The 71,021-nt window shown below is 54.6% G+C and overlaps 2 protein-coding genes across 2 annotated transcripts; both read left to right on the forward strand.

Annotated features, from left to right (window-relative positions):
- Positions 1-10,582: 10,582 nt before the first annotated feature.
- On the forward strand, positions 10,583-14,146 carry LOC143219991 (uncharacterized). The gene has a single exon (XM_076445752.1). It carries the CDS (start codon positions 10,583-10,585, stop codon positions 14,144-14,146), a length of 3,564 nt encoding a protein of 1,187 aa, XP_076301867.1.
- A 75-nt stretch (positions 14,147-14,221) lies between these two features.
- On the forward strand, positions 14,222-15,793 carry LOC143219992 (uncharacterized). The gene has a single exon (XM_076445753.1). It carries the CDS (start codon positions 14,222-14,224, stop codon positions 15,791-15,793), a length of 1,572 nt encoding a protein of 523 aa, XP_076301868.1.
- Positions 15,794-71,021: the final 55,228 nt, after the last annotated feature.

Here is a 71,021-nt window from a genome sequence, read left to right on the forward strand (position 1 = left end):
TCGAGCACAAACACGTGCGAGAGGATGCATCCCGCAGGCTAGTCGAGTAAAAACGTGTGCGAGGTTTTGTGGGATGCGCATGCGCAGGTTTTTTGGGATGCGCATGCGCAGGTTTTTTGGGATGCGCATGGCTAGTCGAGCAAAAACACGTGCGAGAGGATGCATCCCGCAGGCTAGTCCAGCACAAACACGTGCGAGAGGATGCATCCCGCAGGCTAGTCGAGCAAAAACACGTGCGAGAGGATGCATCCCGCAGGCTAGTCGAGTAAAAACACGTGCGAAAGGATGCATCCCGCAGTCTAGTCGAGCACAAACACGTGCGAGGTTTTGTGGGATGCGCATGCGCAGGTTTTGTGGGATGCGCATGCGCAGATTTTTTGGGATGCGCATGCGCAGGTTTTTTGGGATGCGCATGGCTAGTCGAGCAAAAACACGTGCGAGAGGATGCATCCCGCAGGCTAGTCGAGCAAAAACACGTGCGAGAGGATGCATCCCGCAGGCTAGTCGAGTAAAAACACGTGCGAGGTTTTGTGGGATGCGCATGCGCAGGTTTTGTGGGATGCGCATGCGCAGGTTTTGTGGGATGCGCATGCGCAGGTTTTTTGGGATGCGCATGTGCAGGTTTTTTGGGATGCGCATGGCTAGTCGAGCAAAAACACGTGCGAGAGGATGCATCCCGCAGGCTAGCCGAGTAAAAACACGTGCGAGAGGATGCATCCAGCAGGCTAGTCGAGTAAAAACACGTGCGAGGTTTTGTGGGATGCGCATACGCAGGTTTTGTGGGATGCGCATGCGCAGGTTTTTTGGGATGCGCATGCGCAGGTTTTTTGGGATGCGCACTGGCTAGTCGAGCAAAAACACGTGCGAGAGGATGCATCCCGCAGGCTAGTCGAGCACAAACACGTGCGAGAGGATGCATCCCGCAGGCTAGTCGAGCAAAAACACGTGCGAGAGGATGCATCCCGCAGGCTAGTCGAGCACAAACACGTGCGAGGTTTTGTGGGATGCGCATGCGCAGGTTTTGTGGGATGCGCATGCGCAGATTTTTTGGGATGCGCATGCGCAGGTTTTTTGGGATGCGCATGGCTAGTCGAGCAAAAACACGTGCGAGAGGATGCATCCCGCAGGCTAGTCGAGTAAAAACACGTGCGAGACGATGCATCCCGCAGGCTAGTCGAGTAAAAACACGTGCGAGAGGATGCATCCCGCAGGCTAGTCGAGTAAAAACACGTGCGAGACGATGCATCCCGCAGGCTAGTCGAGTAAAAACACGTGCGAGAGGATGCATCCCGCAGGCTAGTCGAGTAAAAACACGTGCGAGAGGATGCATCCCGCAGGCTAGTCGAGTAAAAACACGTGCGAGGTTTTGTGGGATGCGAATGCGCAGGTTTTTTGGGATGCGCATGCGCAGGTTTTTTGGGATGCGCATGGCTAGTCGAGCAAAAAACACGTGCGAGAGGATGCATCCCGCAGGCTAGCCGAGCAAAAACACGTGCGAGAGGATGCATCCCGCAGGCTAGTCGAGTAAAAACACGTGCGAGGTTTTGTGGGATGCGCATGCGCAGGTTTTGTGGGATGCGCATGCGCAGGTTTTTTCAGATGCGCATGCACAGGTTTTTTGGGATGCGCATGCGCAGGTTTTTTGGGATGCGCATGGCTAGTCGAGCAAAAACACGTGCGAGAGGATGCATCCCGCAGGGTAGTCGAGTAAAAACACGTGCGAGAGGATGCATCCCGCAGGCTAGTCGAGTAAAAACACGTGCGAGAGGATGCATCCCGCAGGCTAGTCGAGCAAAAACACGTGCGAGAGGATGCATCCCGCAGGCTAGTCGAGCACAAACACGTGCGAGAGGATGCATCCCGCAGGCTAGTCGAGTAAAAACACGTGCGAAAGAATGCATCCCGCAGTCTAGTCGAGCACAAACACGTGCGAGGTTTTGTGGGATGCGCATGCGCAGGTTTTGTGGGATGCGCATGCGCAGATTTTTTGGGATGCGCATGCGCAGGTTTTTTGGGATGCGCATGGCTAGTCGAGCAAGAACACGTGCGATAGGATGCATCCCGCAGGCTAGTCGAGCAAAAACACGTGCGAGAGGATGCATCCCGCAGGCTAGTCGAGTAAAAACACGTGCGAAAGGATGCATCCCGCAGGCTAGTCGAGCACAAACACGTGCGAGGTTTTGTGGGATGCGCATGCGCAGGTTTTGTGGGATGCGCATGCGCAGATTTTTTGGGATGCGCATGCGCAGGTTTTTTGGGATGCGCATGGCTAGTCGAGCAAAAACACGTGCGAGAGGATGCAGCCCGCAGGCTAGTCGCGTAAAAACACGTGCGAGACGATGCATCCCGCAGGCTAGTCGAGTAAAAACACGTGCGAGAGGATGCATCCCGCAGGCTAGTCGAGTAAAAACACGTGCGAGAGGATGCATCCCGCAGGCTAGTCGAGTAAAAACACGTGCGAGGTTTTGTGGGATGCGCATGCGCAGGTTTTTTGGGATGCGCATGCGCAGGTTTTTTGGGATGCGCATGGCTAGACGAGAAAAAACACGTGCGAGAGGATGCATCCCGCAGGCTAGCCGAGCAAAAACACGTGCGAGAGGATGCATCCCGCAGGCTAGTCGAGTAAAAACACGTGCGAGGTTTTGTGGGATGCGCATGCGCAGGTTTTGTGGGATGCGCATGCGCAGGTTTTTTGGGATGCGCGTGTGCAGGTTTTTTGGGATGCGCATGGCTAGTCGAGCAAAAACACGTGCGAGAGGATGCATCCCGCAGGCTAGTCGAGTAAAAACACGTGCGAGAGGATGCATCCCGCAGGCTAGTCGAGTAAAAACACGTGCGAGGTTTTGTGGGATGCGCATACGCAGTTTTTGTGGGATGCGCATGCGCAGGTTTTTTGGGATGCGCATGCACAGGTTTTTTGGGATGCGCATGCGCAGGTTTTTTGGGATGCGCATGGCTAGTCGAGCAAAAACACGTGCGAGAGGATGCATCCCGCAGGGAAGTCGAGTAAAAACACGTGCGAGAGGATGCATCCCGCAGGCTAGTCGAGTAAAAACACGTGCGAGAGGATGCATCCCGCAGGCTAGTCGAGTAAAAACACGTGCGAGGTTTTGTGGGATGCGCATGCGCAGGTTTTGTGGGATGCGCATGCGCAGGTTTTTTGGGATGCGCATGTGCAGGTTTTTTGGGATGCGCATGGCTAGTCGAGCAAAAACACGTGCGAGAGGATGCATCCCGCAGGCTAGTCGAGTAAAAACACGTGCGAGAGGATGCATCCCGCAGGCTAATCGAGTAAAAACACGTGCGAGGTTTTGTGGGATGCGCATGCGCAGGTTATGTGGGATGCGCATGCGCAGGTTTTTTGGATGCGCATGCGCAGGTTTTTTTGGATGCGCATGCGCAGGTTTTTTGGGATGCGCATGGCTAGTCGAGCAAAAACACGTGCGAGAGGATGCATCCATCAGGGTAGTCGAGTAAAAACACGTGCGAGAGGATGCATCCCGCAGGCTAGTCGAGTAAAAACACGTGCGAGAGGATGCATCCCGCAGGGTAGTCGAGCAAAAACACGTGCGAGAGGATGCATCCCGCAGGCTAGTCGAGCAAAAACACGTGCGAGAGGATGCATCCCGCAGGCTAGTCGAGTAAAAACACGTGCGAGAGGATGCATCCCGCAGGCTAGTCGAGCACAAACACGTGCGAGAGGATGCATCCCGCAGGCTAGTCGAGCAAAAACACGTGCGAGAGGATGCATCCCGCAGGCTAGTCGAGCAAAAACACGTGCGAGAGGATGCATCCCGCAGGCTAGTCGAGCAAAAACACGTGCGAGAGGATGCATCCCGCAGGCTAGTCGAGTAAAAACACGTGCGAAAGGATGCATCCCGCAGGCTAGTCGAGCAAAAACACGTGCGAGAGGATGCATCCCGCAGGCTAGTCGAGTAAAAACACGTGCGAAAGGATGCATCCCGCAGTCTAGTCGAGCACAAACACGTGCGAGGTTTTGTGGGATGCGCATGCGCAGGTTTTTTTGGGATGCGCATGGCTAGTCGAGCAAAAACACGTGCGAGAGGATGCATCCCGCAGGCTAGTCGAGCAAAAACACGTGCGAGAGGATGCATCCCGCAGGCTAGTCGAGCACAAACACGTGCGAGAGGATGCATCCCGCAGGCTAGTCGAGCAAAAACACGTGCGAGAGGATGCATCCCGCAGGCTAGTCGAGTAAAAACACGTGCGAAAGGATGCATCCCGCAGTCTAGTCGAGCACAAACACGTGCGAGGTTTTGTGGGATGCGCATGCGCAGGTTTTGTGGGATGCGCATGCGCAGATTTTTTGGGATGCGCATGCGCAGGTTTTTTGGGATGCGCATGGCTAGTCGAGCAAAAACACGTGCGAGAGGATGCATCCCGCAGGCTAGTCGAGCAAAAACACGTGCGAGAGGATGCATCCCGCAGGCTAGTCGAGTAAAAACACGTGCGAAAGGATGCATCCCGCAGGCTAGTCGAGCACAAACACGTGCGAGGTTTTGTGGGATGCGCATGCGCAGGTTTTGTGGGATGCGCATGCCCAGATTTTTTGGGATGCGCATGCGCAGGTTTTTTGGGATGCGCATGGCTAGTCGAGCAAAAACACGTGCGAGAGGATGCATCCCGCAGGCTAGTCGAGTAAAAACACGTGCTAGACGATGCATCCCGCAGGCTAGTCGAGTAAAAACACGTGCGAGAGGATGCATCCCGCAGGCTAGTCGAGCAAAAACACGTGCGAGAGGATGCATCCCGCAGGCTAGTCGAGTAAAAACACGTGCGAAAGGATGCATCCCGCAGGCTAGTCGAGCACAAACACGTGCGAGGTTTTGTGGGATGCGCATGCGCAGGTTTTGTGGGATGCGCATGCGCAGATTTTTTGGGATGCGCATGCGCAGGTTTTTTGGGATGCGCATAGCTAGTCGAGCAAAAACACGTGCGAGAGGATGCATCCCGCAGGCTAGTCGAGCACAAACACGTGCGAGAGGATGCATCCCGCAGGCTAGTCGAGCAAAAACACGTGCGAGAGGATGCATCCCGCAGGCTAGTCGAGCAAAAACACGTGCGAGAGGATGCATCCCGCAGGCTAGTCGAGTAAAAACACGTGCGAAAGGATGCATCCCGCAGGCTAGTCGAGCACAAACACGTGCGAGGTTTTGTGGGATGCGCATGCGCAGGTTTTGTGGGATGCGCATGCGCAGATTTTTTGGGATGCGCATGCGCAGGTTTTTTGGGATGCGCATGGCTAGTCGAGCAAAAACACGTGCGAGAGGATGCATCCCGCAGGCTAGTCGCGTAAAAACACGTGCGAGACGATGCATCCCGCAGGCTTGTCGAGCAAAAACACGTGCGAGAGGATGCATCCCGCAGGCTAGTCGAGTAAAAACACGTGCGAGAGGATGCATCCCGCAGGCTAGTCGAGTAAAAACACGTGCGAGGTTTTGTGGGATGCGCATGCGCAGGTTTTGTGGGATGCGCATGCGCAGGTTTTTTGGATGCGCATGTGCAGGTTTTTTGGGATGCGCATGGCTAGTCGAGCAAAAACACGTGCGAGAGGATGCATCCCGCAGGCTAGTCGAGTAAAAACACGTGCGAAAGGATGCATCCCGCAGGCTAGTCGAGTAAAAACACGTGCGAGGTTTTGTGGGATGCGCATGCGCAGGTTATGTGGGATGCGCATGCGCAGGTTTTTTGGGATGCGCATGCGCAGGTTTTTTTGATGCGCATGCGCAGGTTTTTTGGGATGCGCATGGCTAGTCGAGCAAAAACACGTGCGAGAGGATGCATCCATCAGGGTAGTCGAGTAAAAACACGTGCGAGAGGATGCATCCCGCAGGCTAGTCGAGTAAAAACACGTGCGAGAGGATGCATCCCGCAGGGTAGTCGAGCAAAAACACGTGCGAGAGGATGCATCCCGCAGGCTAGTCGAGCAAAAACACGTGCGAGAGGATGCATCCCGCAGGCTAGTCGAGTAAAAACACGTGCGAGAGGATGCATCCCGCAGGCTAGTCGAGCACAAACACGTGCGAAAGGATGCATCCCGCAGGCTAGTCGAGCAAAAACACGTGCGAGAGGATGCATCCCGCAGGCTAGTCGAGTAAAAACACGTGCGAAAGGATGCATCCCGCAGTCTAGTCGAGCACAAACACGTGCGAGGTTTTGTGGGATGCGCATGCGCAGGTTTTGTGGGATGGGCATGCGCAGATTTTTTGGGATGCGCATGCGCAGGTTTTTTGGGATGCGCATGGCTAGTCGAGCAAAAACACGTGCGAGAGGATGCATCCCGCAGGCTAGTCGAGCAAAAACACGTGCGAGAGGATGCATCCCGCAGGATAGTCGAGCAAAAACACGTGCGAGAGGATGCATCCCGCAGGCTAGTCGAGTAAAAACACGTGCGAAAGGATGCATCCCGCAGTCTAGTCGAGCACAAACACGTGCGAGGTTTTGTGGGATGCGCATGCGCAGGTTTTGTGGGATGCGCATGCGCAGATTTTTTGGGATGCGCATGCGCAGGTTTTTTGGGATGCGCATGGCTAGTCGAGCAAAAACACGTGCGAGAGGATGCATCCCGCAGGCTAGTCGAGCAAAAACACGTGCGAGAGGATGCATCCCGCAGGCTAGTCGAGTAAAAACACGTGCGAAAGGATGCATCCCGCAGGCTAGTCGAGCACAAACACGTGCGAGGTTTTGTGGGATGCGCATGCCCAGATTTTTTGGGATGCGCATGCGCAGGTTTTTTGGGATGCGCATGGCTAGTCGAGCAAAAACACGTGCGAGAGGATGCATCCCGCAGGCTAGTCGAGTAAAAACACGTGCTAGACGATGCATCCCGCAGGCTAGTCGAGTAAAAACACGTGCGAGAGGATGCATCCCGCAGGCTAGTCGAGCAAAAACACGTGCGAGAGGATGCATCCCGCAGGCTAGTCGAGTAAAAACACGTGCGAAAGGATGCATCCCGCAGGCTAGTCGAGCACAAACACGTGCGAGGTTTTGTGGGATGCGCATGCGCAGGTTTTGTGGGATGCGCATGCGCAGATTTTTTGGGATGCGCATGCGCAGGTTTTTTGGGATGCGCATGGCTAGTCGAGCAAAAACACGTGCGAGAGGATGCATCCCGCAGGCTAGTCGAGCACAAACACGTGCGAGAGGATGCATCCCGCAGGCTAGTCGAGCAAAAACACGTGCGAGAGGATGCATCCCGCAGGCTAGTCGAGCAAAAACACGTGCGAGAGGATGCATCCCGCAGGCTAGTCGAGTAAAAACACGTGCGAGAGGATGCATCCCGCAGGCTAGTCGAGTAAAAACACGTGCGAGGTTTTGTGGGATGCGCATGCGCAGGTTTTGTGGGATGCGCATGCGCAGGTTTTTTGGGATGCGCATGTGCAGGTTTTTTGGGATGCGCATGGCTAGTCGAGCAAAAACACGTGCGAGAGGATGCATCCCGCAGGCTAGTCGAGTAAAAACACGTGCGAAAGGATGCATCCCGCAGGCTAGTCGAGTAAAAACACGTGCGAGGTTTTGTGGGATGCGCATGCGCAGGTTATGTGGGATGCGCATGCGCAGGTTTTTTGGGATGCGCATGCGCAGGTTTTTTTGGATGCGCATGCGCAGGTTTTTTGGGATGCGCATGGCTAGTCGAGCAAAAACACGTGCGAGAGGATGCATCCATCAGGGTAGTCGAGTAAAAACACGTGCGAGAGGATGCATCCCGCAGGCTAGTCGAGTAAAAACACGTGCGAGAGGATGCATCCCGCAGGGTAGTCGAGCAAAAACACGTGCGAGAGGATGCATCCCGCAGGCTAGTCGAGCAAAAACACGTGCGAGAGGATGCATCCCGCAGGCTAGTCGAGTAAAAACACGTGCGAGAGGATGCATCCCGCAGGCTAGTCGAGCACAAACACGTGCGAAAGGATGCATCCCGCAGGCTAGTCGAGCAAAAACACGTGCGAGAGGATGCATCCCGCAGGCTAGTCGAGTAAAAACACGTGCGAAAGGATGCATCCCGCAGTCTAGTCGAGCACAAACACGTGCGAGGTTTTGTGGGATGCGCATGCGCAGGTTTTGTGGGATGGGCATGCGCAGATTTTTTGGGATGCGCATGCGCAGGTTTTTTGGGATGCGCATGGCTAGTCGAGCAAAAACACGTGCGAGAGGATGCATCCCGCAGGCTAGTCGAGCAAAAACACGTGCGAGAGGATGCATCCCGCAGGCTAGTCGAGCAAAAACACGTGCGAGAGGATGCATCCCGCAGGCTAGTCGAGTAAAAACACGTGCGAAAGGATGCATCCCGCAGGCTAGTCGAGCACAAACACGTGCGAGGTTTTGTGGGATGCGCATGCGCAGGTTTTGTGGGATGCGCATGCCCAGATTTTTTGGGATGCGCATGCGCAGGTTTTTTGGGATGCGCATGGCTAGTCGAGCAAAAACACGTGCGAGAGGATGCATCCCGCAGGCTAGTCGAGTAAAAACACGTGCTAGACGATGCATCCCGCAGGCTAGTCGAGTAAAAACACGTGCGAGAGGATGCATCCCGCAGGCTAGTCGAGCAAAAACACGTGCGAGAGGATGCATCCCGCAGGCTAGTCGAGTAAAAACACGTGCGAAAGGATGCATCCCGCAGGCTAGTCGAGCACAAACACGTGCGAGGTTTTGTGGGATGCGCATGCGCAGGTTTTGTGGGATGCGCATGCGCAGATTTTTTGGGATGCGCATGCGCAGGTTTTTTGGGATGCGCATGGCTAGTCGAGCAAAAACACGTGCGAGAGGATGCATCCCGCAGGCTAGTCGAGCACAAACACGTGCGAGAGGATGCATCCCGCAGGCTAGTCGAGCAAAAACACGTGCGAGAGGATGCATCCCGCAGGCTAGTCGAGCAAAAACACGTGCGAGAGGATGCATCCCGCAGGCTAGTCGAGTAAAAACACGTGCGAAAGGATGCATCCCGCAGGCTAGTCGAGCACAAACACGTGCGAGGTTTTGTGGGATGCGCATGCGCAGGTTTTGTGGGATGCGCATGCGCAGATTTTTTGGGATGCGCATGCGCAGGTTTTTTGGGATGCGCATGGCTAGTCGAGCAAAAACACGTGCGAGAGGATGCATCCCGCAGGCTAGTCGCGTAAAAACACGTGCGAGACGATGCATCCCGCAGGCTAGTCGAGTAAAAACACGTGCGAGAGGATGCATCCCGCAGGCTAGTCGAGTAAAAACACGTGCGAGAGGATGCATCCCGCAGGCTAGTCGAGTAAAAACACGTGCGAGGTTTTGTGGGATGCGCATGCGCAGGTTTTTTGGGATGCGCATGCGCAGGTTTTGTGGGATGCGCATGGCTAGTCGGACAAAAACACGTGCGAGAGGATGCATCCCGCAGGCTAGTCGAGTAAAAACACGTGCGAGAGGATGCATCCCGCAGGCTAGTCGAGTAAAAACACGTGCGAGGTTTTGTGGGATGCGCATACGCAGGTTTTGTGGGATGCGCATGCGCAGGTTTTTTGGGATGCGCATGCACAGGTTTTTTGGGATGCGCATGCGCAGGTTTTTTGGGATGCGCATGGCTAGTCGAGCAAAAACACGTGCGAGAGGATGCATCCCGCAGGGTAGTCGAGTAAAAACACGTGCGAGAGGATGCATCCCGCAGGCTAGTCGAGTAAAAACACGTGCGAGAGGATGCATCCCGCAGGCTAGTTGTTCAGAAAACTCCTGTCCGTTTTCTGAATCTCGTCAGTTCATATCTTCGGGACTTTTAACTTTATATTAGCTTCATACCCATGACACTGGTGAGGCAAAAACTATTGCGCGCAGCCGTTTCTTATGCCTCACCAACGATCAGCTGTGTTCGACAACAGCGTTCGACAACAAGCGGCGAGGTGATCGACCGCCTATGTAAACCTCGTCGCATCGAAAGGTTGTCGAACTCGTAATAATGTCCCGTGGGCCATCGTCTCCTAGGTTTTTCCTTATCATGCTCCCGTTACCTAATTCCTTTGTTTCCCTCGCAGCTCCGGTTATTAGGCCATTGCCCTCACGAACGTTGCTGCGATCCTCGACCTTTTAATTTCAAAATCCCCTCTCATTATTCCTTCCGAAAACGATGGCCCACCAAAGTATAAAAGAGAGCGACGTCAGCCTCTCGCGGCTCTTATCGTAGTATCGTACTATCGAGTACACGAATTCTCAGCGCTCTTGTCACACTGACACACAGCTTACATTCACACATAATTATACACGTTCGGCTTTGATTCGCGATACTCGTACGTCATTTCGAGCGTGATCATTCGTTATTCTTTTCTGTTCTTTGTGTAACTGTTCATTTGGTGAAGTACATTCTGTTTCTGTGAATCTTATCTCCTCACACCTTTTCTTCTCTCCCTTTTTCGCCTTCCATAGCTAGAGTTTTCAACATTTGGTCCTTCGAGCCGGATACCTTCTGAATCCGTACCTACTGTTATTCCTGTCCACGTCTTCCAATCCTCGTACAACTCCTGTCGAACCCATCCGCGTCGTTGTTCTTTGTGCATCTCATATTCATCATCTACTCATCCTTCGCACCGTCTTCACTCGCCGCACCATGGACACATTGATTGCCGATCAACACCTTCTGCACGGACGTATGGCTCGAACGTGTGACAACGTTCGCAAGCTCGGCAAGGCAAAAATCACTAAGGCAGTCATCGAGGTCCATTTACGAAATCTGGACGCTCGCTGGAAGGAGTTCCAGAACAACGATGTGAGTATTCGACATGCTGCCACGGAGGATGACCTCAAGCGTGATTACTTCGCCCTGGACATCTTCACCTCCGGAGAAGACGCATACTGCCTTCAGCGGAGCGAACTGATGGAATGGTTCGAGGATCTCGACTCGACCAGGAAATCCATAACCGATGACGCTGCGCTGCCCATCCAAGGCTCACCTGCTAGAGCCCAACATATTGACGGCGCACAGGGAGTCAGTCTCACTGCACCGGCGAACACTTCGCCCATCCAAGTGCATGTGTCTCAATCTGCGCTTCCCAAGGCCGACTTACCCACCTTCACGGGATCGTACCATGAATGGATTCGGTACAGGGATCTCTTCACGACTCTCGTGCTGGAAGACGACTCCTGGAGCGATGCGGAGCGGTTCCACTACCTGGCCGCCAGCCTGAGTGGAGAAGCTGCTCAGCTAATCCAACGGGTACCAATATCCGGTCGCAACTTCCATCGGGCGTGGGAGTTGTTGGAGCATCGCTACGAAAATAGGAGGCTTCTCATCGACGCCCAGTTCGAGCTGCTGTTTACCATGAAAGAGATTCGCAAACACACTGCAGGGGAGCTGAAGAGAGTATTGAACTGCATATGCAACGTAGCGTCTACTCTGAACTCCCTGGACGTTCCCGTAGATGATTCTGCGTTCTGGATGGTCCAGTATGTAGTCCGCATCCTGGATGACCATACCCTGAAGCACTGGGAGCGGTCTCTGGGCAGTCGAACGAGTCCTCCCTCACTCTCGGAGCTGCTCGAATTCCTGGAAAAGACCGTCCGAACGCAGGAGGCGGTAGAGACGCGAGCTGGGACACGACGATCCGCATCTCGAGTGACGGTAGCCAGGGTCAAGACTCACCTCACCTCAACCGAGAACGAAGTCGCCCAGAAGCGGTCGACATGTTCGCTCTGTCAGGGTAGGCATCCCATCTACTTCTGCCAGGCATTCAAGGGAAAATCGCCATCGGAAAAGTTACAGTGGGTCAAATCCTCCGGGCTCTGCCTGAACTGCCTGGGCCATCACGAAGCTAGTGCGTGTCGGAACACTCACAAGTGCCATCAGTGTGCTCAGCCGCATCATACGACTCTCCACGACGCCATACGTGGGGCGGCGTCGACCAGGGTCAACAGCATGGTCACATCCAACGTCTCGGGTCTACAGAACGATACTGGTGCTATCCTGCTCGCCACCGCTCTAATCTCCGTGGGGGCACAAGGTCGGACCCGCATTGTCCGAGCTCTCATAGACCCATGTTCAGAGGTAACGCTGGTCAGCGAGGCATTGGTGCAGGCACTGCGAGCCCCGAGGTCTTCCTGCTCTCATGTCGTCGTCGGAGCCGGTGACACCCCAACATCAACGGTGCGAGGGAAGGCCACACTGACGATGTCACCCCGGGACCAACCGTCAGTCTGCCGCTCCGTGGAGGCGCTCATTCTTCCGCGCCTTACATCATACCGACCACCGGGACATCGAGGATCACTCACCTGGCCTCATATATCAGGGCTCACTCTGGCTGACCCTGACGTGACATCTAAGCAGCCAATCGAATTATTACTGGGAGCTGACGTGTACCCCACTATACTTTTGGACGGAATTCGTCGTGGTGATCGATGCACTCCGATAGCCCAGGAGACCATTTTCGGATGGATCCTGTCAGGTCCCACTACGAGATCTGGTGCATCTTATCCCACTGCCTTCAGCCACGCCTGCACCATCGACGATCTGACATCGCTAGTTCGCCGATTCTGGGAACAGGAGGAGGTACCAGCGTCGGACAAATCATTCTCCAGCGAAGAAGCAACGTGCGAAAAGCTGTTCGCCACCACCCACAGTCGAGAGGACGATGGCCGGTATGTGGTGAGACTCTGTTTTAACCATCCATTGCAGGCCCTTGGCGAAACCCACGGCGCAGCACGAAAAATCTTACTGGCCAACGAGCGACGCTTCCATGGGAATCACCAGCTACAGACAGCCTACAAACAATTCATGGCGGAGTACCGGCAGCTCGGGCACATGCAGCCTATACCGGAGGAGGATTGGATCTCGTCTCGCCCTCACTTTTATCTGCCGCATCATGGGGTGATGAAGGTCACCGACTCTTCCACGAAATTAAGGGTCGTCTTCAATGGGTCCAAGACGTCCTCCACAGGCACCTCGTTGAATGCCAACCTTTCAGCAGGCCCAAAACTACAGCTGGACCTGATGGACGTCCTCCTCCGATGGAGGCGACACAGAGTAGCCTTCATCGCCGACATCGAAAAGATGTATCGACAGATTAAGGTACATCGCGACGACTGGGATTTTCAGAGGATTCTTTGGAGAGACAGTCCTGACCAGCCCATCATCCCTCACCATCTGACTACAGTCACGTATGGCTTGACCTGCGCTCCGTATCTCGCCATCCGGACGCTACTCCAACTCGCCACGGACGAAGGGTCAAGGTTTCCCAGCGGCGCGACCCTACTGCAGGAAGCCACCTACGTGGATGACGTACTGTCAGGCGCAGATACCGTGGACGAGGCGTTACAAGTGCAAGAGGACATTGTCGGAATCTGCAGGTCAGGCGGATTCACATTAAAGAAATGGAACGCCAATCATCCTGCACTGCTCTCCAGTTTGCCACCTGATTTCCTGGCTACCTCCTCCGCCATCCCTTGGCACCCCGAACTCGGTTGCAGTGCACTGGGGCTCACCTGGCATCCCGACACTGACGACCTCTCATTCTCAGTCAAATCCTCCATTTCCTCTCTCAGACCTACGAAACGACAGGTGCTTTCACAGGTGGCCAAATTATTTGACCCCCTCGGCTGGCTGGCACCGTTCATTATTCGTGGCAAGATACTCATGCAACAGCTCTGGAAAGAACAATTGGACTGGGATGATGCGCTCCCCCCGTTGGCCGCGGAGCAGTGGAAGGAGTTGACCACCGAGATGCCCACCTTAGCCGACATCCGCATTCCTCGGTGGATCGGAGTGACCGACACCCAATCTTCAAGGCAGCTGCATATTTTTGTGGACGCCAGCGAAAAGGCTTTCGCTGCAGTTGCATATCTCCGAATTGGCGACTCCACGACGACCGCGTCCGCCGCACTGTTGGTGGCAAAGTCGAAGACTGCCCCGTTGAAGGTCGTTTCTCTCCCACGACTTGAGCTCTGCGCTGCTGTCTTGGGCGCACGACTGCTCTCACATGTCCGCCGGGAGCAACGGATATCAATCGACGAGGTGCATTTGTGGTCAGATTCCACCGTCGCACTCGCATGGCTACGAGGCGCCCCATCCCGCTGGAACACGTACGTGGCCAATCGTGTGTCAGAATTTCAGACCACCGTTCCAGACATCCGTCTGCACCACGTGGGCACGAAGGACAACCCGGCGGACTGTGCATCATGAGGAGTAACTTCAACCCAGCTGCGCAGCCATCGCCTTTGGTGGCACGGTCCAGAGTGGTTGATCACTCCACGATGTATGTGGGACACAGCTCTTCCAGCACTTACCACGGCGGAGGAAGAGAAACCCACCGCAGCAACTTGCCATCTCAGCATCCCTGTCGCTCATCCGTTTCTCCTGCGCTATTCATCCCTCAATCGGCTACTGAGAATCACCGCTTGGTGCTTACGGTGGAGAAAATGCACCGCACGCCGCGGCGCGCATAGTCTGCATCTACAACCAGACGAATTACGTCAGGCGGAGATCCGAGTCATCAAACTTGCTCAGCACTGTGACCATCCCGACGTCATCGCTGCATTGTCGACCTGCAGCCCGATCGGACGATCAAATCGACTCAGGGCAATGGCACCGTTTCTGGATGACCACGGCATCCTCCGCGTCGGAGGCCGTCTGAGACATTCGCTGCTGTCCTTTGACGAGCAGCATCCAATTATCCTGGCTCCGGACTCACCTCTCACCGGCCTAGTCATCGAACATCACCACCGACGCTCATTGCATGGAGGGGTTCAACTCACGCTGGCATCCATCCGCCAACGCTTCTGGATTCCGCAGGGACGACGACTGGTGAAAAAGTGCATCTCCCGATGCATCGCCTGTCGTCGATGGCGGGCGGCAACAAAGGAACAACGTATGGGTGACCTCCCTCCAACTAGGGTGACGCCTGCACGACCATTCCTCCATACCGGCGTCGACTACGCTGGCCCGGTGTCCATCAGAACTACAGCAGGACGAGGACGTAAGATCACCAAGGGATACGTGGCAATTTTTGTTTGTTTCAGTACCCGAGCCGTGCACATCGAGACAGTCACCGACTATACCTCCTCGGCCTTCCTAGCAGCCTTTCGCAGGTTCTCCAGTCGCCGTGGCCTATGCTCCACCCTGACCAGTGACTGTGGGACAAATTTCGTCGGAGCAGACCAGGAGCTGCGACGCCTGTTCACCGCTTCGTCCAAGGAAGCAGCAGCCATCTCCCATCACCTGTCCACAGACGGCGTGAGATGGAAATTCATTCCTCCCGGCGCACCACACTTTGGTGGACTGTGGGAAGCTGCTGTCCGCTCGGTCAAACACCATTTACGGCGGGTCCTGGGTGACGCGACCCTGACATACGAGGAGTTCACCACTGTCCTCTGTCAGGTGGAGGCGTGCCTAAATTCACGTCCCCTCCAAGCACTGACCGACGACCCGGAAGACCTCAGCCCACTGACGCCAGGGCACTTTCTTGTTGGCGGACCTCTGCTGGCCGTCCCTGAGCCAACGCTGCAGGACGTCCCGATGCACCGACTCTCCCGATGGCAACAACAACAGCAACGGGTTGAGCACTTCTGGCGCCGCTGGTCCAGTGAATACCTACACCAGCTCCAGACGCGCAAAAAATGGACCACCACGCAGCCGTCGCTGACTATTGGGGAGTTGGTCCTCATCAAGTCCGAGCTTACGCCCCCCTGCAAGTGGCCGCTGGCACGTATTACCGAGGTACACCCGGGCACCGACGGGCTTATCCGAATCGTCACCGTGAGAACCGCGACGAGCCAGTTCAAACGTCCCATCACAAAGATCGTTCCTCTATATCGGGAATCGGAACATTAATTTGGCATTGTATAATAGTAATATTTGGCGACAGCCAAAGGCGGGCGGAATGTTCAGAAAACTCCTGTCCGTTTTCTGAATCTCGTCAGTTCATATCTTCGGGACTTTTAACTTTATATTAGCTTCATACCCATGACACTGGTGAGGCAAAAACTATTGCGCGCAGCCGTTTCTTATGCCTCACCAACGATCAGCTGTGTTCGACAACAGCGTTCGACAACAAGCGGCGAGGTGATCGACCGCCTATGTAAACCTCGTCGCATCGAAAGGTTGTCGAACTCGTAATAATGTCCCGTGGGCCATCGTCTCCTAGGTTTTTCCTCATCATGCTCCCGTTACCTAATTCCTTTGTTTCCCTCGCAGCTCCGGTTATTAGGCCATTGCCCTCACGAACGTTGCTGCGATCCTCGACCTTTTAATTTCAAAATCCCCTCTCATTATTCCTTCCGAAAACGATGGCCCACCAAAGTATAAAAGAGAGCGACGTCAGCCTCTCGCGGCTCTTATCGTAGTATCGTACTATCGAGTACACGAATTCTCAGCGCTCTTGTCACACTGACACACAGCTTACATTCACACATAATTATACACGTTCGGCTTTGATTCGCGATACTCGTACGTCATTTCGAGCGTGATCATTCGTTATTCTTTTCTGTTCTTTGTGTAACTGTTCATTTGGTGAAATACATTCTGTTTCTGTGAATCTGATCTCCTCACACCTTTTCTTCTCTCCCTTTTTCGCCTTCCATAGCTAGAGTTTTCAACACTAGTCGAGCAAAAACACGTGCGAGAGGATGCATCCCGCAGGCTAGTCGAGTAAAAACACGTGCGAGAGGATGCATCCCGCAGGCTAGTCGAGTAAAAACACGTGCGAGGTTTTGTGGGATGCGCATGCGCAGGTTTTGTGGGATGCGCATGCGCAGGTTTTTTGGGATGCGCATGTGCAGGTTTTTTGGGATGCGCATGGCTAGTCGAGCAAAAACACGTGCGAGAGGATGCATCCCGCAGGCTAGTCGAGTAAAAACACGTGCGAGAGGATGCATCCCGCAGGCTAGTCGAGTAAAAACACGTGCGAGGTTTTGTGGGATGCGCATGCGCAGGTTATGTGGGATGCGCATGCGCAGGTTTTTTGGGATGCGCATGCGCAGGTTTTTTGGGATGCGCATGGCTAGTCGAGCAAAAACACGTGCGAGAGGATGCATCCATCAGGGTAGTCGAGTAAAAACACGTGCGAGAGGATGCATCCCGCAGGCTAGTCGAGTAAAAACACGTGCGAGAGGATGCATCCCGCAGGGTAGTCGAGCAAAAACACGTGCGAGAGGATGCATCCCGCAGGCTAGTCGAGTAAAAACACGTGCGAGACGATGCATCCCGCAGGCTAGTCGAGTAAAAACACGTGCGAGAGGATGCATCCCGCAGGCTAGTCGAGCAAAAACACGTGCGAGAGGATGCATCCCGCAGGCTAGTCGAGTAAAAACACGTGCGAGAGGATGCATCCCGCAGGCTAGTAGAGTAAAAACACGTGCGAGGTTTTGTGGGATGCGCATGTGCAGGTTTTTTGGGATGCGCATGGCTAGTCGAGCAAAAACACGTGCGAGAGGATGCATCCATCAGGGTAGTCGAGTAAAAACACGTGCGAGAGGATGCATCCCGCAGGCTAGTCGAGTAAAAACACGTGCGAGAGGATGCATCCCGCAGGCTAGTCGAGCAAAAACACGTGCGAGAGGATGCATCCCGCAGGCTAGTCGAGCAAAAACACGTGCGAGAGGATGCATCCCGCAGGCTAGTCGAGTAAAAACACGTGCGAGAGGATGCATCCCGCAGGCTAGTCGAGCACAAACACGTGCGAGAGGATGCATCCCGCAGGCTAGTCGAGCAAAAACACGTGCGAGAGGATGCATCCCGCAGGCTAGTCGAGTAAAAACACGTGCGAAAGGATGCATCCCGCAGTCTAGTCGAGCACAAACACGTGCGAGGTTTTGTGGGATGCGCATGCGCAGGTTTTGTGGGATGCGCATGCGCAGATTTTTTGGGATGCGCATGCGCAGGTTTTTTGGGATGCGCATGGCTAGTCGAGCAAAAACACGTGCGAGAGGATGCATCCCGCAGGCTAGTCGAGCAAAAACACGTGCGAGAGGATGCATCCCGCAGGCTAGTCGAGTAAAAACACGTGCGAAAGGATGCATCCCGCAGGCTAGTCGAGCACAAACACGTGCGAGGTTTTGTGGGATGCGCATGCGCAGGTTTTGTGGGATGCGCATGCGCAGATTTTTTGGGATGCGCATGCGCAGGTTTTTTGGGATGCGCATGGCTAGTCGAGCAAAAACACGTGCGAGAGGATGCATCCATCAGGGTAGTCGAGTAAAAACACGTGCGAGAGGATGCATCCCGCAGGCTAGTCGAGTAAAAACACGTGCGAGAGGATGCATCCCGCAGGGTAGTCGAGCAAAAACACGTGCGAGAGGATGCATCCCGCAGGCTAGTCGAGTAAAAACACGTGCGAGACGATGCATCCCGCAGGCTAGTCGAGTAAAAACACGTGCGAGAGGATGCATCCCGCAGGCTAGTCGAGCAAAAACACGTGCGAGAGGATGCATCCCGCAGGCTAGTCGAGTAAAAACACGTGCGAGAGGATGCATCCCGCAGGCTAGTAGAGTAAAAACACGTGCGAGGTTTTGTGGGATGCGCATGTGCAGGTTTTTTGGGATGCGCATGGCTAGTCGAGCAAAAACACGTGCGAGAGGATGCATCCATCAGGGTAGTCGAGTAAAAACACGTGCGAGAGGATGCATCCCGCAGGCTAGTCGAGTAAAAACACGTGCGAGAGGATGCATCCCGCAGGCTAGTCGAGCAAAAACACGTGCGAGAGGATGCATCCCGCAGGCTAGTCGAGCAAAAACACGTGCGAGAGGATGCATCCCGCAGGCTAGTCGAGTAAAAACACGTGCGAGAGGATGCATCCCGCAGGCTAGTCGAGCACAAACACGTGCGAGAGGATGCATCCCGCAGGCTAGTCGAGCAAAAACACGTGCGAGAGGATGCATCCCGCAGGCTAGTCGAGTAAAAACACGTGCGAAAGGATGCATCCCGCAGTCTAGTCGAGCACAAACACGTGCGAGGTTTTGTGGGATGCGCATGCGCAGGTTTTGTGGGATGCGCATGCGCAGATTTTTTGGGATGCGCATGCGCAGGTTTTTTGGGATGCGCATGGCTAGTCGAGCAAAAACACGTGCGAGAGGATGCATCCCGCAGGCTAGTCGAGCAAAAACACGTGCGAGAGGATGCATCCCGCAGGCTAGTCGAGTAAAAACACGTGCGAAAGGATGCATCCCGCAGGCTAGTCGAGCACAAACACGTGCGAGGTTTTGTGGGATGCGCATGCGCAGGTTTTGTGGGATGCGCATGCGCAGATTTTTTGGGATGCGCATGCGCAGGTTTTTTGGGATGCGCATGGCTAGTCGAGCAAAAACACGTGCGAGAGGATGCATCCCGCAGGCTAGTCGAGTAAAAACACGTGCGAGACGATGCATCCCGCAGGCTAGTCGAGTAAAATCACGTGCGAGAGGATGCATCCCGCAGGCTAGTCGAGCAAAAACACGTGCGAGAGGATGCATCCCGCAGGCTAGTCGAGTAAAAACACGTGCGAAAGGATGCATCCCGCAGGCTAGTCGAGCACAAACACGTGCGAGGTTTTGTGGGATGCGCATGCGCAGGTTTTGTGGGATGCGCATGCGCAGATTTTTTGGGATGCGCATGCGCAGGTTTTTTGGGATGCGCATGGCTAGTCGAGCAAAAACACGTGCGAGAGGATGCATCCCGCAGGCTAGTCGCGTAAAAACACGTGCGAGACGATGCATCCCGCAGGCTAGTCGAGTAAAAACACGTGCGAGAGGATGCATCCCGCAGGCTAGTCGAGCAAAAACACGTGCGAGAGGATGCATCCCGCAGGCTAGTCGAGTAAAAACACGTGCGAGAGGATGCATCCCGCAGGCTAGTCGAGTAAAAACACGTGCGAGGTTTTGTGGGATGCGCATGTGCAGGTTTTTTGGGATGCGCATGGCTAGTCGAGCAAAAACACGTGCGAGAGGATGCATCCATCAGGGTAGTCGAGTAAAAACACGTGCGAGAGGATGCATCCCGCAGGCTAGTCGAGCAAAAACACGTGCGAGAGGATGCATCCCGCAGGCTAGTCGAGTAAAAACACGTGCGAAAGGATGCATCCCGCAGGCTAGTCGAGCACAAACACGTGCGAGGTTTTGTGGGATGCGCATGCGCAGGTTTTGTGGGATGCGCATGCGCAGATTTTTTGGGATGCGCATGCGCAGGTTTTTTGGGATGCGCATGGCTAGTCGAGCAAAAACACGTGCGAGAGGATGCATCCCGCAGGCTAGTCGCGTAAAAACACGTGCGAGACGATGCATCCCGCAGGCTAGTCGAGTAAAAACACGTGCGAGAGGATGCATCCCGCAGGCTAGTCGAGCAAAAACACGTGCGAGAGGATGCATCCCGCAGGCTAGTCGAGTAAAAACACGTGCGAGAGGATGCATCCCGCAGGCTAGTCGAGTAAAAACACGTGCGAAGTTTTGTGGGATGCGCATGTGCAGGTTTTTTGGGATGCGCATGGCTAGTCGAGCAAAAACACGTGCGAGAGGATGCATCCATCAGGGTAGTCGAGTAAAAACACGTGCGAGAGGATGCATCCCGCAGGCTAGTCGAGTAAAAACACGTGCGAGAGGATGCATCCCGCAGGCTAGTCGAGCAAAAACACGTGCGAGAGGATGCATCCCGCAGGCTAGTCGAGCAAAAACACGTGCGAGAGGATGCATCCCGCAGGCTAGTCGAGCAAAAACACGTGCGAGAGGATGCATCCCGCAGGCTAGTCGAGTAAAAACACGTGCGAAAGGATGCATCCCGCAGTCTAGTCGAGCACAAACACGTGCGAGGTTTTGTGGGATGCGCATGCGCAGGTTTTGTGGGATGCGCATGCGCAGGTTTTTTGGGATGCGCATGTGCAGGTTTTTTGGGATGCGCATGGCTAGTCGAGCAAAAACACGTGCGAGAGGATGCATCCCGCAGGCTAGTCGCGTAAAAACACGTGCGAGACGATGCATCCCGCAGGCTAGTCTAGTAAAAACACGTGCGAGAGGATGCATCCCGCAGGCTAGTCGAGCAAAAACACGTGCGAGAGGATGCATCCCGCAGGCTAGTCGAGTAAAAACACGTGCGAGAGGATGCATCCCGCAGGCTAGTCGAGTAAAAACACGTGCGAGGTTTTGTGGGATGCGCATGTGCAGGTTTTTTGGGATGCGCATGGCTAGTCGAGCAAAAACACGTGCGAGAGGATGCATCCATCAGGGTAGTCGAGTAAAAACACGTGCGAGAGGATGCATCCCGCAGGCTAGTCGAGCAAAAACACGTGCGAGAGGATGCATCCCGCAGGCTAGTCGAGTAAAAACACGTGCGAAAGGATGCATCCCGCAGGCTAGTCGAGCACAAACACGTGCGAGGTTTTGTGGGATGCGCATGCGCAGGTTTTGTGGGATGCGCATGCGCAGATTTTTTGGGATGCGCATGCGCAGGTTTTTTGGGATGCGCATGGCTAGTCGAGCAAAAACACGTGCGAGAGGATGCATCCCGCAGGCTAATCGCGTAAAAACACCTGCGAGACGATGCATCCCGCAGGCTAGTCGAGTAAAAACACGTGCGAGAGGATGCATCCCGCAGGCTAGTCGAGCAAAAACACGTGCGAGAGGATGCATCCCGCAGGCTAGTCGAGTAAAAACACGTGCGAGAGGATGCATCCCGCAGGCTAGTCGAGTAAAAACACGTGCGAGGTTTTGTGGGATGCGCATGTGCAGGTTTTTTGGGATGCGCATGGCTAGTCGAGCAAAAACACGTGCGAGAGGATGCATCCATCAGGGTAGTCGAGTAAAAACACGTGCGAGAGGATGCATCCCGCAGGCTAGTCGAGTAAAAACACGTGCGAGAGGATGCATCCCGCAGGCTAGTCGAGCAAAAACACGTGCGAGAGGATGCATCCCGCAGGCTAGTCGAGCAAAAACACGTGCGAGAGGATGCATCCCGCAGGCTAGTCGAGCAAAAACACGTGCGAGAGGATGCATCCCGCAGGCTAGTCGAGTAAAAACACGTGCGAAAGGATGCATCCCGCAGTCTAGTCGAGCACAAACACGTGCGAGGTTTTGTGGGATGCGCATGCGCAGGTTTTGTGGGATGCGCATGCGCAGGTTTTTTGGGATGCGCATGTGCAGGTCTTTTGGGATGCGCATGGCTAGTCGAGCAAAAACACGTGCGAGAGGATGCATCCCGCAGGCTAGTCGAGTAAAAACACGTGCGAGAGGATGCATCCCGCAGGCTAGTCGAGTAAAAACACGTGCGAGGTTTTGTGGGATGCGCATGCGCAGGTTATGTGGGATGCGCATGCGCAGGTTTTTTGGGATGCGCATGCGCAGGTTTTTTGGGATGCGCATGCGCAGGTTTTTTGGGATGCGCATGCGCAGGTTTTTTGGGATGCGCATGGCTAGTCGAGCAAAAACACGTGCGAGAGGATGCATCCATCAGGGTAGTCGAGTAAAAACACGTGCGAGAGGATGCATCCCGCAGGCTAGTCGAGTAAAAACACGTGCGAGAGGATGCATCCCGCAGGGTAGTCGAGTAAAAACACGTGCGAGAGGATGCATCCCGCAGGTTAGTCGAGTAAAAACACGTGCGAGAGGATGCATCCCGCAGGCTAGTCGAGCAAAAACACGTGCGAGAGGATGCATCCCGCAGGCTAGTCGAGCAAAAACACGTGCGAGAGGATGCATCCCGCAGGCTAGTCGAGTAAAAACACGTGCGAGAGGATGCATCCCGCAGGCTAGTCGAGCACAAACACGTGCGAGAGGATGCATCCCGCAGGCTAGTCGAGCAAAAACACGTGCGAGAGGATGCATCCCGCAGGCTAGTCGAGTAAAAACACGTGCGAAAGGATGCATCCCGCAGTCTAGTCGAGCACAAACACGTGCGAGGTTTTGTGGGATGCGCATGCGCAGGTTTTGTGGGATGCGCATGCGCAGATTTTTTGGGATGCGCATGCGCAGGTTTTTTGGGATGCGCATGGCTTGTCGAGCAAAAACACGTGCGAGAGGATGCATCCCGCAGGCTAGTCGAGCAAAAACACGTGCGAGAGGATGCATCCCGCAGGCTAGTCGAGTAAAAACACGTGCGAAAGGATGCATCCCGCAGGCTAGTCGAGCACAAACACGTGCGAGGTTTTGTGGGATGCGCATGCGCAGGTTTTGTGGGATGCGCATGCGCAGATTTTTTGGGATGCGCATGCGCAGGTTTTTTGGGATGCGCATGGCTAGTCGAGCAAAAACACGTGCGAGAGGATGCATCCCGCAGGCTAGTCGAGTAAAAACACGTGCGAGACGATGCATCCCGCAGGCTAGTCGAGTAAAATCACGTGCGAGAGGATGCATCCCGCAGGCTAGTCGAGCAAAAACACGTGCGAGAGGATGCATCCCGCAGGCTAGTCGAGTAAAAACACGTGCGAGACGATGCATCCCGCAGGCTAGTCGAGTAAAATCACGTGCGAGAGGATGCATCCCGCAGGCTAGTCGAGCAAAAACACGTGCGAGAGGATGCATCCCGCAGGCTAGTCGAGTAAAAACACGTGCGAAAGGATGCATCCCGCAGGCTAGTCGAGCACAAACACGTGCGAGGTTTTGTGGGATGCGCATGCGCAGATTTTTTGGGATGCGCATGGCTAGTCGAGCAAAAACACGTGCGAGAGGATGCATCCATCAGGGTAGTCGAGTAAAAACACGTGCGAGAGGATGCATCCCGCAGGCTAGTCGAGTAAAAACACGTGCGAGAGGATGCATCCCGCAGGCTAGTCGAGCAAAAACACGTGCGAGAGGATGCATCCCGCAGGCTAGTCGAGCAAAAACACGTGCGAGAGGATGCATCCCGCAGGCTAGTCGAGCAAAAACACGTGCGAGAGGATGCATCCCGCAGGCTAGTCGAGTAAAAACACGTGCGAAAGGATGCATCCCGCAGTCTAGTCGAGCACAAACACGTGCGAGGTTTTGTGGGATGCGCATGCGCAGGTTTTGTGGGATGCGCATGCGCAGGTTTTTTGGGATGCGCATGTGCAGGTTTTTTGGGATGCGCATGGCTAGTCGAGCAAAAACACGTGCGAGAGGATGCATCCCGCAGGCTAGTCGAGTAAAAACACGTGCGAGAGGATGCATCCCGCAGGCTAGTCGAGCAAAAACACGTGCGAGAGGATGCATCCCGCAGGCTAGTCGAGTAAAAACACGTGCGAGAGGATGCATCCCGCAGGCTAGTAGAGTAAAAACACGTGCGAGGTTTTGTGGGATGCGCATGTGCAGGTTTTTTGGGATGCGCATGGCTAGTCGAGCAAAAACACGTGCGAGAGGATGCATCCATCAGGGTAGTCGAGTAAAAACACGTGCGAGAGGATGCATCCCGCAGGCTAGTCGAGTAAAAACACGTGCGAGAGGATGCATCCCGCAGGCTAGTCGAGCAAAAACACGTGCGAGAGGATGCATCCCGCAGGCTAGTCGAGCAAAAACACGTGCGAGAGGATGCATCCCGCAGGCTAGTCGAGTAAAAACACGTGCGAGAGGATGCATCCCGCAGGCTAGTCGAGCACAAACACGTGCGAGAGGATGCATCCCGCAGGCTAGTCGAGCAAAAACACGTGCGAGAGGATGCATCCCGCAGGCTAGTCGAGTAAAAACACGTGCGAAAGGATGCATCCCGCAGTCTAGTCGAGCACAAACACGTGCGAGGTTTTGTGGGATGCGCATGCGCAGGTTTTGTGGGATGCGCATGCGCAGATTTTTTGGGATGCGCATGCGCAGGTTTTTTGGGATGCGCATGGCTAGTCGAGCAAAAACACGTGCGAGAGGATGCATCCCGCAGGCTAGTCGAGCAAAAACACGTGCGAGAGGATGCATCCCGCAGGCTAGTCGAGTAAAAACACGTGCGAAAGGATGCATCCCGCAGGCTAGTCGAGCACAAACACGTGCGAGGTTTTGTGGGATGCGCATGCGCAGGTTTTGTGGGATGCGCATGCGCAGATTTTTTGGGATGCGCATGCGCAGGTTTTTTGGGATGCGCATGGCTAGTCGAGCAAAAACACGTGCGAGAGGATGCATCCCGCAGGCTAGTCGAGTAAAAACACGTGCGAGACGATGCATCCCGCAGGCTAGTCGAGTAAAATCACGTGCGAGAGGATGCATCCCGCAGGCTAGTCGAGCAAAAACACGTGCGAGAGGATGCATCCCGCAGGCTAGTCGAGTAAAAACACGTGCGAAAGGATGCATCCCGCAGGCTAGTCGAGCACAAACACGTGCGAGGTTTTGTGGGATGCGCATGCGCAGGTTTTGTGGGATGCGCATGCGCAGATTTTTTGGGATGCGCATGCGCAGGTTTTTTGGGATGCGCATGGCTAGTCGAGCAAAAACACGTGCGAGAGGATGCATCCCGCAGGCTAGTCGTGTAAAAACACGTGCGAGACGATGCATCCCGCAGGCTAGTCGAGTAAAAACACGTGCGAGAGGATGCATCCCGCAGGCTAGTCGAGCAAAAACACGTGCGAGAGGATGCATCCCGCAGGCTAGTCGAGTAAAAACACGTGCGAGAGGATGCATCCCGCAGGCTAGTCGAGTAAAAACACGTGCGAGGTTTTGTGGGATGCGCATGTGCAGGTTTTTTGGGATGCGCATGGCTAGTCGAGCAAAAACACGTGCGAGAGGATGCATCCATCAGGGTAGTCGAGTAAAAACACGTGCGAGAGGATGCATCCCGCAGGCTAGTCGAGTAAAAACACGTGCGAGAGGATGCATCCCGCAGGCTAGTCGAGCAAAAACACGTGCGAGAGGATGCATCCCGCAGGCTAGTCGAGCAAAAACACGTGCGAGAGGATGCATCCCGCAGGCTAGTCGAGCAAAAACACGTGCGAGAGGATGCATCCCGCAGGCTAGTCGAGTAAAAACACGTGCGAAAGGATGCATCCCGCAGTCTAGTCGAGCACAAACACGTGCGAGGTTTTGTGGGATGCGCATGCGCAGGTTTTGTGGGATGCGCATGCGCAGGTTTTTTGGGATGCGCATGTGCAGGTTTTTTGGGATGCGCATGGCTAGTCGAGCAAAAACACGTGCGAGAGGATGCATCCCGCAGGCTAGTCGAGTAAAAACACGTGCGAGAGGATGCATCCCGCAGGCTAGTCGAGTAAAAACACGTGCGAGGTTTTGTGGGATGCGCATGCGCAGGTTATGTGGGATGCGCATGCGCAGGTTTTTTGGGATGCGCATGCGCAGGTTTTTTGGGATGCGCATGCGCAGGTTTTTTGGGATGCGCATGGCTAGTCGAGCTAAAACACGTGCGAGAGGATGCATCCATCAGGGTAGTCGAGTAAAAACACGTGCGAGAGGATGCATCCCGCAGGCTAGTCGAGTAAAAACACGTGCGAGAGGATGCATCCCGCAGGGTAGTCGAGTAAAAACACGTGCGAGAGGATGCATCCCGCAGGCTAGTCGAGTAAAAACACGTGCGAGAGGATGCATCCCGCAGGCTAGTCGAGCACAAACACGTGCGAGAGGATGCATCCCGCAGGCTAGTCGAGCAAAAACACGTGCGAGAGGATGCATCCCGCAGGCTAGTCGAGTAAAAACACGTGCGAAAGGATGCATCCCGCAGGCTAGTCGAGCAAAAACACGTGCGAGGTTTTGTGGGATGCGCATGCGCAGGTTTTGTGGGATGCGTATGCGCAGGTTTTTTGGGATGCGCATGTGCAGGTTTTTTGAGATGCGCATGGCTAGTCGAGCAAAAACACGTGCGAGAGGATGCATCCCGCAGGCTAGTCGAGCACAAACACGTGCGAGAGGATGCATCCCGCAGGCTAGTCGAGCAAAAACACGTGCGAGAGGATGCATCCCGCAGGCTAGTCGCGTAAAAACACGTGCGAGACGATGCATCCCGCAGGCTAGTCGAGTAAAAACACGTGCGAGAGGATGCATCCCGCAGGCTAGTCGAGCAAAAACACGTGCGAGAGGATGCATCCCGCAGGCTAGTCGAGTAAAAACACGTGCGAGAGGATGCATCCCGCAGGCTAGTCGAGTAAAAACACGTGCGAGGTTTTGTGGGATGCGCATGTGCAGGTTTTTTGGGATGCGCATGGCTAGTCGAGCAAAAACACGTGCGAGAGGATGCATCCATCAGGGTAGTCGAGTAAAAACACGTGCGAGAGGATGCATCCCGCAGGCTAGTCGAGTAAAAACACGTGCGAGAGGATGCATCCCGCAGGCTAGTCGAGCAAAAACACGTGCGAGAGGATGCATCCCGCAGGCTAGTCGAGTAAAAACACGTGCGAGAGGATGCATCCCGCAGGCTAGTCGAGCAAAAACACGTGCGAGAGGATGCATCCCGCAGGCTAGTCGAGTAAAAACACGTGCGAAAGGATGCATCCCGCAGTCTAGTCGAGCACAAACACGTGCGAGGTTTTGTGGGATGCGCATGCGCAGGTTTTGTGGGATGCGCATGCGCAGGTTTTTTGGGATGCGCATGTGCAGGTTTTTTGGGATGCGCATGGCTAGTCGAGCAAAAACACGTGCGAGAGGATGCATCCCGCAGGCTAGTCGAGTAAAAACACGTGCGAGAGGATGCATCCCGCAGGCTAGTCGAGTAAAAACACGTGCGAGGTTTTGTGGGATGCGCATGCGCAGGTTATGTGGGATGCGCATGCGCAGGTTTTTTGGGATGCGCATGCGCAGGTTTTTTGGGATGCGCATGCGCAGGTTTTTTGGGATGCGCATGCGCAGGTTTTTTGGGATGCGCATGGCTAGTCGAGCTAAAACACGTGCGAGAGGATGCATCCATCAGGGTAGTCGAGTAAAAACACGTGCGAGAGGATGCATCCCGCAGGCTAGTCGAGTAAAAACACGTGCGAGAGGATGCATCCCGCAGGGTAGTCGAGTAAAAACACGTGCGAGAGGATGCATCCCGCAGGCTAGTCGAGTAAAAACACGTGCGAGAGGATGCATCCCGCAGGCTAGTCGAGCAAAAACACGTGCGAGAGGATGCATCCCGCAGGCTAGTCGAGCAAAAACACGTGCGAGAGGATGCATCCCGCAGGCTAGTCGAGTAAAAACACGTGCGAGAGGATGCATCCCGCAGGCTAGTCGAGCACAAACACGTGCGAGAGGATGCATCCCGCAGGCTAGTCGAGCAAAAACACGTGCGAGAGGATGCATCCCGCAGGCTAGTCGAGTAAAAACACGTGCGAAAGGATGCATCCCGCAGTCTAGTCGAGCACAAACACGTGCGAGGTTTTGTGGGATGCGCATGCGCAGGTTTTGTGGGATGCGCATGCGCAGATTTTTTGGGATGCGCATGCGCAGGTTTTTTGGGATGCGCATGGCTAGTCGAGCAAAAACACGTGCGAGAGGATGCATCCCGCAGGCTAGTCGAGCAAAAACACGTGCGAGAGGATGCATCCCGCAGGCTAGTCGAGTAAAAACACGTGCGAAAGGATGCATCCCGCAGGCTAGTCGAGCACAAACACGTGCGAGGTTTTGTGGGATGCGCATGCGCAGGTTTTGTGGGATGCGCATGCGCAGATTTTTTGGGATGCGCATGCGCAGGTTTTTTGGGATGCGCATGGCTAGTCGAGTAAAAACACGTGCGAGAGGATGCATCCCGCAGGCTAGTCGAGTAAAAACACGTGCGAGAGGATGCATCCCGCAGGCTAGTCGAGCAAAAACACGTGCGAGAGGATGCATCCATCTGGGTAGTCGAGTAAAAACACGTGCGAGAGGATGCATCCCGCAGGCTAGTCGAGTAAAAACACGTGCGAGAGGATGCATCCCGCAGGCTAGTCGAGCAAAAACACGTGCGAGAGGATGCATCCCGCAGGCTAGTCGAGCAAAAACACGTGCGAGAGGATGCATCCCGCAGGCTAGTCGAGTAAAAACACGTGCGAGAGGATGCATCCCGCAGGCTAGTCGAGCAAAAACACGTGCGAGAGGATGCATCCCGCATGGCTAGTCGAGTAAAAACACGTGCGAGAGGATGCATCCCGCAGGGTAGTCGAGTAAAAACACGTGCGAGAGGATGCATCCCGCAGGCTAGTCGAGTAAAAACACGTGCGAGAGGATGCATCCCGCAGGCTAGTCGAGCAAAAACACGTGCGAGAGGATGAATCCCGCAGGCTAGTCGAGCAAAAACACGTGCGAGAGGATGCATCCCGCAGGCTAGTCGAGTAAAAACACGTGCGAGAGGATGCATCCCGCAGGCTAGTCGAGCACAAACACGTGCGAGAGGATGCATCCCGCAGGCTAGTCGAGCAAAAACACGTGCGAGAGGATGCATCCCGCAGGCTAGTCGAGTAAAAACACGTGCGAAAGGATGCATCCCGCAGTCTAGTCGAGCACAAACACGTGCGAGGTTTTGTGGGATGCGCATGCGCAGGTTTTGTGGGATGCGCATGCGCAGATTTTTTGGGATGCGCATGCGCAGGTTTTTTGGGATGCGCATGGCTAGTCGAGCAAAAACACGTGCGAGAGGATGCATCCCGCAGGCTAGTCGAGCAAAAACACGTGCGAGAGGATGCATCCCGCAGGCTAGTCGAGTAAAAACACGTGCGAAAGGATGCATCCCGCAGGCTAGTCGAGCACAAACACGTGCGAGGTTTTGTGGGATGCGCATGCGCAGGTTTTGTGGGATGCGCATGCGCAGATTTTTTGGGATGCGCATGCGCAGGTTTTTTGGGATGCGCATGGCTAGTCGAGGAAAAACACGTGCGAGAGGATGCATCCCGCAGGCTAGTCGAGTAAAAACACGTGCGAGACGATGCATCCCGCAGGCTAGTCGAGTAAAAACACGTGCGAGAGGATGCATCCCGCAGGCTAGTCGAGCAAAAACACGTGCGAGAGGATGCATCCCGCAGGCTAGTCGAGTAAAAACACGTGCGAGAGGATGCATCCCGCAGGCTAGTCGAGTAAAAACACGTGCGAGGTTTTGTGGGATGCGCATGCGCAGGTTTTGTGGGATGCGCATGCGCAGGTTTTTTGGGATGCGCATGTGCAGGTTTTTTGAGATGCGCATGGCTAGTCGAGCAAAAACACGTGCGAGAGGATGCATCCCGCAGGCTAGTCGAGTAAAAACACGTGCGAGGTTTTGTGGGATGCGCATGCGCAGGTTTTTTGGGATGCGCATGGCTAGTCGAGCAAAAACACGTGCGAGAGGATGCATCCCGCAGGCTAGCCGAGCAAAAACACGTGCGAGAGGATGCATCCCGCAGGCTAGTCGAGTAAAAACACGTGCGAGGTTTTGTGGGATGCGCATGCGCAGGTTTTGTGGGATGCGCATGCGCAGGTTTTTTGGGATGCGCATGTGCAGGTTTTTTGGGATGCGCATGGCTAGTCGAGCAAAAACACGTGCGAGAGGATGCATCCCGCAGGGTAGTCGAGTAAAAACACGTGCGAGAGGATGCATCCCGCAGGCTAGTCCAGTAAAAACACGTGCGAGAGGATGCATCCCGCAGGCTAGTCGAGTAAAAACACGTGCGAGAGGATGCATCCCGCAGGCTAGTCGAGCACAAACACGTGCGAGAGGATGCATCCCGCAGGCTAGTCGAGCAAAAACACGTGCGAGAGGATGCATCCCGCAGGCTAGTCGAGTAAAAACACGTGCGAAAGGATGCATCCCGCAGTCTAGTCGAGCACAAACACGTGCGAGGTTTTGTGGGATGCGCATGCGCAGGTTTTTTGGGATGCGCATGGCTAGTCGATCAAAAACACGTGCGAGAGGATGCATCCCGCAGGCTAGTCGAGCAAAAACACGTGCGAGAGGATGCATCCCGCAGGCTAGTCGAGTAAAAACACGTGCGAAAGGATGCATCCCGCAGGCTAGTCGAGCACAAACACGTGCGAGGTTTTGTGGGATGTGCATGCGCAGGTTTTTTGGGATGCGCATGCGCAGGTTTTTTGGGATGCGCATGTGCAGGTTTTTTGGGATGCGCATGGCTAGTCGAGCAAAAACACGTGCGAGAGGATGCATCCCGCAGGCTAGCCGAGTAAAAACACGTGCGAGAGGATGCATCCAGCAGGCTAGTCGAGTAAAAACACGTGCGAGGTTTTGTGGGATGCGCATACGCAGGTTTTGTGGGATGCGCATGCGCAGGTTTTTTGGGATGCGCATGCGCAGGTTTTTTGGGATGCGCATGCGCAGGTTTTTTGGGATGCGCATGGCTAGTCGAGCAAAAACACGTGCGAGACGATGCATCCCGCAGGGTAGTCGAGTAAAAACACGTGCGAGAGGATGCATCCCGCAGGCTAGTCCAGTAAAAACACGTGCGAGAGGATGCATCCCGCAGGCTAGTCGAGTAAAAACACGTGCGAGGTTTTGTGGGATGCGCATGCGCAGGTTTTGTGGGATGCGCATGCGCAGGTTTTTTTGGGATGCGCATGTGTAGGTTTTTTGGGATGCGCATGGCTAGTCGAGCAAAAACACGTGCGAGAGGATGCATCCCGCAGGCTAGTCGAGTAAAAACACGTGCGAGAGGATGCATCCCGCAGGCTAGTCGAGTAAAAACACGTGCGAGGTTTTGTGGGATGCGCATGCGCAGGTTTTGTGGGATGCGCATGCGCAGGTTTTTTGGGATGCGCATGCGCAGGTTTTTTGGGATGCGCATGGCTAGTCGAGCAAAAACACGTGCGAGAGGATGCATCCATCAGGGTAGTCGAGTAAAAACACGTGCGAGAGGATGCATCCCGCAGGCTAGTCGAGTAAAAACACGTGCGAGAGGATGCATCCCGCAGGCTAGTCGAGCAAAAACACGTGCGAGAGGATGCATCCCGCAGGCTAGTCGAGCAAAAACACGTGCGAGAGGATGCATCCCGCAGTCTAGTCGAGCACAAACACGTGCGAGGTTTTGTGGGATGCGCATGCGCAGGTTTTATGGGATGCGCATGCGCAGATTTTTTGGGATGCGCATGCGCAGGTTTTTTGGGATGCGCACTGGCTAGTCGAGCAAAAACACGTGCGAGAGGATGCATCCCGCAGGCTAGTCGAGCACAAACACGTGCGAGAGGATGCATCCCGCAGGCTAGTCGAGCAAAAACACGTGCGAGAGGATGCATCCCGCAGGCTAGTCGAGTAAAAACACGTGCGAAAGGATGCATCCCGCAGTCTAGTCGAGCACAAACACGTGCGAGGTTTTGTGGGATGCGCATGCGCAGGTTTTGTGGGATGCGCATGCGCAGATTTTTTGGGATGCGCATGCGCAGGTTTTTTGGGATGCGCACTGGCTAGTCGAGCAAAAACACGTGCGAGAGGATGCATCCCGCAGGCTAGTCGAGCACAAACACGTGCGAGAGGATGCATCCCGCAGGCTAGTCGAGCAAAAACACGTGCGAGAGGATGCATCCCGCAGGCTAGTCGAGCACAAACACGTGCGAGGTTTTGTGGGATTCGCATGCGCAGGTTTTGTGGGATGCGCATGCGCAGATTTTTTGGGATGCGCATGCGCAGGTTTTTTGGGATGCGCATGGCTAGTCGAGCAAAAACACGTGCGAGAGGATGCATCCCGCAGGCTAGTCGAGTAAAAACACGTGCGAGACGATGCATCCCGCAGGCTAGTCGAGTAAAAACACGTGCGAGAGGATGCATCCCGCAGGCTAGTCGAGTAAAAACACGTGCGAGAGGATGCATCCCGCAGGCTAGTCGAGTAAAAACACGTGCGAGGTTTTGTGGGATGCGCATGCGCAGGTTTTTTGGGATGCGCATGCGCAGGTTTTTTGGGATGCGCATGGCTAGTCGAGCAAAAACACGTGCGAGAGGATACATCCCGCAAGCTAGCCGAGCAAAAACACGTGCGAGAGGATGCATCCCACAGGCTAGTCGAGTAAAAACACGTGCGAGGTTTTGTGGGATGCGCATGCGCAGGTTTTGTGGGATGCGCATGCGCAGGTTTTTTGGGATGCGCATGTGCAGGTTTTTTGGGATGCGCATGGCTAGTCGAGCAAAAACACGTGCGAGAGGATGCATCCCGCAGGCTAGTCGAGTAAAAACACGTGCGAGAGGATGCATCCCGCAGGCTAGTCGAGTAAAAACACGTGCGAGGTTTTGTGGGATGCGCATACGCAGGTTTTGTGGGATGCGCATGCGCAGGTTTTTTGGGATGCGCATGCGCAGGTTTTTTGGGATGCGCATGCGCAGGTTTTTTGGGATGCGCATGGCTAGTCGAGCAAAAACACGTGCGAGAGGATGCATCCCGCAGGCTAGCCGAGCAAAAACACGTGCGAGAGGATGCATCCCGCAGGCTAGTCGAGTAAAAACACGTGCGAGGTTTTGTGGGATGCGCATACGCAGGTTTTGTGGGATGCGCATGCGCAGGTTTTTTGGGATGCGCATGCGCAGGTTTTTTGGGATACGCATGCGCAGGTTTTTTGGGATGCGCATGGCTAGTCGAGCAAAAACACGTGCGAGAGGATGCATCCCGCAGGGTAGTCGAGTAAAAACACGTGCGAGAGGATGCATCCCGCAGGCTAGTCCAGTAAAAACACGTGCGAGAGGATGCATCCCGCAGGCTAGTCGAGTAAAAACACGTGCGAGGTTTTGTGGGATGCGCATGCGCAGGTTTTGTGGGATGCGCATGCGCAGGTTTTTTGGGATGCGCATGTGCAGGTTTTTTGGGATGCGCATGGCTAGTCGAGCAAAAACACGTGCGAGAGGATGCATCCCGCAGGCTAGTCGAGTAAAAACACGTGCGAGAGGATGCATCCCGCAGGCTAGTCGAGTAAAAACACGTGCGAGGTTTTGTGGGATGCGCATGCGCAGGTTTTGTGGGATGCGCATGCGCAGGTTTTTTGGGATGCGCATGTGCAGGTTTTTTGAGATGCGCATGGCTAGTCGAGCAAAAACACGTGCGAGAGGATGCATCCCGCAGGCTAGTCGAGCAAAAACACGTGCGAGAGGATGCATCCCGCAGGCTAGTCGAGCAAAAACACGTGCGAGAGGATGCATCCCGCAGGCTAGTCGAGTAAAAACACGTGCGAAAGGATGCATCCCGCAGTCTAGTCGAGCACAAACACGTGCGAGGTTTTGTGGGATGCGCATGCGCAGGTTTTGTGGGATGCGCATGCGCAGGTTTTTTGGGATGCGCATGGCTAGTCGATCAAAAACACGTGCGAGAGGATGCATCCCGCAGGCTAGTCGAGCAAAAACACGTGCGAGAGGATGCATCCCGCAGGCTAGTCGAGTAAAAACACGTGCGAAAGGATGCATCCCGCAGGCTAGTCGAGCACAAACACGTGCGAGGTTTTGTGGGATGTGCATGCGCAGGTTTTGTGGGATGCGCATGCGCAGATTTTTTGGGATGCGCATGCGCAGGTTTTTTGGGATGCGCATGGCTAGTCGAGCAAAAACACGTGCGAGAGGATGCATCCCGCAGGCTAGTCGAGTAAAAACACGTGCGAGACGATGCATCCCGCAGGCTAGTCGAGTAAAAACACGTGCGAAAGGATGCATCCCGCAGGCTAGTCGAGCACAAACACGTGCGAGGTTTTGTGGGATGCGCATGCGCAGGTTTTGTGGGATGCGTATGCGCAGATTTTTTGGGATGCGCATGCGCAGGTTTTTTGGGATGCGCATGCGCAGGTTTTTTGGGATGCGCATGGCTAGTCGAGCAAAAACACGTGCGAGAGGATGCATCCCGCAGGCTAGTCGAGTAAAAACACGTGCGAGACGATGCATCCCGCAGGCTAGTCGAGTAAAAACACGTGCGAAAGGATGCATCCCGCAGGCTAGTCGAGCACAAACACGTGCGAGGTTTTGTGGGATGCGCATGCGCAGGTTTTGTGGGATGCGCATGCGCAGGTTTTGTGGGATGCGCATGCGCAGATTTTTTGGGATGCGCATGCGCAGGTTTTTTGGGATGCGCATGGCTAGTCGAGCAAAAACACGTGCGAGAGGATGCATCCCGCAGGCTAGTCGAGTAAAAACACGTGCGAGACGATGCATCCCGCAGGCTAGTCGAGTAAAAACATGTGCGAGAGGATGCATCCCGCAGGCTAGTCGAGCAAAAACACGTGCGAGAGGATGCATCCCGCAGGCTAGTCGAGTAAAAACACGTGCGAGAGGATGCATCCCGCAGGCTAGTCGAGTAAAAACACGTGCGAGGTTTTGTGGGATGCGCATGCGCAGGTTTTGTGGGATGCGCATGCGCAGGTTTTTTGGGATGCGCATGTGCAGGTTTTTTGAGATGCGCATGGCTAGTCGAGCAAAAACACGTGCGAGAGGATGCATCCATCAGGGTAGTCGAGTAAAAACACGTGCGAGAGGATGCATCCCGCAGGCTAGTCGAGTAAAAACAGCTGCGAGAGGATGCATCCCGCAGGCTAGTCGAGCAAAAACACGTGCGAGAGGATGCATCCCGCAGGCTAGTCGAGCAAAAACACGTGCGAGAGGATGCATCCCGCAGGCAAGTCGAGTAAAAACACGTGCGAAAGGATGCATCCCGCAGTCTAGTCGAGCACAAACACGTGCGAGGTTTTGTGGGATGCGCATGCGCAGGTTTTATGGGATGCGCATGCGCAGATTTTTTGGGATGCGCATGCGCAGGTTTTTTGGGATGCGCACTGGCTAGTCGAGCAAAAACACGTGCGAGAGGATGCATCCCGCAGGCTAGTCGAGCACAAACACGTGCGAGAGGATGCATCCCGCAGGCTAGTCGAGCAAAAACACGTGCGAGAGGATGCATCCCGCAGGCTAGTCGAGTAAAAACACGTGCGAAAGGATGCATCCCGCAGTCTAGTCGAGCACAAACACGTGCGAGGTTTTGTGGGATGCGCATGCGCAGGTTTTGTGGGATGCGCATGCGCAGATTTTTTGGGATGCGCATGCGCAGGTTTTTTGGGATGCGCACTGGCTAGTCGAGCAAAAACACGTGCGAGAGGATGCATCCCGCAGGCTAGTCGAGCACAAACACGTGCGAGAGGATGCATCCCGCAGGCTAGTCGAGCAAAAACACGTGCGAGAGGATGCATCCCGCAGGCTAGTCGAGTAAAAACACGTGCGAAAGGATGCATCCCGCAGTCTAGTCGAGCACAAACACGTGCGAGGTTTTGTGGGATGCACATGCGCAGGTTTTGTGGGATGCGCATGCGCAGATTTTTTGGGATGCGCATGCGCAGGTTTTTTGGGATGCGCATGGCTAGTCGAGCAAAAACACGTGCGAGAGGATGCATCCCGCAGGCTAGTCGAGCAAAAACACGTGCGAGAGTATGCATCCCGCAGGCTAGTCGAGTAAAAACACGTGCGAAAGGATGCATCCCGCAGGCTAGTCGAGCACAAACACGTGCGAGGTTTTGTGGGATTCGCATGCGCAGGTTTTGTGGGATGCGCATGCGCAGATTTTTTGGGATGCGCATGCGCAGGTTTTTTGGGATGCGCATGGCTAGTCGAGCAAAAACACGTGCGAGAGGATGCATCCCGCAGGCTAGTCGAGTAAAAACACGTGCGAGACGATGCATCCCGCAGGCTAGTCGAGTAAAAACACGTGCGAGAGGATGCATCCCGCAGGCTAGTCGAGTAAAAACACGTGCGAGAGGATGCATCCCGCAGGCTAGTCGAGTAAAAACACGTGCGAGGTTTTGTGGGATGCGCATGCGCAGGTTTTTTGGGATGCGCATGCGCAGGTTTTTTGGGATGCGCATGGCTAGTCGAGCAAAAACACGTGCGAGAGGATACATCCCGCAAGCTAGCCGAGAAAACACGTGCGAGAGGATGCATCCCACAGGCTAGTCGAGTAAAAACACGTGCGAGGTTTTGTGGGATGCGCATGCGCAGGTTTTGTGGGATGCGCATGCGCAGGTTTTTTGGGATGCGCATGTGCAGGTTTTTTGGGATGCGCATGGCTAGTCGAGCAAAAACACGTGCGAGAGGATGCATCCCGCAGGCTAGTCGAGTAAAAACACGTGCGAGAGGATGCATCCCGCAGGCTAGTCGAGTAAAAACACGTGCGAGGTTTTGTGGGATGCGCATACGCAGGTTTTGTGGGATGCGCATGCGCAGGTTTTTTGGGATGCGCATGCGCAGGTTTTTTGGGATGCGCATGCGCAGGTTTTTTGGGATGCGCATGGCTAGTCGAGCAAAAACACGTGCGAGAGGATGCATCCCGCAGGCTAGTCCAGTAAAAACACGTGCGAGAGGATGCATCCCGCAGGCTAGTCGAGTAAAAACACGTGCGAGGTTTTGTGGGATGCGCATGCGCAGGTTTTGTGGGATGCGCATGCGCAGGTTTTTTGGGATGCGCATGTGCAGGTTTTTTGGGATGCGCATGGCTAGTCGAGCAAAAACACGTGCGAGAGGATGCATCCCGCAGGCTAGTCGAGTAAAAACACGTGCGAGAGGATGCATCCCGCAGGCTAGTCGAGTAAAAACACGTGCGAAAGGATGCATCCCGCAGGCTAGTCGAGCACAAACACGTGCGAGGTTTTGTGGGATGCGCATGCGCAGGTTTTGTGGGATGCGCATGCGCAGATTTTTTGGGATGCGCATGCGCAGGTTTTTTGGGATGCGCATGGCTAGTCGAGCAAAAACACGTGCGAGAGGATGCATCCCGCAGGCTAGTCGAGCACAAACACGTGCGAGAGGATGCATCCCGCAGGCTAGTCGAGCAAAAACACGTGCGAGAGGATGCATCCCGCAGGCTAGTCGAGTAAAAACACGTGCGAAAGGATGCATCCCGCAGTCTAGTCGAGCACAAACACGTGCGAGGTTTTGTGGGATGCACATGCGCAGGTTTTGTGGGATGCGCATGCGCAGATTTTTTGGGATGCGCATGCGCAGGTTTTTTGGGATGCGCATGGCTAGTCGAGCAAAAACACGTGCGAGAGGATGCATCCCGCAGGCTAGTCGAGCAAAAACACGTGCGAGAGTATGCATCCCGCAGGCTAGTCGAGTAAAAACACGTGCGAAAGGATGCATCCCGCAGGCTAGTCGAGCACAAACACGTGCGAGGTTTTGTGGGATTCGCATGCGCAGGTTTTGTGGGATGCGCATGCGCAGATTTTTTGGGATGCGCATGCGCAGGTTTTTTGGGATGCGCATGGCTAGTCGAGCAAAAACACGTGCGAGAGGATGCATCCCGCAGGCTAGTCGAGTAAAAACACGTGCGAGACGATGCATCCCGCAGGCTAGTCGAGTAAAAACACGTGCGAGAGGATGCATCCCGCAGGCTAGTCGAGTAAAAACACGTGCGAGAGGATGCATCCCGCAGGCTAGTCGAGTAAAAACACGTGCGAGGTTTTGTGGGATGCGCATGCGCAGGTTTTTTGGGATGCGCATGCGCAGGTTTTTTGGGATGCGCATGGCTAGTCGAGCAAAAACACGTGCGAGAGGATACATCCCGCAAGCTAGCCGAGCAAAAACACGTGCGAGAGGATGCATCCCACAGGCTAGTCGAGTAAAAACACGTGCGAGGTTTTGTGGGATGCGCATGCGCAGGTTTTGTGGGATGCGCATGCGCAGGTTTTTTGGGATGCGCATGTGCAGGTTTTTTGGGATGCGCATGGCTAGTCGAGCAAAAACACGTGCGAGAGGATGCATCCCGCAGGCTAGTCGAGTAAAAACACGTGCGAGAGGATGCATCCCGCAGGCTAGTCGAGTAAAAACACGTGCGAGGTTTTGTGGGATGCGCATACGCAGGTTTTGTGGGATGCGCATGCGCAGGTTTTTTGGGATGCGCATGCGCAGGTTTTTTGGGATGCGCATGCGCAGGTTTTTTGGGATGCGCATGGCTAGTCGAGCAAAAACACGTGCGAGAGGATGCATCCCGCAGGCTAGTCCAGTAAAAACACGTGCGAGAGGATGCATCCCGCAGGCTAGTCGAGTAAAAACACGTGCGAGGTTTTGTGGGATGCGCATGCGCAGGTTTTGTGGGATGCGCATGCGCAGGTTTTTTGGGATGCGCATGTGCAGGTTTTTTGGGATGCGCATGGCTAGTCGAGCAAAAACACGTGCGAGAGGATGCATCCCGCAGGCTAGTCGAGTAAAAACACGTGCGAGAGGATGCATCCCGCAGGCTAGTCGAGTAAAAACACGTGCGAAAGGATGCATCCCGCAGGCTAGTCGAGCACAAACACGTGCGAGGTTTTGTGGGATGCGCATGCGCAGGTTTTGTGGGATGCGCATGCGCAGATTTTTTGGGATGCGCATGCGCAGGTTTTTTGGGATGCGCATGGCTAGTCGAGCAAAAACACGTGCGAGAGGATGCATCCCGCAGGCTAGTCGAGTAAAAACACGTGCGAGACGATGCATCCCGCAGGCTAGTCGAGTAAAAACACGTGCGAGAGGATGCATCCCGCAGGCTAGTCGAGTAAAAACACGTGCGAGGTTTTGTGGGATGCGCATGCGCAGGTTTTTTGGGATGCGCATGCGCAGGTTTTTTGGGATGCGCATGGCTAGTCGAGCAAAAACACGTGCGAGAGGATGCATCCCGCAGGCTAGTCGAGCAAAAACACGTGCGAGAGGATGCATCCCGCAGGCTAGTCGAGTAAAAACACGTGCGAAAGGATGCATCCCGCAGTCTAGTCGAGCACAAACACGTGCGAGGTTTTGTGGGATGCGCATGCGCAGGTTTTGTGGGATGCGCATGCGCAGATTTTTTGGGATGCGCATGCGCAGGTTTTTTGGGATGCGCATGGCTAGTCGAGCAAAAACACGTGCGAGAGGATGCATCCCGCAGGCTAGTCGAGCAAAAACACGTGCGAGAGGATGCATCCCGCAGGCTAGTCGAGTAAAAACACGTGCGAAAGGATGCATCCCGCAGGCTAGTCGAGCACAAACACGTGCGAGGTTTTGTGGGATGCGCATGCGCAGGTTTTGTGGGATGCGCATGCGCAGATTTTTTGGGATGCGCATGCGCAGGTTTTTTGGGATGCGCATGGCTAGTCGAGCAAAAACACGTGCGAGAGGATGCATCCCGCAGGCTAGTCGAGTAAAAACACGTGCGAGACGATGCATCCCGCAGGCTAGTCGAGTAAAAACATGTGCGAGAGGATACATCCCGCAGGCTAGTCGAGCAAAAACACGTGCGAGAGGATGCATCCCGCAGGCTAGTCGAGTAAAAACACGTGCGAGAGGATGCATCCCGCAGGCTAGTCGAGTAAAAACACGTGCGAGGTTTTGTGGGATGCGCATGCGCAGGTTTTGTGGGATGCGCATGCGCAGGTTTTTTGGGATGCGCATGTGCAGGTTTTTTGAGATGCGCATGGCTAGTCGAGCAAAAACACGTGCGAGAGGATGCATCCATCAGGGTAGTCGAGTAAAAACACGTGCGAGAGGATGCATCCCGCAGGCTAGTCGAGTAAAAACAGGTGCGAGAGGATGCATCCCGCAGGCTAGTCGAGCAAAAACACGTGCGAGAGGATGCATCCCGCAGGCTAGTCGAGCAAAAACACGTGCGAGAGGATGCATCCCGCAGGCTAGTCGAGTAAAAACACGTGCGAGAGGATGCATCCCGCAGGCTAGTCGAGCACAAACACGTGCGAGAGGATGCATCCCGCAGGCTAGTCGAGTAAAAACACGTGCGAAAGGATGCATCCCGCAGGCTAGTCGAGCACAAACACGTGCGAGGTTTTGTGGGATGCGCATGCGCAGGTTTTGTGGGATGCGCATGCGCAGATTTTTTGGGATGCGCATGCGCAGGTTTTTTGGGATGCGCATGGCTAGTCGAGCAAAAACACGTGCGAGAGGATGCATCCCGCAGGCTAGTCGAGTAAAAACACGTGCGAGACGATGCATCCCGCAGGCTAGTCGAGTAAAAACACGTGCGAGAGGATGCATCCCGCAGGCTAGTCGAGTAAAAACACGTGCGAGGTTTTGTGGGATGCGCATGCGCAGGTTTTTTGGGATGCGCATGCGCAGGTTTTTTGGGATGCGCATGGCTAGTCGAGCAAAAACACGTGCGAGAGGATGCATCCCGCAGGCTAGTCGAGCAAAAACACGTGCGAGAGGATGCATCCCGCAGGCTAGTCGAGTAAAAACACGTGCGAAAGGATGCATCCCGCAGTCTAGTCGAGCACAAACACGTGCGAGGTTTTGTGGGATGCGCATGCGCAGGTTTTGTGGGATGCGCATGCGCAGATTTTTTGGGATGCGCATGCGCAGGTTTTTTGGGATGCGCATGGCTAGTCGAGCAAAAACACGTGCGAGAGGATGCATCCCGCAGGCTAGTCGAGCAAAAACACGTGCGAGAGGATGCATCCCGCAGGCTAGTCGAGTAAAAACACGTGCGAAAGGATGCATCCCGCAGGCTAGTCGAGCACAAACACGTGCGAGGTTTTGTGGGATGCGCATGCGCAGGTTTTGTGGGATGCGCATGCGCAGATTTTTTGGGATGCGCATGCGCAGGTTTTTTGGGATGCGCATGGCTAGTCGAGCAAAAACACGTGCGAGAGGATGCATCCCGCAGGCTAGTCGAGTACAAACACGTGCGAGACGATGCATCCCGCAGGCTAGTCGAGTAAAAACATGTGCGAGAGGATGCATCCCGCAGGCTAGTCGAGCAAAAACACGTGCGAGAGGATGCATCCCGCAGGCTAGTCGAGTAAAAACACGTGCGAGAGGATGCATCCCGCAGGCTAGTCGAGTAAAAACACGTGCGAGGTTTTGTGGGATGCGCATGCGCAGGTTTTGTGGGATGCGCATGCGCAGGTTTTTTGGGATGCGCATGTGCAGGTTTTTTGAGATGCGCATGGCTAGTCGAGCAAAAACACGTGCGAGAGGATGCATCCATCAGGGTAGTCGAGTAAAAACACGTGCGAGAGGATGCATCCCGCAGGCTAGTCGAGTAAAAACAGGTGCGAGAGGATGCATCCCGCAGGCTAGTCGAGCAAAAACACGTGCGAGAGGATGCATCCCGCAGGCTAGTCGAGCAAAAACACGTGCGAGAGGATGCATCCCGCAGGCTAGTCGAGTAAAAACACGTGCGAGAGGATGCATCCCGCAGGCTAGTCGAGCACAAACACGTGCGAGAGGATGCATCCCGCAGGCTAGTCGAGCAAAAACACGTGCGAGAGGATGCATCCCGCAGGCTAGCCGAGTAAAAACACGTGCGAGAGGATGCATCCAGCAGGCTAGTCGAGTAAAAACACGTGCGAGGTTTTGTGGGATGCGCATACGCAGGTTTTGTGGGATGCGCATGCGCAGGTTTTTTGGGATGCGCATGCGCAGGTTTTTTGGGATGCGCATGCGCAGGTTTTTTGGGATGCGCATGGCTAGTCGAGCAAAAACACGTGCGAGAGGATGCATCCCGCAGGGTAGTCGAGTAAAAACACGTGCGAGAGGATGCATCCCGCAGGCTAGTCGAGTAAAAACACGTGCGAGGTTTTGTGGGATGCGCATGCGCAGGTTTTGTGGGATGCGCATGCGCAGGTTTTTTGGGATGCGCATGTGCAGGTTTTTTGGGATGCGCATGGCTAGTCGAGCAAAAACACGTGCGAGAGGATGCATCCCGCAGTCTAGTCGAGCACAAACACGTGCGAGGTTTTGTGGGATGCGCATGCGCAGGTTTTGTGGGATGCGCATGCGCAGATTTTTTGGGATGCGCATGCGCAGGTTTTTTGGGATGCGCATGGCTAGTCGAGCAAAAACACGTGCGAGAGGATGCATCCCGCAGGCTAGTCGAGCAAAAACACGTGCGAGAGGATGCATCCCGCAGGCTAGTCGAGTAAAAACACGTGCGAAAGGATGCATCCCGCAGGCTAGTCGAGCACAAACACGTGCGAGGTTTTGTGGGATGCGCATGCGCAGGTTTTGTGGGATGCGCATGCGCAGATTTTTTGGGATGCGCATGCGCAGGTTTTTTGGGATGCGCATGGCTAGTCGAGCAAAAACACGTGCGAGAGGATGCATCCCGCAGGCTAGTCGAGTAAAAACACGTGCGAGACGATGCATCCCGCAGGCTAGTCGAGTAAAAACATGTGCGAGAGGATGCATCCCGCAGGCTAGTCGAGCAAAAACACGTGCGAGAGGATGCATCCCGCAGGCTAGTCGAGTAAAAACACGTGCGAGAGGATGCATCCCGCAGGCTAGTCGAGTAAAAACACGTGCGAGGTTTTGTGGGATGCGCATGCGCAGGTTTTGTGGGATGCGCATGCGCAGATTTTTTGGGATGCGCATGCGCAGGTTTTTTGGGATGCGCATGGCTAGTCGAGCAAAAACACGTGCGAGAGGATGCATCCCGCAGGCTAGTCGAGTAAAAACACGTGCGAGACGATGCATCCCGCAGGCTAGTCGAGTAAAAACACGTGCGAGAGGATGCATCCCGCAGGCTAGTCGAGTAAAAACACGTGCGAGGTTTTGTGGGATGCGCATGCGCAGGTTTTTTGGGATGCGCATGCGCAGGTTTTTTGGGATGCGCATGGCTAGTCGAGCAAAAACACGTGCGAGAGGATGCATCCCGCAGGCTAGTCGAGCAAAAACACGTGCGAGAGGATGCATCCCGCAGGCTAGTCGAGTAAAAACACGTGCGAAAGGATGCATCCCGCAGTCTAGTCGAGCACAAACACGTGCGAGGTTTTGTGGGATGCGCATGCGCAGGTTTTGTGGGATGCGCATGCGCAGATTTTTTGGGATGCGCATGCGCAGGTTTTTTGGGATGCGCATGGCTAGTCGAGCAAAAACACGTGCGAGAGGATGCATCCCGCAGGCTAGTCGAGCAAAAACACGTGCGAGAGGATGCATCCCGCAGGCTAGTCGAGTAAAAACACGTGCGAAAGGATGCATCCCGCAGGCTAGTCGAGCACAAACACGTGCGAGGTTTTGTGGGATGCGCATGCGCAGGTTTTGTGGGATGCGCATGCGCAGATTTTTTGGGATGCGCATGCGCAGGTTTTTTGGGATGCGCATGGCTAGTCGAGCAAAAACACGTGCGAGAGGATGCATCCCGCAGGCTAGTCGAGTAAAAACACGTGCGAGACGATGCATCCCGCAGGCTAGTCGAGTAAAAACAGGTGCGAGAGGATGCATCCCGCAGGCTAGTCGAGCAAAAACACGTGCGAGAGGATGCATCCCGCAGGCTAGTCGAGCAAAAACACGTGCGAGAGGATGCATCCCGCAGGCTAGTCGAGTAAAAACACGTGCGAGAGGATGCATCCCGCAGGCTAGTCGAGCACAAACACGTGCGAGAGGATGCATCCCGCAGGCTAGTCGAGCAAAAACACGTGCGAGAGGATGCATCCCGCAGGCTAGCCGAGTAAAAACACGTGCGAGAGGATGCATCCAGCAGGCTAGTCGAGTAAAAACACGTGCGAGGTTTTGTGGGATGCGCATACGCAGGTTTTGTGGGATGCGCATGCGCAGGTTTTTTGGGATGCGCATGCGCAGGTTTTTTGGGATGCGCATGCGCAGGTTTTTTGGGATGCGCATGGCTAGTCGAGCAAAAACACGTGCGAGAGGATGCATCCCGCAGGGTAGTCGAGTAAAAACACGTGCGAGAGGATGCATCCCGCAGGCTAGTCGAGTAAAAACACGTGCGAGGTTTTGTGGGATGCGCATGCGCAGGTTTTGTGGGATGCGCATGCGCAGGTTTTTTGGGAGGCGCATGTGCAGGTTTTTTGGGATGCGCATGGCTAGTCGAGCAAAAACACGTGCGAGAGGATGCATCCCGCAGGCTAGTCGAGTAAAAACACGTGCGAGAGGATGCATCCCGCAGGCTAGTCGAGTAAAAACACGTGCGAGGTTTTGTGGGATGCGCATGCGCAGGTTTTGTGGGATGCGCATGCGCAGGTTTTTTGGGATGCGCATGTGCTGGTTTTTTGAGATGCGCATGGCTAGTCGAGCAAAAACACGTGCGAGAGGATGCATCCCGCAGGCTAGTCGAGCAAAAACACGTGCGAGAGGATGCATCCCGCAGGCTAGTCGAGTAAAAACACGTGCGAAAGGATGCATCCCGCAGTCTAGTCGAGCACAAACACGTGCGAGGTTTTGTGGGATGCGCATGCGCAGGTTTTGTGGGATGCGCATGCGCAGGTTTTGTGGGATGCGCATGCGCAGGTTTTTTGGGATGCGCATGGCTAGTCGATCAAAAACACGTGCGAGAGGATGCATCCCGCAGGCTAGTCGAGCAAAAACACGTGCGAGAGGATGCATCCCGCAGGCTAGTCGAGTAAAAACACGTGCGAAAGGATGCATCCCGCAGGCTAGTCGAGCACAAACACGTGCGAGGTTTTGTGGGATGTGCATGCGCAGGTTTTGTGGGATGCGCATGCGCAGATTTTTTGGGATGCGCATGCGCAGGTTTTTTGGGATGCGCATGGCTAGTCGAGCAAAAACACGTGCGAGAGGATGCATCCCGCAGGCTAGTCGAGTAAAAACACGTGCGAGACGATGCATCCCGCAGGCTAGTCGAGTAAAAACACGTGCGAAAGGATGCATCCCGCAGGCTAGTCGAGCACAAACACGTGCGAGGTTTTGTGGGATGCGCATGCGCAGGTTTTGTGGGATGCGTATGCGCAGATTTTTTGGGATGCGCATGCGCAGGTTTTTTGGGATGCGCATGGCTAGTCGAGCAAAAACACGTGCTAGCGGATGCATCCCGCAGGCTAATCGAGCAAAAACACGTGCGAGAGGATGCATCCCGCAGGCTAGTCGAGCAAAAACACGTGCGAGAGGATGCATCCCGCAGGCTAGTCGAGTAAAAACACGTGCGAAAGGATGCATCCCGCAGGCTAGTCGAGCACAAACACGTGCGAGGTTTTGTGGGATGCGCATGCGCAGGTTTTGTGGGATGCGCATGCGCAGATTTTTTGGGATGCGCATGCGCAGGTTTTTTGGGATGCGCATGGCTAGTCGAGCAAAAACACGTGCGAGAGGATGCATCCCGCAGGCTAGTCGAGTAAAAACACGTGCGAGACGATGCATCCCGCAGGCTAGTCGAGTAAAAACACGTGCGAGAGGATGCATCCCGCAGGCTAGTCGAGTAAAAACACGTGCGAGGTTTTGTGGGATGCGCATGCGCAGGTTTTTTGGGATGCGCATGGCTAGTCGAGCAAAAACACGTGCGAGAGGATGCATCCCGCAGGCTAGTCGAGCAAAAACACGTGCGAGTGGATGCATCCCGCAGGCTAGTCGAGTAAAAACACGTGCGAAAGGATGCATCCCGCAGTCTAGTCGAGCACAAACACGTGCGAGGTTTTGTGGGATGCGCATGCGCAGGTTTTGTGGGATGCGCATGCGCAGATTTTTTGGGATGCGCATGCGCAGGTTTTTTGGGATGCGCATGGCTAGTCGAGCAAAAACACGTGCGAGAGGATGCATCCCGCAGGCTAGTCGAGCAAAAACACGTGCGAGAGGATGCATCCCGCAGGCTAGTCGAGTAAAAACACGTGCGAAAGGATGCATCCCGCAGGCTAGTCGAGCACAAACACGTGCGAGGTTTTGTGGGATGCGCATGCGCAGGTTTTGTGGGATGCGCATGCGCAGATTTTTTGGGATGCGCATGCGCAGGTTTTTTGGGATGCGCATGGCTAGTCGAGCAAAAACACGTGCGAGAGGATGCATCCCGCAGGCTAGTCGAGTAAAAACACGTGCGAGACGATGCATCCCGCAGGCTAGTCGAGTAAAAACATGTGCGAGAGGATGCATCCCGCAGGCTAGTCGAGCAAAAACACGTGCGAGAGGATGCATCCCGCAGGCTAGTCGAGTAAAAACACGTGCGAGAGGATGCATCCCGCAGGCTAGTCGAGTAAAAACACGTGCGAGGTTTTGTGGGATGCGCATGCGCAGGTTTTGTGGGATGCGCATGCGCAGGTTTTTTGGGATGCGCATGTGCAGGTTTTTTGAGATGCGCATGGCTAGTCGAGCAAAAACACGTGCGAGAGGATGCATTCATCAGGGTAGTCGAGTAAAAACACGTGCGAGAGGATGCATCCCGCAGGCTAGTCGAGTAAAAACAGGTGCGAGAGGATGCATCCCGCAGGCTAGTCGAGCAAAAACACGTGCGAGAGGATGCATCCCGCAGGCTAGTCGAGCAAAAACACGTGCGAGAGGATGCATCCCGCAGGCTAGTCGAGTAAAAACACGTGCGAGAGGATGCATCCCGCAGGCTAGTCGAGCACAAACACGTGCGAGAGGATGCATCCCGCAGGCTAGTCGAGTAAAAACACGTGCGAAAGGATGCATCCCGCAGGCTAGTCGAGCACAAACACGTGCGAGGTTTTGTGGGATGCGCATGCGCAGGTTTTGTGGGATGCGCATGCGCAGATTTTTTGGGATGCGCATGCGCAGGTTTTTTGGGATGCGCATGGCTAGTCGAGCAAAAACACGTGCGAGAGGATGCATCCCGCAGGCTAGTCGAGTAAAAACACGTGCGAGACGATGCATCCCGCAGGCTAGTCGAGTAAAAACACGTGCGAGAGGATGCATCCCGCAGGCTAGTCGAGTAAAAACACGTGCGAGGTTTTGTGGGATGCGCATGCGCAGGTTTTTTGGGATGCGCATGCGCAGGTTTTTTGGGATGCGCATGGCTAGTCGAGCAAAAACACGTGCGAGAGGATGCATCCCGCAGGCTAGTCGAGCAAAAACACGTGCGAGAGGATGCATCCCGCAGGCTAGTCGAGTAAAAACACGTGCGAAAGGATGCATCCCGCAGTCTAGTCGAGCACAAACACGTGCGAGGTTTTGTGGGATGCGCATGCGCAGGTTTTGTGGGATGCGCATGCGCAGATTTTTTGGGATGCGCATGCGCAGGTTTTTTGGGATGCGCATGGCTAGTCGAGCAAAAACACGTGCGAGAGGATGCATCCCGCAGGCTAGTCGAGCAAAAACACGTGCGAGAGGATGCATCCCGCAGGCTAGTCGAGTAAAAACACGTGCGAAAGGATGCATCCCGCAGGCTAGTCGAGCACAAACACGTGCGAGGTTTTGTGGGATGCGCATGCGCAGGTTTTGTGGGATGCGCATGCGCAGATTTTTTGGGATGCGCATGCGCAGGTTTTTTGGGATGCGCATGGCTAGTCGAGCAAAAACACGTGCGAGAGGATGCATCCCGCAGGCTAGTCGAGTAAAAACACGTGCGAGACGATGCATCCCGCAGGCTAGTCGAGTAAAAACATGTGCGAGAGGATGCATCCCGCAGGCTAGTCGAGCAAAAACACGTGCGAGAGGATGCATCCCGCAGGCTAGTCGAGTAAAAACACGTGCGAGAGGATGCATCCCGCAGGCTAGTCGAGTAAAAACACGTGCGAGGTTTTGTGGGATGCGCATGCGCAGGTTTTGTGGGATGCGCATGCGCAGGTTTTTTGGGATGCGCATGTGCAGGTTTTTTGAGATGCGCATGGCTAGTCGAGCAAAAACACGTGCGAGAGGATGCATCCATCAGGGTAGTCGAGTAAAAACACGTGCGAGAGGATGCATCCCGCAGGCTAGTCGAGTAAAAACAGGTGCGAGAGGATGCATCCCGCAGGCTAGTCGAGCAAAAACACGTGCGAGAGGATGCATCCCGCAGGCTAGTCGAGCAAAAACACGTGCGAGAGGATGCATCCCGCAGGCTAGTCGAGTAAAAACACGTGCGAGAGGATGCATCCCGCAGGCTAGTCGAGCACAAACACGTGCGAGAGGATGCATCCCGCAGGCTAGTCGAGCAAAAACACGTGCGAGACGATGCATCCCGCAGGCTAGTCGAGTAAAAACACGTGCGAGAGGATGCATCCCGCAGGCTAGTCGAGTAAAAACACGTGCGAGAGGATGCATCCCGCAGGCTAGTCGAGTAAAAACACGTGCGAGGTTTTGTGGGATGCGCATGCGCAGGTTTTTTGGGATGCGCATGGCTAGTCGAGCAAAAACACGTGCGAGAGGATGCATCCCGCAGGTTAGCCGAGCAAAAACACGTGCGAGAGGATGCATCCCGCAGGCTAGTCGAGTAAAAACACGTGCGAGGTTTTGTGGGATGCGCATGCGCAGGTTTTGTGGGATGCGCATGCGCAGGTTTTTTGGGATGCGCATGTGCAGGTTTTTTGGGATGCGCATGGCTAGTCGAGCAAAAACACGTGCGAGAGGATGCATCCCGCAAGCTAGCCGAGTAAAAACACGTGCGAGAGGATGCATCCCGCAGGGTAGTCGAGTAAAAACACCTGCGAGAGGATGCATCCCGCAGGCTAGTCGATTAAAAACACGTGCGAGGTTTTGTGGGATGCGCATGCGCAGGTTTTGTGGGATGCGCATGCGCAGATTTTTTGGGATGCGCATGCGCAGGTTTTTTGGGATGCGCATGGCTAGTCGAGCAAAAACACGTGCGAGAGGATGCATCCCGCAGGCTAGTCGAGTAAAAACACGTGCGAGACGATGCATCCCGCAGGCTAGTCGAGTAAAAACACGTGCGAGAGGATGCATCCCGCAGGCTAGTCGAGTAAAAACACGTGCGAGGTTTTGTGGGATGCGCATGCGCAGGTTTTTTGGGATGCGCATGCGCAAGTTTTTTGGGATGCGCATGGCTAGTCGAGCAAAAACACGTGCGAGAGGATGCATCCCGCAGGCTAGTCGAGCAAAAACACGTGCGAGAGGATGCATCCCGCAGGCTAGTCGAGTAAAAACACGTGCGAAAGGATGCATCCCGCAGTCTAGTCGAGCACAAACACGTGCGAGGTTTTGTGGGATGCGCATGCGCAGGTTTTGTGGGATGCGCATGCGCAGATTTTTTGGGATGCGCATGCGCAGGTTTTTTGGGATGCGCATGGCTAGTCGAGCAAAAACACGTGCGAGAGGATGCATCCCGCAGGCTAGTCGAGCAAAAACACGTGCGAGAGGATGCATCCCGCAGGCTAGTCGAGTAAAAACACGTGCGAAAGGATGCATCCCGCAGGCTAGTCGAGCACAAACACGTGCGAGGTTTTGTGGGATGCGCATGCGCAGATTTTTTGGGATGCGCATGCGCAGGTTTTTTGGGATGCGCATGGCTAGTCGAGCAAAAACACGTGCGAGAGGATGCATCCCGCAGGCTAGTCGAGTAAAAACACGTGCGAGACGATGCATCCCGCAGGCTAGTCGAGTAAAAACACGTGCGAGAGGATGCATCCCGCAGGCTAGTCGAGCAAAAACACGTGCGAGAGGATGCATCCCGCAGGCTAGTCGAGTAAAAACACGTGCGAGAGGATGCATCCCGCAGGCTAGTCGAGTAAAAACACGTGTGAGGTTTTGTGGGATGCGCATGCGCAGGTTTTGTGGGATGCGCATGCGCAGGTTTTTTGGGATGCGCATGTGCAGGTTTTTTGAGATGCGCATGGCTAGTCGAGCAAAAACACGTGCGAGAGGATGCATCCATCAGGGTAGTCGAGTAAAAACACGTGCGAGAGGATGCATCCCGCAGGCTAGTCGAGTAAAAACACGTGCGAGAGGATGCATCCCGCAGGCTAGTCGAGCAAAAACACGTGCGAGAGGATGCATCCCGCAGGCTAGTCGAGCAAAAACACGTGCGAGAGGATGCATCCCGCAGGCTAGTCGAGTAAAAACACGTGCGAGAGGATGCATCCCGCAGGCTAGTCGAGCACAAACACGTGCGAGAGGATGCATCCCGCAGGCTAGTCGAGCAAAAACACGTGCGAGAGGATGCATCCCGCAGGCTAGTCGAGTAAAAACACGTGCGAAAGGATGCATCCCGCAGTCTAGTCGAGCACAAACACGTGCGAGGTTTTTTGGGATGCGCATGCGCAGGTTTTTTGGGATGCGCATGGCTAGTCGAGCAAAAACACGTGCGAGAGGATGCATCCCGCAGGCTAGTCGAGCAAAAACACGTGCGAGAGGATGCATCCCGCAGGCTAGTCGAGTAAAAACACGTGCGAAAGGATGCATCCCGCAGGCTAGTCGAGCACAAACACGTGCGAGGTTTTGTGGGATGCGCATGCGCAGGTTTTGTGGGATGCGCATGCGCAGATTTTTTGGGATGCGCATGCGCAGGTTTTTTGGGATGCGCATGGCTAGTCGAGCAAAAACACGTGCGAGAGGATGCATCCCGCAGGCTAGTCGAGTAAAAACACGTGCGAGACGATGCATCCCGCAGGCTAGTCGAGTAAAAACACGTGCGAGAGGATGCATCCCGCAGGCTAGTCGAGTAAAAACACGTGCGAGAGGATGCATCCCGCAGGCTAGTCGAGTAAAAACACGTGCGAGGTTTTGTGGGATGCGCATGCGCAGGTTTTTTGTGATGCGCATGGCTAGTCGAGCAAAAACACGTGCGAGAGGATGCATCCCGCAGGCTAGCCGAGCAAAAACACGTGCGAGAGGATGCATCCCGCAGGCTAGTCGAGTAAAAACACGTGCGAGGTTTTGTGGGATGCGCATGCGCAGGTTTTGTGGGATGCGCATGCGCAGGTTTTTTGGGATGCGCATGTGCAGGTTTTTTGGGATGCGCATGGCTAGTCGAGCAAAAACACGTGCGAGAGGATGCATCCCGCAGGCTAGCCGAGTAAAAACACGTGCGAGAGGATGCATCCAGCAGGCTAGTCGAGTAAAAACACGTGCGAGGTTTTGTGGGATGCGCATGCGCAGGTTTTGTGGGATGCGCATGCGCAGGTTTTGTGGGATGCGCATGCGCAGATTTTTTGGGATGCGCATGCGCAGGTTTTTTGGGATGCGCATGGCTAGTCGAGCAAAAACACGTGCGAGAGGATGCATCCCGCAGGCTAGTAGAGCAAAAACACGTGCGAGAGGATGCATCCCGCAGGCTAGTCGAGTAAAAACACGTGCGAAAGGATGCATCCCGCAGGCTAGTCGAGCACAAACACGTGTGAGGTTTTGTGGGATGCGCATGCGCAGGTTTTGTGGGATGCGCATGCGCAGATTTTTTGGGATGCGCATGCGCAGGTTTTTTGGGATGCGCATGGCTAGTCGAGCAAAAACACGTGCGAGAGGATGCATCCCGCAGGCTAGTCGAGTAAAAACACGTGCGAGACGATGCATCCCGCAGGCTAGTCGAGTAAAAACACGTGCGAGAGGATGCATCCCGCAGGCTAGTCGAGTAAAAACACGTGCGAGAGGATGCATCCCGCAGGCTAGTCGAGTAAAAACACGTGCGAGGTTTTGTGGGATGCGCATGCGCAGGTTTTTTGGGATGCGCATGGCTAGTCAAGCAAAAACACGTGCGAGAGGATGCATCCCGCAGGCTAGTCGAGTAAAAACACGTGCGAGGTTTTGTGGGATGCGCATGCGCAGGTTTTGTGGGATGCGCATGGCTAGTCGAGCAAAAACACGTGCGAGAGGATGCATCCATCAGGGTAGTCGAGTAAAAACACGTGCGAGAGGATGCATCCCGCAGGCTAGTCGAGTAAAAACACGTGCGAGAGGATGCATCCCGCAGGCTAGTCGAGCAAAAACACGTGCGAGAGGATGCATCCCGCAGGCTAGTCGAGCAAAAACACGTGCGAGAGGATGCATCCCGCAGGCTAAACCAAGTAAAAACACGTGCGAGAGGATGCATCCCGCAGGCTAGTCGAGCACAAACACGTGCGAGAGGATGCATCCCGCAGGCTAGTCGAGCAAAAACACGTGCGAGAGGATGCATCCCGCAGGCTAGTCGAGTAAAAACACGTGCGAAAGGATGCATCCCGCAGTCTAGTCGAGCACAAACACGTGCGAGGTTTTGTGGGATGCGCATGCGCAGGTTTTGTGGGATGCGCATGCGCAGATTTTTTGGGATGCGCATGCGCAGGTTTTTTGGGATGCGCATGGCTAGTCGAGCAAAAACACGTGCGAGAGGATGCATCCCGCAGGCTAGTCGAGCAAAAACACGTGCGAGAGGATGCATCCCGCAGGCTAGTCGAGTAAAAACACGTGCGAAAGGATGCATCCCGCAGGCTAGTCGAGCACAAACACGTGCGAGGTTTTGTGGGATGCGCATGCGCAGGTTTTGTGGGATGCGCATGCGCAGATTTTTTGGGATGCGCATGCGCAGGTTTTTTGGGATGCGCATGGCTAGTCGAGCAAAAACACGTGCGAGAGGATGCATCCCGCAGGCTAGTCGAGTAAAAACACGTGCGAGACGATGCATCCCGCAGGCTAGTCGAGTAAAAACACGTGCGAGAGGATGCATCCCGCAGGCTAGTCGAGTAAAAACACGTGCGAGAGGATGCATCCCGCAGGCTAGTCGAGTAAAAACACGTGCGAGGTTTTGTGGGATGCGCATGCGCAGGTTTTTTGTGATGCGCATGGCTAGTCGAGCAAAAACACGTGCGAGAGGATGCATCCCGCAGGCTAGCCGAGCAAAAACACGTGCGAGAGGATGCATCCCGCAGGCTAGTCGAGTAAAAACACGTGCGAGGTTTTGTGGGATGCGCATGCGCAGGTTTTGTGGGATGCGCATGCGCAGGTTTTTTGGGATGCGCATGTGCAGGTTTTTTGGGATGCGCATGGCTAGTCGAGCAAAAACACGTGCGAGAGGATGCATCCCGCAGGCTAGCCGAGTAAAAACACGTGCGAGAGGATGCATCCAGCAGGCTAGTCGAGTAAAAACACGTGCGAGGTTTTGTGGGATGCGCATACGCAGGTTTTGTGGGATGCGCATGCGCAGGTTTTGTGGGATGCGCATGCGCAGATTTTTTGGGATGCGCATGCGCAGGTTTTTTGGGATGCGCATGGCTAGTCGAGCAAAAACACGTGCGAGAGGATGCATCCCGCAGGCTAGTAGAGCAAAAACACGTGCGAGAGGATGCATCCCGCAGGCTAGTCGAGTAAAAACACGTGCGAGACGATGCATCCCGCAGGCTAGTCGAGTAAAAACACGTGCGAGAGGATGCATCCCGCAGGCTAGTCGAGTAAAAACACGTGCGAGAGGATGCATCCCGCAGGCTAGTCGAGTAAAAACACGTGCGAGGTTTTGTGGGATGCGCATGCGCAGGTTTTTTGGGATGCGCATGCGCAGGTTTTTTGGGATGCGCATGGCTAGTCAAGCAAAAACACGTGCGAGAGGATGCATCCCGCAGGCTAGCCGAGCAAAAACACGTGCGAGAGGATGCATCCCGCAGGCTAGTCGAGTAAAAACACGTGCGAGGTTTTGTGGGATGCGCATGCGCAGGTTTTGTGGGATGCGCATGCGCAGGTTTTTTGGGATGCGCATGTGCAGGCTTTTTGGGATGCGCATGGCTAGTCGAGCAAAAACACGTGCGAGAGGATGCATCCCGCAGGCTAGCCGAGTAAAAACACGTGCGAGAGGATGCATCCAGCAGGCTAGTCGAGTAAAAACACGTGCGAGGTTTTGTGGGATGCGCATGCGCAGGTTTTTTGGGATGCGCATGCGCAGGTTTTTTGGGATGCGCATGGCTAGTCGAGCAAAAACACGTGCGAGAGGATGCATCCCGCAGGGTAGTCGAGTAAAAACACGTGCGAGAGGATGCATCCCGCAGGCTAGTCCAGTAAAAACACGTGCGAGAGGATGCATCCCGCAGGCTAGTCGAGTAAAAACACGTGCGAGGTTTTGTGGGATGAGCATGCGCAGGTTTTGTGGGATGCGCATGCGCAGGTTTTTTGGGATGCGCATGTGCAGGTTTTTTGGGATGCGCATGGCTAGTCGAGCAAAAACACGTGCGAGAGGATGCATCCCGCAGGCTAGTCGAGTAAAAACACGTGCGAGAGGATGCATCCCGCAGGCTAGTCGAGTAAAAACACGTGCGAGGTTTTGTGGGATGCGCATGCGCAGGTTTTGTGGGATGCGCATGCGCAGGTTTTTTGGGATGCGCATGCGCAGGTTTTTTGGGATGCGCATGGCTAGTCGAGCAAAAACACGTGCGAGAGGATGCATCCATCAGGGTAGTCGAGTAAAAACACGTGCGAGAGGATGCATCCCGCAGGCTAGTCGAGTAAAAACACGTGCGAGAGGATGCATCCCGCAGGCTAGTCGAGCAAAAACACGTGCGAGATGATGCATCCCGCAGGCTAGTCGAGCAAAAACACGTGCGAGAGGATGCATCCCGCAGGCTAGTCGAGTAAAAACACGTGCGAGAGGATGCATCCCGCAGGCTAGTCGAGCACAAACACGTGCGAGAGGATGCATCCCGCAGGCTAGTCGAGCAAAAACACGTGCGAGAGGATGCATCCCGCAGGCTAGTCGAGTAAAAACACGTGCGAGGTTTTGTGGGATGCGCATGCGCAGGTTTTGTGGGATGCGCATGCGCAGGTTTTTTGGGATGCGCATGTGCAGGTTTTTTGGGATGCGCATGGCTAGTCGAGCAAAAACACGTGCGAGAGGATGCATCCCGCAGGCTAGTCGAGTAAAAACACGTGCGAGAGGATGCATCCCGCAGGCTAGTCGAGTAAAAACACGTGCGAGGTTTTGTGGGATGCGCATGCGCAGGTTTTGTGGGATGCGCATGCGCAGGTTTTTTGGGATGCGCATGTGCAGGTTTTTTGAGATGCGCATGGCTAGTCGAGCAAAAACACGTGCGAGAGGATGCATCCATCAGGGTAGTCGAGTAAAAACACGTGCGAGAGGATGCATCCCGCAGGCTAGTCGAGTAAAAACACGTGCGAGAGGATGCATCCCGCAGGCTAGTCGAGCAAAAACACGTGCGAGAGGATGCATCCCGCAGGCTAGTCGAGCAAAAACACGTGCGAGAGGATGCATCCCGCAGGCTAGTCGAGTAAAAACACGTGCGAAAGGATGCATCCCGCAGTCTAGTCGAGCACAAACACGTGCGAGGTTTTGTGGGATGCGCATGCGCAGGTTTTGTGGGATGCGCATGCGCAGGTTTTTTGGGATGCGCATGGCTAGTCGATCAAAAACACGTGCGAGAGGATGCATCCCGCAGGCTAGTCGAGCAAAAACACGTGCGAGAGGATGCATCCCGCAGGCTAGTCGAGTAAAAACACGTGCGAAAGGATGCATCCCGCAGGCTAGTCGAGCACAAACACGTGCGAGGTTTTGTGGGATGTGCATGCGCAGGTTTTGTGGGATGCGCATGCGCAGATTTTTTGGGATGCGCTTGCGCAGGTTTTTTGGGATGCGCATGGCTAGTCGAGCAAAAACACGTGCGAGAGGATGCATCCCGCAGGCTAGTCGAGTAAAAACACGTGCGAGACGATGCATCCCGCAGGCTAGTCGAGTAAAAACACGTGCGAGAGGATGCATCCCGCAGGCTAGTCGAGTAAAAACACGTGCGAGAGGATGCATCCCGCAGGCTAGTCGAGTAAAAACACGTGCGAGGTTTTGTGGGATGCGCATGCGCAGGTTTTTTGGGATGCGCATGGCTAGTCGAGCAAAAACACGTGCGAGAGGATGCATCCCGCAGGCTAGCCGAGCAAAAACACGTGCGAGAGGATGCATCCCGCAGGCTAGTCGAGTAAAAACACGTGCGAGGTTTTGTGGGATGCGCATGCGCAGGTTTTGTGGGATGCGCATGCGCAGGTTTTTTGGGATGCGCATGTGCAGGTTTTTTGGGATGCGCATGGCTAGTCGAGCAAAAACACGTGCGAGAGGATGCATCCCGCAGGCTAGTCGAGTAAAAACACGTGCGAGAGGATGCATCCCGCAGGCTAGTCGAGTAAAAACACGTGCGAGGTTTTGTGGGATGCGCATACGCAGGTTTTGTGGGATGCGCATGCGCAGGTTTTTTGGGATGCGCATGCGCAGGTTTTTTGGGATGCGCATGCGCAGGTTTTTTGGGATGCGCATGTGCAGGTTTTTTGGGATGCGCATGGCTAGTCGAGCAAAAACACGTGCGAGAGGATGCATCCCGCAGGCTAGCCGAGTAAAAACACGTGCGAGAGGATGCATCCCGCAGGCTAGTCGAGCACAAACACGTGCGAGGTTTTGTGGGATGCGCATGCGCAGGTTTTGTGGGATGCGCATGCGCAGATTTTTTGGGATGCGCATGCGCAGGTTTTTTGGGATGCGCATGGCTAGTCGAGCAAAAACACGTGCGAGAGGATGCATCCCGCAGGCTAGTCGAGTAAAAACACGTGCGAGACGATGCATCCCGCAGGCTAGTCGAGTAAAAACACGTGCGAGAGGATGCATCCCGCAGGCTAGTCGAGTAAAAACACGTGCGAGAGGATGCATCCCGCAGGCTAGTCGAGTAAAAACACGTGCGAGGTTTTGTGGGATGCGCATGCGCAGGTTTTTTGGGATGCGCATGCGCAGGTTTTTTGGGATGCGCATGGCTAGTCAAGCAAAAATACGTGCGAGAGGATGCATCCCGCAGGCTAGCCGAGCAAAAACACGTGCGAGAGGATGCATCCCGCAGGCTAGTCGAGTAAAAACACGTGCGAGGTTTTGTGGGATGCGCATGCGCAGGTTTTGTGGGATGCGCATGCGCAGGTTTTTTGGGATGCGCATGTGCAGGCTTTTTGGGATGCGCATGGCTAGTCGAGCAAAAACACGTGCGAGAGGATGCATCCCGCAGGCTAGCCGAGTAAAAACACGTGCGAGAGGATGCATCCAGCAGGCTAGTCGAGTAAAAACACGTGCGAGGTTTTGTGGGATGCGCATGCGCAGGTTTTTTGGGATGCGCATGCGCAGGTTTTTTGGGATGCGCATGGCTAGTCGAGCAAAAACACGTGCGAGAGGATGCATCCCGCAGGGTAGTCGAGTAAAAACACGTGCGAGAGGATGCATCCCGCAGGCTAGTCCAGTAAAAACACGTGCGAGAGGATGCATCCCGCAGGCTAGTCGAGTAAAAACACGTGCGAGGTTTTGTGGGATGAGCATGCGCAGGTTTTGTAGGATGCGCATGCGCAGGTTTTTTGGGATGCGCATGTGCAGGTTTTTTGGGATGCGCATGGCTAGTCGAGCAAAAACACGTGCGAGAGGATGCATCCCGCAGGCTAGTCGAGTAAAAACACGTGCGAGAGGATGCATCCCGCAGGCTAGTCGAGTAAAAACACGTGCGAGGTTTTGTGGGATGCGCATGCGCAGGTTTTGTGGGATGCGCATGCGCAGGTTTTTTGGGATGCGCATGCGCAGGTTTTTTGGGATGCGCATGGCTAGTCGAGCAAAAACACGTGCGAGAGGATGCATCCATCAGGGTAGTCGAGTAAAAACACGTGCGAGAGGATGCATCCCGCAGGCTAGTCGAGTAAAAACACGTGCGAGAGGATGCATCCCGCAGGCTAGTCGAGCAAAAACACGTGCGAGATGATGCATCCCGCAGGCTAGTCGAGCAAAAACACGTGCGAGAGGATGCATCCCGCAGGCTAGTCGAGTAAAAACACGTGCGAGAGGATGCATCCCGCAGGCTAGTCGAGCACAAACACGTGCGAGAGGATGCATCCCGCAGGCTAGTCGAGCAAAAACACGTGCGAGAGGATGCATCCCGCAGGCTAGTCGAGTAAAAACACGTGCGAGGTTTTGTGGGATGCGCATGCGCAGGTTTTGTGGGATGCGCATGCGCAGGTTTTTTGGGATGCGCATGTGCAGGTTTTTTGGGATGCGCATGGCTAGTCGAGCAAAAACACGTGCGAGAGGATGCATCCCGCAGGCTAGTCGAGTAAAAACACGTGCGAGAGGATGCATCCCGCAGGCTAGTCGAGTAAAAACACGTGCGAGGTTTTGTGGGATGCGCATGCGCAGGTTTTGTGGGATGCGCATGCGCAGGTTTTTTGGGATGCGCATGTGCAGGTTTTTTGAGATGCGCATGGCTAGTCGAGCAAAAACACGTGCGAGAGGATGCATCCATCAGGGTAGTCGAGTAAAAACACGTGCGAGAGGATGCATCCCGCAGGCTAGTCGAGTAAAAACACGTGCGAGAGGATGCATCCCGCAGGCTAGTCGAGCAAAAACACGTGCGAGAGGATGCATCCCGCAGGCTAGTCGAGCAAAAACACGTGCGAGAGGATGCATCCCGCAGGCTAGTCGAGTAAAAACACGTGCGAAAGGATGCATCCCGCAGTCTAGTCGAGCACAAACACGTGCGAGGTTTTGTGGGATGCGCATGCGCAGGTTTTGTGGGATGCGCATGCGCAGGTTTTTTGGGATGCGCATGGCTAGTCGATCAAAAACACGTGCGAGAGGATGCATCCCGCAGGCTAGTCGAGCAAAAACACGTGCGAGAGGATGCATCCCGCAGGCTAGTCGAGTAAAAACACGTGCGAAAGGATGCATCCCGCAGGCTAGTCGAGCACAAACACGTGCGAGGTTTTGTGGGATGTGCATGCGCAGGTTTTGTGGGATGCGCATGCGCAGATTTTTTGGGATGCGCTTGCGCAGGTTTTTTGGGATGCGCATGGCTAGTCGAGCAAAAACACGTGCGAGAGGATGCATCCCGCAGGCTAGTCGAGTAAAAACACGTGCGAGACGATGCATCCCGCAGGCTAGTAGAGTAAAAACACGTGCGAGAGGATGCATCCCGCAGGCTAGTCGAGTAAAAACACGTGCGAGAGGATGCATCCCGCAGGCTAGTCGAGTAAAAACACGTGCGAGGTTTTGTGGGATGCGCATGCGCAGGTTTTTTGGGATGCGCATGGCTAGTCGAGCAAAAACACGTGCGAGAGGATGCATCCCGCAGGCTAGCCGAGCAAAAACACGTGCGAGAGGATGCATCCCGCAGGCTAGTCGAGTAAAAACACGTGCGAGGTTTTGTGGGATGCGCATGCGCAGGTTTTGTGGGATGCGCATGCGCAGGTTTTTTGGGATGCGCATGTGCAGGTTTTTTGGGATGCGCATGGCTAGTCGAGCAAAAACACGTGCGAGAGGATGCATCCCGCAGGCTAGTCGAGTAAAAACACGTGCGAGAGGATGCATCCCGCAGGCTAGTCGAGTAAAAACACGTGCGAGGTTTTGTGGGATGCGCATACGCAGGTTTTGTGGGATGCGCATGCGCAGGTTTTTTGGGATGCGCATGCGCAGGTTTTTTGGGATGCGCATGCGCAGGTTTTTTGGGATGCGCATGTGCAGGTTTTTTGGGATGCGCATGGCTAGTCGAGCAAAAACACGTGCGAGAGGATGCATCCCGCAGGCTAGCCGAGTAAAAACACGTGCGAGAGGATGCATCCAGCAGGCTAGTCGAGTAAAAACACGTGCGAGGTTTTGTGGGATGCGCATACGCAGGTTTTGTGGGATGCGCATGCGCAGGTTTTGTGGGATGCGCATGCGCAGGTTTTTTGGGATGCGCATGTGCAGGTTTTTTGAGATGCGCATGGCTAGTCGAGCAAAAACACGTGCGAGAGGATGCATCCATCAGGGTAGTCGAGTAAAAACACGTGCGAGAGGATGCATCCCGCAGGCTAGTCGAGTAAAAACACGTGCGAGAGGATGCATCCCGCAGGCTAGTCGAGCAAAAACACGTGCGAGAGGATGCATCCCGCAGGCTAGTCGAGCAAAAACACGTGCGAGAGGATGCATCCCGCAGGCTAGTCGAGTAAAAACACGTGCGAAAGGATGCATCCCGCAGTCTAGTCGAGCACAAACACGTGCGAGGTTTTGTGGGATGCGCATGCGCAGGTTTTGTGGGATGCGCATGCGCAGGTTTTTTGGGATGCGCATGGCTAGTCGATCAAAAACACGTGCGAGAGGATGCATCCCGCAGGCTAGTCGAGCAAAAACACGTGCGAGAGGATGCATCCCGCAGGCTAGTCGAGTAAAAACACGTGCGAAAGGATGCATCCCGCAGGCTAGTCGAGCACAAACACGTGCGAGGTTTTGTGGGATGTGCATGCGCAGGTTTTGTGGGATGCGCATGCGCAGATTTTTTGGGATGCGCTTGCGCAGGTTTTTTGGGATGCGCATGGCTAGTCGAGCAAAAACACGTGCGAGAGGATGCATCCCGCAGGCTAGTCGAGTAAAAACACGTGCGAGACGATGCATCCCGCAGGCTAGTCGAGTAAAAACACGTGCGAGAGGATGCATCCCGCAGGCTAGTCGAGTAAAAACACGTGCGAGAGGATGCATCCCGCAGGCTAGTCGAGTAAAAACACGTGCGAGGTTTTGTGGGATGCGCATGCGCAGGTTTTTTGGGATGCGCATGGCTAGTCGAGCAAAAACACGTGCGAGAGGATGCATCCCGCAGGCTAGCCGAGCAAAAACACGTGCGAGAGGATGCATCCCGCAGGCTAGTCGAGTAAAAACACGTGCGAGGTTTTGTGGGATGCGCATGCGCAGGTTTTGTGGGATGCGCATGCGCAGGTTTTTTGGGATGCGCATGTGCAGGTTTTTTGGGATGCGCATGGCTAGTCGAGCAAAAACACGTGCGAGAGGATGCATCCCGCAGGCTAGTCGAGTAAAAACACGTGCGAGAGGATGCATCCCGCAGGCTAGTCGAGTAAAAACACGTGCGAGGTTTTGTGGGATGCGCATACGCAGGTTTTGTGGGATGCGCATGCGCAGGTTTTTTGGGATGCGCATGCGCAGGTTTTTTGGGATGCGCATGCGCAGGTTTTTTGGGATGCGCATGTGCAGGTTTTTTGGGATGCGCATGGCTAGTCGAGCAAAAACACGTGCGAGAGGATGCATCCCGCAGGCTAGCCGAGTAAAAACACGTGCGAGAGGATGCATCCAGCAGGCTAGTCGAGTAAAAACACGTGCGAGGTTTTGTGGGATGCGCATACGCAGGTTTTGTGGGATGCGCATGCGCAGGTTTTTTGGGATGCGCATGCGCAGGTTTTTTGGGATGCGCATGCGCAGGTTTTTTGGGATGCGCATGGCTAGTCGAGCAAAAACACGTGCGAGAGGATGCATCCCGCAGGGTAGTCGAGTAAAAACACGTGCGAGAGGATGCATCCCGCAGGCTAGTCCAGTAAAAACACGTGCGAGAGGATGCATCCCGCAGGCTAGTCGAGTAAAAACACGTGCGAGGTTTTGTGGGATGCGCATGCGCAGGTTTTGTGGGATGCGCATGCGCAGGTTTTTTTGGGATGCGCATGTGTAGGTTTTTTGGGATGCGCATGGCTAGTCGAGCAAAAACACGTGCGAGAGGATGCATCCCGCAGGCTAGTCGAGTAAAAACACGTGCGAGAGGATGCATCCCGCAGGCTAGTCGAGTAAAAACACGTGCGAGGTTTTGTGGGATGCGCATGCGCAGGTTTTGTGGGATGCGCACTCGCAGGTTTTTTGGGATGCGCATGCGCAGGTTTTTTGGGATGCGCATGGCTAGTCGAGCAAAAACACGTGCGAGAGGATGCATCCATCGGGGTAGTCGAGTAAAAACACGTGCGAGAGGATGCATCCCGCAGGCTAGTCGAGTAAAAACACGTGCGAGAGGATGCATCCCGCAGGCTAGTCGAGCAAAAACACGTGCGAGAGGATGCATCCCGCAGGCTAGTCGAGTAAAAACACGTGCGAAAGGATGCATCCCGCAGTCTAGTCGAGCACAAACACGTGCGAGGTTTTGTGGGATGCACATGCGCAGGTTTTGTGGGATGCGCATGCGCAGATTTTTTGGGATGCGCATGCGCAGGTTTTTTGGGATGCGCACTGGCTAGTCGAGCAAAAACACGTGCGAGAGGATGCATCCCGCAGGCTAGTCGAGCACAAACACGTGCGAGAGGATGCATCCCGCAGGCTAGTCGAGCAAAAACACGTGCGAGAGGATGCATCCCGCAGGCTAGTCGAGTAAAAACACGTGCGAAAGGATGCATCCCGCAGTCTAGTCGAGCACAAACACGTGCGAGGGTTTGTGGGATGCGCATGCGCAGGTTTTGTGGGATGCGCATGCGCAGATTTTTTGGGATGCGCATGCGCAGGTTTTTTGGGATGCGCACTGGCTAGTCGAGCAAAAACACGTGCGAGAGGATGCATCCCGCAGGCTAGTCGAGCACAAACACGTGCGAGAGGATGCATCCCGCAGGCTAGTCGAGCAAAAACACGTGCGAGAGGATGCATCCCGCAGGCTAGTCGAGTAAAAACACGTGCGAAAGGATGCATCCCGCAGTCTAGTCGAGCACAAACACGTGCGAGGTTTTGTGGGATGCACATGCGCAGGTTTTGTGGGATGCGCATGCGCAGATTTTTTGGGATGCGCATGCGCAGGTTTTTTGGGATGCGCATGGCTAGTCGAGCAAAAACACGTGCGAGAGGATGCATCCCGCAGGCTAGTCGAGCAAAAACACGTGCGAGAGTATGCATCCCGCAGGCTAGTCGAGTAAAAACACGTGCGAAAGGATGCATCCCGCAGGCTAGTCGAGCACAAACACGTGCGAGGTTTTGTGGGATGCGCATGCGCAGGTTTTGTGGGATGCGCATGCGCAGATTTTTTGGGATGCGCATGCGCAGGTTTTTTGGGATGCGCATGGCTAGTCGAGTAAAAACACGTGCGAGACGATGCATCCCGCAGGCTAGTCGAGTAAAAACACGTGCGAGAGGATGCATCCCGCAGGCTAGTTGAGTAAAAACACGTGCGAGAGGATGCATCCCGCAGGCTAGTCGAGTAAAAACACGTGCGAGGTTTTGTGGGATGCGCATGCGCAGGTTTTTTGGGATGCGCATGCGCAGGTTTTTTGGGATGCGCATGCGCAGGTTTTTTGGGATGCGCATGGCTAGTCGAGCAAAAACACGTGCGAGAGGATACATCCCGCAAGCTAGCCGAGCAAAAACACGTGCGAGAGGATGCATCCCGCAGGCTAGTCGAGTAAAAACACGTGCGAGGTTTTGTGGGATGCGCATGCGCAGGTTTTGTGGGATGCGCATGCGCAGGTTTTTTGGGATGCGCATGTGCAGGTTTTTTGGGATGCGCATGCGCAGGTTTTTTGGGATGCGCATGGCTAGTCGAGCAAAAACACGTGCGAGAGGATGCATCCCGCAGGCTAGTCGAGTAAAAACACGTGCGAGACGATGCATCCCGCAGGCTAGTCGAGTAAAAACACGTGCGAGAGGATGCATCCCGCAGGCTAGTCGAGTAAAAACACGTGCGAGAGGATGCATCCCGCAGGCTAGTCGAGTAAAAACACGTGCGAGGTTTTGTGGGATGCGCATGCGCAGGTTTTTTGGGATGCGCATGGCTAGTCGAGCAAAAACACGTGCGAGAGGATGCATCCCGCAGGCTAGCCGAGCAAAAACACGTGCGAGAGGATGCATCCCGCAGGCTAGTCGAGTAAAAACACGTGCGAGGTTTTGTGGGATGCGCATGCGCAGGTTTTGTGGGATGCGCATGCGCAGGTTTTTTGGGATGCGCATGTGCAGGTTTTTTGGGATGCGCATGTGTAGGTTTTTTGGGATGCGCATGGCTAGTCGAGCAAAAACACGTGCGAGAGGATGCATCCCGCAGGCTAGTCGAGTAAAAACACGTGCGAGAGGATGCATCCCGCAGGCTAGTCGAGTAAAAACACGTGCGAGGTTTTGTGGGATGCGCATGCGCAGGTTTTGTGGGATGCGCACTCGCAGGTTTTTTGGGATGCGCATGTGCAGGTTTTTTGGGATGCGCATGGCTAGTCGAGCAAAAACACGTGCGAGAGGATGCATCCCGCAGGCTAGCCGAGTAAAAACACGTGCGAGAGGATGCATCCCGCAGGCTAGTCGAGCACAAACACGTGCGAGGTTTTGTGGGATGCGCATGCGCAGGTTTTGTGGGATGCGCATGCGCAGATTTTTTGGGATGCGCATGCGCAGGTTTTTTGGGATGCGCATGGCTAGTCGAGCAAAAACACGTGCGAGAGGATGCATCCCGCAGGCTAGTCGAGTAAAAACACGTGCGAGACGATGCATCCCGCAGGCTAGTCGAGTAAAAACACGTGCGAGAGGATGCATCCCGCAGGCTAGTCGAGTAAAAACACGTGCGAGGTTTTGTGGGATGAGCATGCGCAGGTTTTGTAGGATGCGCATGCGCAGGTTTTTTGGGATGCGCATGTGCAGGTTTTTTGGGATGCGCATGGCTAGTCGAGCAAAAACACGTGCGAGAGGATGCATCCCGCAGGCTAGTCGAGTAAAAACACGTGCGAGAGGATGCATCCCGCAGGCTAGTCGAGTAAAAACACGTGCGAGGTTTTGTGGGATGCGCATGCGCAGGTTTTGTGGGATGCGCATGCGCAGGTTTTTTGGGATGCGCATGCGCAGGTTTTTTGGGATGCGCATGGCTAGTCGAGCAAAAACACGTGCGAGAGGATGCATCCATCAGGGTAGTCGAGTAAAAACACGTGCGAGAGGATGCATCCCGCAGGCTAGTCGAGTAAAAACACGTGCGAGAGGATGCATCCCGCAGGCTAGTCGAGCAAAAACACGTGCGAGATGATGCATCCCGCAGGCTAGTCGAGCAAAAACACGTGCGAGAGGATGCATCCCGCAGGCTAGTCGAGTAAAAACACGTGCGAGAGGATGCATCCCGCAGGCTAGTCGAGCACAAACACGTGCGAGAGGATGCATCCCGCAGGCTAGTCGAGCAAAAACACGTGCGAGAGGATGCATCCCGCAGGCTAGTCGAGTAAAAACACGTGCGAGGTTTTGTGGGATGCGCATGCGCAGGTTTTGTGGGATGCGCATGCGCAGGTTTTTTGGGATGCGCATGTGCAGGTTTTTTGGGATGCGCATGGCTAGTCGAGCAAAAACACGTGCGAGAGGATGCATCCCGCAGGCTAGTCGAGTAAAAACACGTGCGAGAGGATGCATCCCGCAGGCTAGTCGAGTAAAAACACGTGCGAGGTTTTGTGGGATGCGCATGCGCAGGTTTTGTGGGATGCGCATGCGCAGGTTTTTTGGGATGCGCATGTGCAGGTTTTTTGAGATGCGCATGGCTAGTCGAGCAAAAACACGTGCGAGAGGATGCATCCATCAGGGTAGTCGAGTAAAAACACGTGCGAGAGGATGCATCCCGCAGGCTAGTCGAGTAAAAACACGTGCGAGAGGATGCATCCCGCAGGCTAGTCGAGCAAAAACACGTGCGAGAGGATGCATCCCGCAGGCTAGTCGAGCAAAAACACGTGCGAGAGGATGCATCCCGCAGGCTAGTCGAGTAAAAACACGTGCGAAAGGATGCATCCCGCAGTCTAGTCGAGCACAAACACGTGCGAGGTTTTGTGGGATGCGCATGCGCAGGTTTTGTGGGATGCGCATGCGCAGGTTTTTTGGGATGCGCATGGCTAGTCGATCAAAAACACGTGCGAGAGGATGCATCCCGCAGGCTAGTCGAGCAAAAACACGTGCGAGAGGATGCATCCCGCAGGCTAGTCGAGTAAAAACACGTGCGAAAGGATGCATCCCGCAGGCTAGTCGAGCACAAACACGTGCGAGGTTTTGTGGGATGTGCATGCGCAGGTTTTGTGGGATGCGCATGCGCAGATTTTTTGGGATGCGCTTGCGCAGGTTTTTTGGGATGCGCATGGCTAGTCGAGCAAAAACACGTGCGAGAGGATGCATCCCGCAGGCTAGTCGAGTAAAAACACGTGCGAGACGATGCATCCCGCAGGCTAGTCGAGTAAAAACACGTGCGAGAGGATGCATCCCGCAGGCTAGTCGAGTAAAAACACGTGCGAGAGGATGCATCCCGCAGGCTAGTCGAGTAAAAACACGTGCGAGGTTTTGTGGGATGCGCATGCGCAGGTTTTTTGGGATGCGCATGGCTAGTCGAGCAAAAACACGTGCGAGAGGATGCATCCCGCAGGCTAGCCGAGCAAAAACACGTGCGAGAGGATGCATCCCGCAGGCTAGTCGAGTAAAAACACGTGCGAGGTTTTGTGGGATGCGCATGCGCAGGTTTTGTGGGATGCGCATGCGCAGGTTTTTTGGGATGCGCATGTGCAGGTTTTTTGGGATGCGCATGGCTAGTCGAGCAAAAACACGTGCGAGAGGATGCATCCCGCAGGCTAGTCGAGTAAAAACACGTGCGAGAGGATGCATCCCGCAGGCTAGTCGAGTAAAAACACGTGCGAGGTTTTGTGGGATGCGCATACGCAGGTTTTGTGGGATGCGCATGCGCAGGTTTTTTGGGATGCGCATGCGCAGGTTTTTTGGGATGCGCATGCGCAGGTTTTTTGGGATGCGCATGTGCAGGTTTTTTGGGATGCGCATGGCTAGTCGAGCAAAAACACGTGCGAGAGGATGCATCCCGCAGGCTAGCCGAGTAAAAACACGTGCGAGAGGATGCATCCAGCAGGCTAGTCGAGTAAAAACACGTGCGAGGTTTTGTGGGATGCGCATACGCAGGTTTTGTGGGATGCGCATGCGCAGGTTTTTTGGGATGCGCATGCGCAGGTTTTTTGGGATGCGCATGCGCAGGTTTTTTGGGATGCGCATGGCTAGTCGAGCAAAAACACGTGCGAGAGGATGCATCCCGCAGGGTAGTCGAGTAAAAACACGTGCGAGAGGATGCATCCCGCAGGCTAGTCCAGTAAAAACACGTGCGAGAGGATGCATCCCGCAGGCTAGTCGAGTAAAAACACGTGCGAGGTTTTGTGGGATGCGCATGCGCAGGTTTTGTGGGATGCGCATGCGCAGGTTTTTTTGGGATGCGCATGTGTAGGTTTTTTGGGATGCGCATGGCTAGTCGAGCAAAAACACGTGCGAGAGGATGCATCCCGCAGGCTAGTCGAGTAAAAACACGTGCGAGAGGATGCATCCCGCAGGCTAGTCGAGTAAAAACACGTGCGAGGTTTTGTGGGATGCGCATGCGCAGGTTTTGTGGGATGCGCACTCGCAGGTTTTTTGGGATGCGCATGCGCAGGTTTTTTGGGATGCGCATGGCTAGTCGAGCAAAAACACGTGCGAGAGGATGCATCCATCGGGGTAGTCGAGTAAAAACACGTGCGAGAGGATGCATCCCGCAGGCTAGTCGAGTAAAAACACGTGCGAGAGGATGCATCCCGCAGGCTAGTCGAGCAAAAACACGTGCGAGAGGATGCATCCCGCAGGCTAGTCGAGTAAAAACACGTGCGAAAGGATGCATCCCGCAGTCTAGTCGAGCACAAACACGTGCGAGGTTTTGTGGGATGCACATGCGCAGGTTTTGTGGGATGCGCATGCGCAGATTTTTTGGGATGCGCATGCGCAGGTTTTTTGGGATGCGCACTGGCTAGTCGAGCAAAAACACGTGCGAGAGGATGCATCCCGCAGGCTAGTCGAGCACAAACACGTGCGAGAGGATGCATCCCGCAGGCTAGTCGAGCAAAAACACGTGCGAGAGGATGCATCCCGCAGGCTAGTCGAGTAAAAACACGTGCGAAAGGATGCATCCCGCAGTCTAGTCGAGCACAAACACGTGCGAGGTTTTGTGGGATGCGCATGCGCAGGTTTTGTGGGATGCGCATGCGCAGATTTTTTGGGATGCGCATGCGCAGGTTTTTTGGGATGCGCACTGGCTAGTCGAGCAAAAACACGTGCGAGAGGATGCATCCCGCAGGCTAGTCGAGCACAAACACGTGCGAGAGGATGCATCCCGCAGGCTAGTCGAGCAAAAACACGTGCGAGAGGATGCATCCCGCAGGCTAGTCGAGTAAAAACACGTGCGAAAGGATGCATCCCGCAGTCTAGTCGAGCACAAACACGTGCGAGGTTTTGTGGGATGCACATGCGCAGGTTTTGTGGGATGCGCATGCGCAGATTTTTTGGGATGCGCATGCGCAGGTTTTTTGGGATGCGCATGGCTAGTCGAGCAAAAACACGTGCGAGAGGATGCATCCCGCAGGCTAGTCGAGCAAAAACACGTGCGAGAGTATGCATCCCGCAGGCTAGTCGAGTAAAAACACGTGCGAAAGGATGCATCCCGCAGGCTAGTCGAGCACAAACACGTGCGAGGTTTTGTGGGATGCGCATGCGCAGGTTTTGTGGGATGCGCATGCGCAGATTTTTTGGGATGCGCATGCGCAGGTTTTTTGGGATGCGCATGGCTAGTCGAGCAAAAACACGTGCGAGAGGATGCATCCCGCAGGCTAGTCGAGTAAAAACACGTGCGAGACGATGCATCCCGCAGGCTAGTCGAGTAAAAACACGTGCGAGAGGATGCATCCCGCAGGCTAGTTGAGTAAAAACACGTGCGAGAGGATGCATCCCGCAGGCTAGTCGAGTAAAAACACGTGCGAGGTTTTGTGGGATGCGCATGCGCAGGTTTTTTGGGATGCGCATGCGCAGGTTTTTTGGGATGCGCATGCGCAGGTTTTTTGGGATGCGCATGGCTAGTCGAGCAAAAACACGTGCGAGAGGATACATCCCGCAAGCTAGCCGAGCAAAAACACGTGCGAGAGGATGCATCCCGCAGGCTAGTCGAGTAAAAACACGTGCGAGGTTTTGTGGGATGCGCATGCGCAGGTTTTGTGGGATGCGCATGCGCAGGTTTTTTGGGATGCGCATGTGCAGGTTTTTTGGGATGCGCATGGCTAGTCGAGCAAAAACACGTGCGGGAGGATGCATCCCGCAGGCTAGTCGAGTAAAAACACGTGCGAGAGGATGCATCCCGCAGGCTAGTCGAGTAAAAACACGTGCGAGGTTTTGTGGGATGCGCATACGCAGGTTTTGTGGGATGCGCATGCGCAGGTTTTTTGGGATGCGCATGCGCAGGTTTTTTGGGATGCGCATGGCTAGTCGAGCAAAAACACGTGCGAGAGGATGCATCCCGCAGGGTAGTCGAGTAAAAACACGTGCGAGAGGATGCATCCCGCAGGCTAGTCGATTAAAAACACGTGCGAGGTTTTGTGGGATGCGCATGCGCAGGTTTTTTGGGATGCGCATGTGCAGGTTTTTTGGGATGCGCATGGCTAGTCGAGCAAAAACACGTGCGAGAGGATGCATCCCGCAGGCTAGTCGAGTAATAACACGTGCGAGAGGATGCATCCCGCAGGCTAGTCGAGTAAAAACACGTGCGAGGTTTTGTGGGATGCGCATGCGCAGGTTTTGTGGGATGCGCATGCGCAGGTTTTTTGGGATGCGCATGCGCAGGTTTTTTGGGATGCGCATGGCTAGTCGAGCAAAAACACGTGCGAGAGGATGCATCCATCACGGTAGTCGAGTAAAAACACGTGCGAGAGGATGCATCCCGCAGGCTAGTCGAGCACAAACACGTGCGAGAGGATGCATCCCGCAGGCTAGTCGAGCAAAAACACGTGCGAGAGGATGCATCCCGCAGGCTAGTCGAGTAAAAACACGTGCGAAAGGATGCATCCCGCAGTCTAGTCGAGCACAAACACGTGCGAGGTTTTGTGGGATGCACATGCGCAGGTTTTGTGGGATGCGCATGCGCAGATTTTTTGGGATGCGCATGCGCAGGTTTTTTGGGATGCGCATGGCTAGTCGAGCAAAAACACGTGCGAGAGGATGCATCCCGCAGGCTAGTCGAGCAAAAACACGTGCGAGAGTATGCATCCCGCAGGCTAGTCGAGTAAAAACACGTGCGAAAGGATGCATCCCGCAGGCTAGTCGAGCACAAACACGTGCGAGGTTTTGTGGGATGCGCATGCGCAGGTTTTGTGGGATGCGCATGCGCAGATTTTTTGGGATGCGCATGCGTAGGTTTTTTGGGATGCGCATGGCTAGTCGAGCAAAAACACGTGCGAGAGGATGCATCCCGCAGGCTAGTCGAGTAAAAACACGTGCGAGACGATGCATCCCGCAGGCTAGTCGAGTAAAAACACGTGCGAGAGGATGCATCCCGCAGGCTAGTCGAGTAAAAACACATGCGAGAGGATGCATCCCGCAGGCTAGTCGAGTAAAAACACGTGCGAGGTTTTGTGGGATGCGCATGCGCAGGTTTTTTGGGATGCGCATGGCTAGTCGAGCAAAAACACGTGCGAGAGGATGCATCCCGCAGGCTAGCCGAGCAAAAACACGTGCGAGAGGATGCATCCCGCAGGCTAGTCGAGTAAAAACACGTGCGAGGTTTTGTGGGATGCGCATGCGCAGGTTTTGTGGGATGCGCATGCGCAGGTTTTTTGGGATGCGCATGTGCAGGCTTTTTGGGATGCGCATGGCTAGTCGAGCAAAAACACGTGCGAGAGGATGCATCCCGCAGGCTAGCCGAGTAAAAACACGTGCGAGAGGATGCATCCAGCAGGCTAGTCGAGTAAAAACACGTGCGAGGTTTTGTGGGATGCGCATGCGCAGGTTTTTTGGGATGCGCATGCGCAGGTTTTTTGGGATGCGCATGGCTAGTCGAGCAAAAACACGTGCGAGAGGATGCATCCCGCAGGGTAGTCGAGTAAAAACACGTGCGAGAGGATGCATCCCGCAGGCTAGTCCAGTAAAAACACGTGCGAGAGGATGCATCCCGCAGGCTAGTCGAGTAAAAACACGTGCGAGGTTTTGTGGGATGAGCATGCGCAGGTTTTGTGGGATGCGCATGCGCAGGTTTTTTGGGATGCGCATGTGCAG

This window comes from Lasioglossum baleicum, unplaced genomic scaffold (genome assembly GCF_051020765.1).
Source record: "Lasioglossum baleicum unplaced genomic scaffold, iyLasBale1 scaffold0126, whole genome shotgun sequence".
Lineage (NCBI taxonomy): Eukaryota > Metazoa > Arthropoda > Insecta > Hymenoptera > Halictidae > Lasioglossum > Lasioglossum baleicum.

Excerpts from the sequence above, each read along its gene's own strand:
- LOC143219992 (XM_076445753.1), top strand. The coding sequence starts at position 14,222 with ATGTGGGACACAGCTCTTCCAGCACTTACCACGGCGGAGGAAGAGAAA.
- LOC143219991 (XM_076445752.1), top strand. The coding sequence starts at position 10,583 with ATGGACACATTGATTGCCGATCAACACCTTCTGCACGGACGTATGGCT.